The sequence below is a fragment of the Acinonyx jubatus genome, chromosome B4 (assembly GCF_027475565.1).
Source record: "Acinonyx jubatus isolate Ajub_Pintada_27869175 chromosome B4, VMU_Ajub_asm_v1.0, whole genome shotgun sequence".
Classification (NCBI taxonomy): Eukaryota; Metazoa; Chordata; class Mammalia; order Carnivora; family Felidae; genus Acinonyx; species Acinonyx jubatus.
In genome coordinates this window covers 85,408,744-85,480,832 of record NC_069387.1, presented here as the reverse complement: position 1 = coordinate 85,480,832, position 72,089 = coordinate 85,408,744, and the positions used below count along the sequence as shown (strand labels likewise).

The following is a 72,089-nucleotide window of genomic DNA, read 5'->3' as shown; positions in this document are numbered from 1 at the left end:
AGGAGTAATATTTTTTAAAGTTCACATGGGATTTATTAAAAATGCATGTGAGGGGTGTCTGGGTGGCTAAGTGGGTTAAGCATCCAACCTTGGCTCAGGTCATTATCTCACAGTTTTTGGGTTTGAGCCTTATTTTGGGCTCTGTGCTGACAGCTCGGAGCCTGGATCCTGCTTCGGATTCTGTGTCTCCTCTCTCTACAACTTAGTTATGTAGTAGAGGTAGCTTTGGTAGATGAGAAAAAATATATTATTATCTTTACTTCTTAATAATGCATTGATACTCATGTAATAACAGAAGTACTAAGTATATGCTAAGTTTTTTTTTCAAAATATCTAAGACATGTTAACGATGAATAGGTCATTGCCACTGATGTTTTCAGAAGGCTACTGACATTCTGATTTTTTTTTAATTTATTAGAAACTGATGTTGAAACAGAAGTTGCTAGATATAGATCATTTCATAATAAACTTGTATCAAAACTAGTCATCAAAGATCTTATAACACAATAATAAGTTATTCAAAAATAGAACTCCTTTATCTGTTGAAATTACCGTGTGATTTGTCTCCTTATTGGACCCTGACTGATATAGGGGTTAAAGAGAATTTAGTGGTAATATAGCAGCTCACAGAACACTAAGAATGTGATGCAATCATTTTGACTGAGGACTTCTTTAATTTCTTAGTGTAAAGGCACTATTTGGAAATATGACTACATTTTTAAGTGCTTTCAAACACTAGAGGAACTAGATGTATTTAAACTAGTACAATTGGTTATTTTGCTATGGTTGAAATCTTATTTTGAAATCTTATTTTCACATTGTCTATTACCATATTCCTGTTTTCCCCATCCAATATTTGACGTAAATCTTGCTTATATTTTATGATTACTTTGCATATTTAGGTATCACTTGCCTTTAACTATAAGAAATACTTTCCAATAAATGCACTTTTTTTCCTTGCTAGGAACACATATTCCCATTTCCAAAGGTATATTCTTGGTACTATGAAAAACTATCCCTAATATATATGCTTTGAAAATTTAAGGGTTTTTTTTCCTAGCAACTATATTAAAAAGTTATTTCTAACTTTTTAATAGACAGTCAATTGCCTATTTAATATTAAAATTATTTTAACATTAAAAATTGTGAATAGTTTTGCGTTTTTGGGTTTTTTAGTTCATCTTCATAATTTTTTTTTTAACAATACCCCATGACTTAGACTGATTCAACCAAAGAGTAAAGTCAGGCCAAACAGTCTGCTTCATAAAAAATTAATTCCAAACATATGTGCATCATGTAGACAAAGTCATTAAATGATATACATTCTTTGCTTTGTTTAACCTTGCTCCTTTCACTGCTCTCTTTTATTTTTAATACTGGCTTTCAGGATGGGTAGAATATGGTGGTAATAATAGGAGGTCATGTCCACACCTCAGGGAAGCTGCAGATGAGACACTGTCCACATCATAGCATGTAGGGTATCTCTGGCTTCAGTTTCACATCTTCTTTTTCCAACCCATGTGCTTGATCTTCCTGACTGTCCCCCTGCTACCTTATCCCACCACTTAACGCCTGTTTTTGACTCCTCACCCTGGCCTCAGACGGAAATTTGTTTTCAGCTTTTTACTTCTGGATCAGGAGACTATCTCAGAAACATTCTTGCACTCTCTGCAACCTGCAGTCTAGACCTGATGCCACCCCAGTAGCTGGCACGGGATCTTAGAGTATCAGCTGAAAGAGAAGAGGCTGTTGTTCTAGAGGCTATTTCTTAACAATACTTTAAAAATGATGCAACCGTGTCAACCAAACAAATGTCATGGCACTTGGATAAATTATTCAACTATCCAACTGTGCTGTGGGTCTCTCTGAGTAAATCCAAAGGCATGTTTCAAATATTTATGGTGGTAAACACACAGACTCTCTCTCAGAGACACATGCTCAGTGACACACACTCATTCATTCACAGATGCACACATTGACACAAACTCACAGACATCTGATGCTAATATAAATGCCTCATAAGTCTTCCTTGCTCTTTGCCTGGGGGATTTGGTTTTAAAGCCAGGAAAGTGGCCACAGTTTTTGGCCTGTGAAGATATTGAAGAGATGCCTCAGCAGAAGTCAGAACAGGGGTGGGCTGTTCTTCCATATCAGTGGTTCTCCTCCCTGCCTACATATTAACAGCACATGGAGAGCTTTTAAAAATTAATGTCTAGGCCCACCTCTAGACCAAATAAATTAGATTCTCTGGTGACAGGACTGGATATTAGCAGTGTTTTAGTTAAAAGCTCTCCAGGAGCTATAATTTGCTCTGAAGGTTCAAGACCACTGCTCTATAATCCTGTAACTTGAATTCCATTATGTCCAATTTCATCATCAGGACTGCAGCAGCAGCGATGACTTTCTTTGCTGACTACTGTATACTACCTTTGCCTTTCCATTCTTTGTTATTGGTCAGCAAATATTATTGAGCACATACATGTGAGCACCAGCATGTTTTTGGCTCTGAGGATAGAGAAGTGAATGAAACAAAGACCTGTCTAGTTGAGCAGTGAGAGAAGGTGGACAACAAATAAATACATACATACATATACATACATGGCATGTTCACTAAGAATCTAGTTGTCAACATACCATTTAAACATTTTTCAGTGAGTACCACTTAAAAATAATATGCTCCCTCAATGCCTTTTAATTTTCTGTTTCTCTTTGCCTGCAATGCTCTTTCCACATTCTACACATTCAATGCAATCCTAACCAAAATTGCACAGGCATTCTTCTCAAAGCTAGGACAAACAATCTTAAAATTTGCATGGAACCACAAAACACCCCGAATAACTAAAGTAATGTTGAAAAAGAAAACCAAAGTGGGAAGCCTCACAATCCCAGACTTCAGCCTCTACTACAAAGCTGTAATCATCAATATAGTATGGTATTGGCACAAAAACAGACACATAGACAGGAGGAATAGAATAGAGAATCCAGAATTGGACCCACAAATGTATGGCCATCTAATCTTTGACAAAGCAGGAAGTAGTATCCAATGGAAAAAAGACAGTCTTTTTGGCAAATGGTGCTGGGAGAACTGGATAGCAACATGTAGAAGAATGAAACTGGACCACTTTCTTACATCATATGCAAAACTAAACTCAAAATGGATGAAAGATCTCAATGTGAGACAGGAAACCATCAAAACCCTAGAGTAGAAAACACACAACAACCTCTTTGACTTCAACTGCAACAGTTTCTTTCTTGACACATCTCCAAAGGGAAGGAAATTAAAAGCAAAATGAACTATTGGGACCTCATCAAAATAAAAAGCTTCTGCACTGCAAAGGAAACAATCAACAAGACTAAATGGCAACTGACAGAATGGGAGAAGATATTTGCAAATGACATAATGGATAAAGGGTTAGTATCCAAAATCTATTAAGAACTTACCAAACTCAACACCCCCCCCCAAAAAAAAAATAATCCAGTGAAGAAATGGCCAAAAAACATGAATAGACACTTCTCCAAAGAAGACATCCAGATGGCCAACAGGCACATGGAAAGATGCTCAACATCACTCATCATCAAGGAAATACAAATCAAAGCCACACTGAGATACTACCTCACACCAGTCAGAGTGGCTAAAATGAACAACTCAGGACACAACAGATGCTGGTGAGCATGTGGAGAAACAGGAACCCTCTTGCACTGTTGATGCGAATGCAAACTGGTGCAGCCACTCTGGAAAACAGTGTGGAGGTTCCTCAAAAAATTAAAAATAGAACGACCCTATGACCCAGTAATAGCATTACTAGGAATTTATCCTAAGGATACAGGAGTGCTGATTCATAGGGGCACATGTACCCCAATGTTTACAGCAGCACTTTCAACAATAGCCCAATTATGGAAAGAACCCAAAAGTCCATCAACTGATAAATGGATAAAGAAGATGTAGTTTATATATACAATGGAATACTACTTGACAATGAGAAATAATGAAATCCTGCCACTTGCAACAACATGGATGGAACTGGAGGGTATTATGCTAAGTGAAATAAGTCAGAGAAAGACAGATATCATGTTTCACTCATATGTGGAGCCTGAGAAACTTAACAGAAGACAATAGGGGAAGGGAAGGGGAAAAATAGTTTCAAACAGAGAGGGAGGCAAACCATAAGAGACTCTTAAATACAGAGAACAAACTAAGGGTTGATGGGGGGTGCAGAGGGGAGGGGGAAATGGGTGATGGGCTTCGAGGAGGGCACTTTCGGGATGGACACTGTGTGTTGTTTGTAAACAATGAATCACAGGAATCTATCTCCAAAACCAAGAGCATACTGTATACATTGTATGTTAGCCAACTTGTCAATAAATTATATTTAAAAAAAAGAAAAAAATTACAGACAGTAAAAGTGGACTACACAAAGTACTTTGTGTTGACTTAAAAGTATTGTGATCACAATGCAGTGATCCTCTAAAAATGTGTTCAAAATATTTAAATTTTTTTTTCAATATGAAACTTATTGTCAAATTGGTTTGACATACAACACCCAGGGCTCATTCCAACAGGTGCCCTCCTCAATGCCCATCACCCACTTTCCCCTCCCTCCCACCCCCCATCAACCCTCAGTTTATTCCCAGTTTTCAAGAGTCTCTTAGGGTTTGGCTCCCTCCCTCTTTAACTTAAAATTTGAATGTCAGTACATGAAAACTTCTTGTGGGGGACAAATCTCAACAACTACTGATGTAATGATTCATGTGGGCTTTGTTCTTTATCTTCAAATAAAAATTTTATGGTTAAAAAAATGTAGGTTGTCTTTGTAGATAATGTTGCCAATGGCATTTTTCTTCTTTTTTTTTTTAATTTTTTAATGTTTATTTTTGAGAGAGAGAAAGAAAGAGAGCGAGCGAGCAGGGGAGGGGCAGAGAGAGAGAGAGGGAGACACAAAATCTGAAGCAGGCTTCAGGCTCTGAGGTGTCAGCACAGAGCCTGATGTGGGGCTTGAACTCACAGACTGTGAGATCATGACCTGAGCCAAAGTCAGAGGCTTAACCAACTGAGCCACCCAGGTGCCCCAGCAGTTTTCTTTGTTAAATGAACTTTATTGATGTCTAGTTTACATTAATAAAATGAACCCATATTAAATGCATATTTTGATAAGTTTTCACAAGTATATATACCCATGTAATCATTACCAAAAAAACCCATAAAATGTTCTCTTATGTCCCCTTTTGCTCAAATTCCCATCCTTATCCTAGGCTACCAATGGTCTTAATTCTACCACTTATAGATTCATTTTGTCTGTTTTAAAGCTTCATTGAAACGGAATCATACCATATGTACACTTTTGTGTCTTTGGTTGCTTTCAGTAAGCGTATTTATTCCGAAATTCATCCATGTTAATGCATGTATAAATAGCTATTTCTTTTTATTGCTGAGGTTCCCATTGCATAAGTGTACCACAATCTGTTTGTCCATTCACATGCTGATGGACAGTTGAGATTTTTTTTTTTGGCTATTGTAAATAAAGCTGCTATGACATTTATGTATAAGTTGTTTTGTGTGCATAAGTTTTATTTTGGGTAAATATGTGGAAGTGAAATTGCTGTGCTGTATGATAAGGGTATATTTAATCTGATGAATAAATATTAAAGTTCTGTTCAGAATGGTTGTATTGAATCATATTCCCACCAGCAGTGTAGGAGTATTCTAGTTGCTCCTTCTCTTGGTCAAGAACGGGAATTGTTAGTGCTTTTAATTTTAACCATTATAATGGATATGAATCTTTTTATCTTTGTGAAGTTTTCTAAACTTGTAGAAACCTTAGTGGGCCTCAAGCCTATATTGTCAGTAGAAACAGGTCCTTCACCAATACCATCGTACTACAATTGTCTCATTGATACTGACTGCTTTAAGAGTGATATTATTTCTGAATGCAATCATTACAAGAGTATAGTCAGAAGGAGGATAGGAATAGTCACAGCATTTCTGAGAGTTCAAGAAGAGATGAAGTCACTCTGTTACTTCTGGTTTTTAAGCCCCAGGAAGGTCACTTAACATTTTTGAGATTTTCCTAACCTGTGAAACTGATTTAATACATAGAAAATTGAAGGTGTTTTTATTCAATGTTACTAATATATATGGCTTACACTTACTGGACAGTTTATATGTACCAGGTATTGTACAAAGCATTTAAAATACAATGTCTTGTGCCATTCTCAAAACAACTCTTTGAAATGTGGTGTAGGATTATCCTTTTTTCAGACGCTAAAACTGATGCACTAAGAAGAGGTGGCCAACTTGTCACTAAATTATATTTTTAAAAAAGTCATTTAGGGTACAAGTGGTAGAACAGAGCAGAGTTGAAACCTAACAGTCTAGTTTCATAACTTGGGTACCTAACCACTATATTTACTATCTCAACATCTGACACAATCATTTTATACTTAGGGAAGCAACCGCTTTTGTTTAGATGGGTAAAGTCTAGAGAGCCTGAGTAAAGACTGAAAAACAAAATCTACAAAGAAAAGGTCTGAATCATCATATAGTAAAAAAATTAGAAGAGCAGTATTTTTGTTTTTATTGTTACAAGGAGGTAAATGTCAAGAGAAAAGTCAAGAAGGGAGGAGAGCTGACTGCAAGCAAGCATCAAGTGATTGAATGAGAACCTTTCTGGGACTATGAGGGTGTAGAGCCAATGAAACGCCACTGGTTAGAAGACCAAAAAGCATGTGAAAGCAATGATGCCGATTTTCTCATGTGAAGTTAACTGGGTTGCTATTAAATGTATAAACATGCATATATCCTCACTTTGTGCAACGTGTAATACTAAGGGCTAGATAAGATTCAGAGTCTTTATTAACAATAGCTTTAAATAAAGCATCTCTATTAACAATAGTTTACGTGACTTTTGCTGCTTGCCAAGAGGATGACCAGGTACCAGATTTACCATTCCACATGAAACACCTAAAAAATTTGAGAACCTATGAAACATCTTTTTTCTGGTATGGGCACTCTTCCTGGGTTGAAGAGATGGAGTTGAGAGTCCTGGAAAGGTAGGGTAGTTATAATTCACATGGCAGACTACAATATTTCATGGAGAATGAGAGAAAAAGACAGTGTGTTTCAGAGATTTTTCAAAGCGTCTCCCTAGAGTCTTCAGCTGGGCACTAATTAGTACTCGCATGTGAGGACACTACCCAAGGCCACGGAAAGACCCACCTTAAAGGAGCAGAGGGAACAAACCCTATATGCTCTCACAGGGCTAGGAATAGTTTGTGTTTCCACTTGCCAGAGCATAACAATCTTGAAATTCAAGGTGCATTATATAGAGTACTCAGAATGGTAGCACCTCAGTAATGAAATAAAATTATCCTTGGACCAAAGACTGCTCTGTTTCTACTGAACAAAACTTAAAAACAAGACTAGAAAGGACAAAACTCTTTCCTCTGAAATTGTATCCCAGAAAACAACTTAAGAATATTTATAGAAATGGGAATGCAAGCTGGTGCAGCCACTCTGGAGAACAGTACAGGAGGTTCCTCAAAAAACTAAAAATAGAACTACCCTACAATCCAGCAATTGCACTACTAGGTATTTATCCATGGGATACAGGTGTGCTGATTCGAAGGGACACATGCACCCCCATGTTTATAGCAGCACTATCAACAATAGCCAAAGTATCAAAAGAGCCCAAATGTCCATTGATGGATGAATGGATAAAGAAGATGTGGTGTATATATATACAATGGAGTATTACTCAGCAACCAAAAAGAATGAAATCTTGCCATTTGCAACTACATGGATGAAGCTGGAGGGTATTATGCTAAGTGAAATTCGACAGAGAAAGACAAATGTCATATGACTTCACTCATATGAGGACTTTAAGAGACAAAATAGATGAACATAAGGGAAGGGAAACAAAAATAATACAAAAACAGGGAGGGGGACAAAGCATAAGAGACTCATAAATATGGAGAACACACAGAGCATTACTGGAGGGGGTATGGGAGGGGGGGATGGGCTAAATGGCTAAGGGGCATTAAGGAATCTACTCCTGAAATCATTGTTGCACTATATGCTAATTTGGATATAAATAAAAAAAAATAAGATGATTTTTTTAAAAAAAAGAATATTTATAGAAACACAAAATTTCTTGATCCAATAATTAAAAATTCAATCAGGGGCACCTGGGTGGCTCAGTCAGTTAAGTGTCTGACTTTGGCTCAGGTCATGATCTCAGAGGTCATGAGTTCGAGACCCGCGTCAGCTCTGTGCTGACAGCTCAGAGCCTGGAGCCTGTTTCAGATTCTGTGTCTCCCTCTCTCTGCCCCTCTCCTGCTCACATTCTGGTCTCTCTCTCAAAAATAAATAAAACATTAAAACATTTTTAAAAATTCAAACAAATACTACCAGGTGTGAAAGGAAGCAGAAAAACACAACTCATAATGAGGAGAAAAACCAATCACTGGAAATGACATAGATTATAACATTAGTACATATGGGTGTTAACACAGTTTTATACTACATTCCATATGTTGAAAAAGGTAGAGGAATGATGATTTATATTAAGTAGAAACACGGGATATACAAAAAAGAAGACCAATACCAAACTTCTGTAGATGAAAACTATGGTTTTCAGAAGAAGAAAAGATGGTTCCATTTGGATAATTAGCAATGGAAACTATCCAAAATGAAATAGAAATTGAGAAAAAAAAAAGAAGAGGAAAAATTCTGTTTCAGACATTACTTTAAGCATTTTGCACACATTACCTCATTTAAACTTAACAAAATACTAGGAAGGCACTATTATTTTCCTCATCTTACACAAGAACACAATATAGAAAAAAATAAGTTGTCATGCAAATTCACACAGCAAACGAAATGCCTAAGTCAGTGCCAGAACACATACTCGATGGCAGAGGTCTGTAGCCATACACTTTCCTGAAGGTAGAATCATTCAGGGCGAGTTAGTATTAAAATAGTAATTCGAGTTCTGGAAGCTTCATTTACATTTTAGAGCTACTAAACAATATATAAACTCAGTGCCGGATGGTACTGGGGGCTTAGTGTGTGTTTTACCAAGAGCAGCTTTCTAAAATGTGTTCTGGGTGATTTCTTCAGTACTATATTCCCATTTGCTAATTCTCTTGACAGCCCAAGAATAGAGTTTTCCTAATTACTTTCTACATCAATAGCTTTATTTTTATTTCTGTGACTTTTTATGGATCCTTTATCATTTCTACTTAAAATTAGTTTATATTGTTCCGGATTCTGTATCATTATAGGTCATCATTTCTATTTACTATTAGTTTATATTGTTCTAATTTTAGTTTTATGAGTATCTTATTTTTATGATTATCAGTGCTCCTTTTCCCCTTTAACTTTTTAAAATTCCCACAAAAGATTATTGCATAAGAAATAACAACAACAATAATGATAATACCTAAACATTCACCTCTACCATTCCGTCTGGAATGATATCCTTCACTTTTGGAAGGCCAGGATATATGTTGGGCACATGGATTATTGCTACCCTGGCTGTATACATGCTTGTAGGTCCTGGTGTGCGCATGCATGAGTTTCTTTAGGGTATATGCCTAGAAACGGATTTGCTGAGCATATGTTATATACATCTTCAGCTTGACTAGACAATGCCAAGTGTCTTCCAAAGTTGTTATGCACTGGTATGTAACAATGTCGGTTAATCCATATCTGCCACAAAACTTAGCATTTTTACACTTTTCAATATTTTCCATTTTGTGAGTGTGAAACAGTGTCTATGTTTTCCGTTTGCAAGTTGTCTTTTATTACCTTTGTATCCTCATATGCTAGAGCAGTTCCACTGAGATTCAGTTGGCAATTATTGGGTATTTATTTGTTGAATGGATGAATGAAGTTCAAGTTGCAGTAGTGGTTCATTAAGAGAATGGAGATGCTGTGAAGAGAAACTGGACACCTGGGTGGTTCAGTTAAGCATCTGACCAGATCAGGTCATGATCTCATAGTTCATGAGTTTGAGCCCCACATTGGGCTCTGGGATGACAGCTCAGACCCTGGAGCCTGCTTTGGATTCTGTGTTTCCATCTTTCTCACTCCTCTCCCGCTCACATTGTGGGTCTCTCAAAAACAAATAAATGTTAAAAATTTTTAAAAAAATAAAGAAAAACAGGGAGAAGTATGAAAAGGCTGTTTCTGTGAAGATCAGGTACAATTTAAAAAACAAAATAAACCAAAAACCAGACTGTCAATGAGAGAGAGATACAGTAAACATGTCATTTAAAAAATACCATATATTACTGCAGTCTCTTCTTTATACTATTGGCTCCCCAAACTCAGTTCTGTGAGGATAAAATTATTTGCTACAACTTCTTTTCTTAATATTAACTATTTTTTCTTCATAATGGACCAAGAAAATCATTGTCCTCATTTGGTATTTTACATTTGACCAGAAAGCATATGTAAGTTGCGTGCATGTGTCTTTTTAGTCATCACTGATATTAAGTCATGGAATTTTTTTATGATTAGACTGCATGCAGAGATAAATGAGTCATTTGTATAAAAAAAAGGAAAAAAAAAAACCTGTCCTGATGATGAATCACCCATTATTTCAAAAAGAAGATGTAAGCATTGCTAACGCATACTTCAGCGTAAGAACTGTTTCACTATTGAAAAAGGAAGTGCCCTTAGAAGTGGAGACAAATAAAAATAAAAAACTGGAAGCCATAATAAGCTGACCTACTCATTGTGGCTTATAAAGCAAAGCAGAGTTTGATGACTACCAGTGGATTAATAAGTGCCTGTGTAACTGGATGTTTTAATTCACTGAATATATTTAAACTGGCTATATGATATGCTCTATGTTCAAGGAAAAATTGCTCAGACTTTCATTTAATTTGGTTATGCCTGCCTGAGCCCTTAAACATTTCACCATGTCATTCAGATTGCCATTTTCATACAGATATTTCTGTTACCTTATTATGGAAATAATGGTTTAAAAATAATGGATATTGTACTTTGCAATGTTGAGAAGGATTCTTCAAACATATTGTGTTTATCTTGAACCAAAATTGCAATCCCTTTTAATATTTTGTGAGAACTCTAGATTTAGAGTGAAGTTTGTGCTTGGCACAAAAAAAATGATAGAAATTTATTCCACTGAAAGGTATAAATTTGAGAAATTAAAAAAATAGCTTTGTAAGGTTCTTAAATACTTATATCTGTCCATTCGCGTACTTAAAGAGTTGGCATATTAAATTCATTACTGTTGGCAAAGTAAATGTGACTTTTGGAGTATAAGCCATTGGATTAGCAGAGAAATGGGAAAAGAAAGCAGTAGCTTTTATACTGTTAGTTATTCTCATATTTTCTTATTCCCTTCTTAGTATTTCTTTTATGAATATACTAAGTTTCTATCATATTCACAGTTCTGTGCTGTGTTAGGTAGCATTAGTGTTGAATTATGTCCACCCATAAGTCATATGTTGAAGTATGAACCCTTCAGTAACTCACCATTAGCCTTATTTGAAAACAAGTCACTGCAAATGTCATCAATTAAAGATGAAGTCATGCTGGAATGGGCCTCTAATCCAATATGACTGGTGTCTTTACAAAACGGGGGGACATTTGGACAAAGACATGTACACAGAAAAAAAAAATACCCTGTAAAGGATGGAGTTAACGTTGCCACAGCCAAGAAACTCCCAGAAGCTAGGAGAGAGACCTGGAACTCATCTTTCCCTAGCACCTGCAGAGGGAGCATGACTATGCTGACAATTTGGTTTCAGACTTCCAGCCTCCCGAACTATGAAACATTGTTGCTGTTGTTCTAAGCCACCCAGCTGATTGTGCTTTGCTCTGGCAGCCCTTGCAAACTAACACGGAGTGGGGCTGGGGGGGGGGGGGGAGGCTGCAATACACAGAATTACAGGTGACCCTTGAACTGCACGTGTCTACTTATCCCTGGGTTTTTTCCTTCAACACAGTATTGTATGTACATTTTCTCTGCCTTGTGGTTTTCTTCATAGCATTTCATTTTACTTTGTTGTAAGAATACAGTATATAATACACACAACATACAAAATATATGTTAATCTATTTATATTTAGTAAGGGTTCTAGTCAACAATAGGCTATTAGTGGTTAAGTTTGGGGGGATTATTTAAGTTTCATCTCTTTTAAGGAGAAAAAAAAATGTATGATTAATTGAAGAATATAAAGCATGGATAAATTGCTTAATAGATGGTACAGAGGAAATTCTACAGGATTTTAGAGGAAGGAGAGTATGCATGGAAATGACTTTGCCTCCAGAGAACCCAAGCTAGGTAGATGGGATGATATTGACAATGGCTGTTTTTTTTTTTAATTTTTTTTTAACGTTTATTTATTTTTGAGACAGAGACAGAGCATGAACAGGGGAGGGTCACAGAGAGAGGGAGACACAGAATCTGAAACAGGCTCCAGGCTCTGAGCGGTCAGCACAGAACCCGACGCGGGGCTCAAACCCACGGACTGTGAGATCATGAACCTGAGCCGAAGTCGGACGCTTAACCGACCGAGCTACCCAGGCGCCCCTGACAATGGCTGTTTTTGTAGTTAGGAATAACTTTGCTCTTCTGAGAAATTAACTCAATTTTCTGGATTTCCTTCATTTTTACTTTCTCAGAGCCAAATATGTAGTCTACATGAAGCATGTTTATTTGCCTTCACAGCACACATTTTTGGATTTCCTAATTCTTTTAATGTTCATGCCATATTTTTCTTCCTTCTCTCCAGCTTCATGTTCGTTTTACCTTGATGAATTTTTTGTGCCCTCAAGAGCCACTCTTAAGTCCACCCCCAAATAGTAGGTGAGATTTGGAAACATAAATGAAAGCTACGAATGACATGAAAAGAGGGCAGGAAAATGACAGAAGACATTGCAGAATAGGATGGGGACAGCCTGTGTGATGCTCTAACAGGGGAGCATGACACGAGACTACCAGCGCAAGTATGAAGTGTTTAGGTTAACAACAGCTAAAGTATACACTGGGATTACAATTCTCTCGTCCATGTCCATAACTGATAACCAACACACTTTCTCCCTCTGAGGGCACTGGTGGCTTTAGAATTCTCTTTGACAGAGAAGTAAGATCAATCAGTTTATACACATGATGAAATTTTATCATCATCTGTGCTGAAAGAGAGAAGGGCTGATTATGGAAATTCTATGGGGTTAGGTTAAGGAGAAAACAGTATATTTAATGAATTCTAGGAGAGTTAATTAATGGAAAAAATAATCAAATTTTGAAATTAACAAAGGCATAAGTTCTCTGAACATTTTGTTTTAACCTGAAACATATAAATGTACATTTATCAATTTTTTGATGCCTATCCAAAACTTCTTTTTCATAATTAAAATGCTACATTATTCTTTTGGTGTAAACCACACCCATAATAAGGCATCTAAGATTTTCAGTTTGAACATAGTTAAAATAGAATTATACACACACTAAATGAATAAAACTGTGTATTTATGACACTTTTTCCCCTCATTCTTTTAAAGTTGACAGCCAATAGCAACGTTTTTGAACAGAAATCCCATTTATCAAGTCTTTCCCTATTCCTCAAAACAGTTTCTTAGAAACATTTTTTTTTCCTTTTCACACTCATATATTGATTTACATAATAATAAGTTACTTTATGTACTGACACTGACGAGACCAACTGGTAGAACAGACTGGGAACCAACGCTATTGATTTACTGGTAGAAAAAGTAAATAAGAATGCCAGCACACAGTGTAACAGCTGTGGGTGTTCAGTGTTCTCTGAACATCCCACTTTATAGAGGGAACAAATGGCACTGGTTAATCTGGAAAGTTAAATTAGTAGAGATTTATTAAAAGAGTTTCCACTATTATTTTAAAGGGGCAGAGGTATAAGAGAAGAGGAAATTGGTAAGCAGAAGTTCTGAACAAAATCTATAGTTCAACTGACAGATATGAATTAAGGGCATGCTGTACTGTGTTCTATGCAGTGGAGTTAAATGAGGGAAGGAAATAGTCCTTATTCTGAAGGAATTTATATTTTCAATAAATGTATAACTGTGTAACTGATCAGGTTGTGATGGTGGCTGAGAAGGAAGATAAACCAGAGTAGAGATGGGGGAGAGGAGTCTTTTGGATAAGTTTGCTAGTAGGGGACTGATGAGATTTAAGTAGACACATTCATAAAGTGATGGAGTTATCCATGAGCCTATCTGGAGGATGATCCTTCCACGGGCAGAGATAGGGATTACTTGGCATTTATCACCCACAAGTAAGGAGACACACTGGGACAGAGGAAAGTGAGCAGGTGGGGAGTGAGAAGAAATGGGAGCAGTCATTGCAAAGGCTGGAAACGAGGGTGGATGATGCAGATCACGAGAGAATACTTGTAGGAAGATGGGAATTCACTGCAGGGATTTTAGCAGACAATACAACGCTCCACTTATAGTTCAAAGGGATCATTCTGGTGCTGTGTAGAATAAACTGGAGATGAGGGCTAGCGATAGTGGAATTCACATTCATAAACTAGACTTTGTTAGGCCGAGATCATCCCAGTTTGATCCCCACTCAGCTCATAGGCATCTTTAGCTTCTCTGCCTGTCTCCTAGAACCTTCCAAACCTGTTTTAATCCTGGTGGATCCTATGTCACTACATGGCCTTCTCAGTCACCGCAACTGTTGATAATATTAACTGAAAATTCATTGCCGACATGTCTCTATCTCTTACTGACTATATCCAATCAAACACCAAGTCCTGTTCTTTTCTGTCCTTCCATGGTTATGAACTAGTCTAAACTAACCACACCTCAGGCTCCTAACCCATGTCCCAGCATCCACTCTTACCTCACTCTAGAACATTTCCAACTCAGCTACCAAAGTGAAACTTCAATAGTGTAAATCAGAGAGTTTCCTAAAATGCATTTCATTCCTCTGTTTAAAAAACATTTCTCTGAAGGCACCTGGGTGGCTCAGTTGGTTAAGCATTCAACTTTGGCTTAGGTCATGATCCCGCAGTTCATGGGTTCCAGCCCCAGGTTGGGTTCTCTACTGTCAGCTCAGACCCTGCTTCAAATCCTCTGTCTTCCTCTCTCTGCCCCGCCCCTGCTCACTCACTCTCTTCCTCTTTCTCCCTCTCAAAAATAAATGCACATCTTTTAATTAAAAAAGACAAAACAAAACAAAACACCTTTGTCCAGCTTCCCATTTCTTGTATAAAGACCAAGAGTTTTAAGTGATCAGCAGGGCCCTTTGTGACCCTTCCCCTGACTACTCACCTACCTCTGAATCCCCATAGCTGACCAACCTTCTCTTCTTGCTCAGTATGTAGCTACTATTTGGTCTTATTTCCTTTTGTTAACATTGTAAGATCTTCCCTGAATCAGACCATTCTGCTTTAGCATAAAATCATCCGCCTCCCCTAGGATCCTCCTCTTTTTAACTCTTAGTTTCTTATTCTCAGTTTTGTTACTACGAGACTCCACAGACTTCTTGTGTGGACCTGGGTTGTATCTGTGTGCTTCCCTAACAGGGTGCAGACTGACCTTTGTGGACTATAAATGCTATAAAGATGGGGCTGTATTTCTCTTGTGTCACCAGAATGTCAATGCCTAGAATGTGGTAAGGTGGTAGTACTTAAATGAATGAATATATGAATGCATTTCCCTCTTGTCCTAAATCATCAATGTTTATTAATAATAGTTTATCTCCTTTATGATTACATCGATGATACTGTTTGGTAGCAAACACTTCTTTCTTCCATGAAGACAACAGAATTTATCTGACCTTATTCTTTCTAAAGGTTTTCAGTACAAAATCAAGTCCTGAATTAAAGAATAGACTGAGAGAAACAATACAAGTATGATAATAATTATCCTACCATGAGTTTTCTTATTCCTTATCAGATTACTGGAGGAGGAAAGGAAGGAGAAAGTCTATTTCTTTAATTGTTTGCTAAAATAGCACCTTCTACTGTGTCTTTTTTTTTTTTTTTACTATGTTATTTAAAATTGCCACCTCCCACCTATCATCATATTTTAGCCAGTACTAGATCTTTTCCTAATAGTCCTTTCTTTCTTTGGGGTAAAATTCCTAGGGTACTTTGGGCTCCAGCTGACACCGTCCCATAGCTTCTGTGTGCATCTAAGCCCTGTTTTTCTACTTCCTTTAATCTCTTTCTCTTCAGACCTCAGAACCAAGCCTCGAACTTTATATATGTCAGACCCTTACTCACACATGAGTTTTAACTACTGATGGTAGGTCAGGGAGAGCATATTTACTTTGCCCCACATCCTTGTGTTTTTTTTGTGGCTTCTAGCTAACTTACTTCTTTTTGTCCTAACACTCATTAGTCACTCGCTGCATGGTCAGCACATTGATGCTGGGTGGTTTATGCACCAGATGCCCCATCAGAGCTTAGTCCTGACAGATATTGGTATACTCACTGCATGGTGCCTTTTCTGGCCATTCTTGATGCACCTACATGCTTACACTAACATATAGTGGTATATATTACTTGCTGGATTTCTTGTGTGATCCAGGATGTAGGCTTGGGAAGGTTAGTTGGAGCTGATTATGGAATGTTCACTGATCTATTACAAAGAAATTATGAAGTTGCCTGTCAGTGGACAGTAAGCATCTGGTAGTTCAACAGAAGCAAATGAGGCCCTTGAAACAGGAACAGAGGCAAGAGGCAATCCTACTTGGAGGAATCAAGACTATAGCCTTGAGTAGCTTCTGATGGACCACACCTGCATTGTTACACAATTTCTTATTTAGTCATTCCAGCTTAGAGTGATCTCTTCCTCTTCTAAACATCTATTGTTGGTTGTGTTGTTTCAATATTTAATTGTTACTCAAGTTTCCAAAGTTTCCATGGAATTCAGTTTTGCCTCTTCGATTATAATTTTGTTGCAGGTAGAGACACCTGGAGCAAATGAGTACATTTCACCTTACAGCGATCAATAAATACATCCTAAATTGATTCAGTATTCTTCTGCGACAGTAGTGATTAGAGTGCACACTAGGGAGGGTGGTTGGTGGTAGCATCTAAAAAAGACGTCCAGGATTCAAACTGAACACTAGAGTACAGTTCACATGATTTTTTTTCCTATGTGTTTATTTGTATGTGACTGGTAAGAAGGCTGTTGAGGAAATGCCACAAGGTCACTTAGAAAGCAATTCAGGGGCTGGTTGGGGAAGAAGTGATTTAATCATTTTAAAGTGAACTTGATGAGTTCAGTGATTTCCTTAAGCATAATTTATTTTATGATTTTTTTAACCACGCAAGTAGAAAGTGATAAAAGCAGGAGTTTCATTTTATTACTGTGCCTCTCATCATTTCAGGAAAAAAATCTAGGCCACATCTAAATTTAGGATAATATGTAAGCGATTCTAACTTGTCCCTCCATAAATCTCTGACCTCTATGTCAACCAAGCTAAGGAATATAGAACACAGGCTGTTCCATTTCAAATTAAAGAAGTCCTGTCTCATTGAAAGGTTGCAAAGAGGCATTCTGTTTAGTGTACAGGTTTTTAAATGAGAGTTTACCACTCATCCTTCTGGCTTTTTTCCCATTGATTTTTTTAATACCAGAAACGCTTTCAAACTTCTGCCAGAAAATGAGTTTCCCTAAAGGACAACAAAGCTCCTTTGAGTAGCAAATACAAGATATTCGACCAAGATGGTATCAGTGTCCATAGAAGCATGCTTTTAATTGGATATATGTGCATTGCTTTTTTACCATTCTTGCCTATTATAATGTTTCTGTGCTCCCAAGTACCTTTCTTACAATTTAAAATAGTACCCGAAGAGATTTCATTGCAAAGTGAGCTCCTGCCTTACAGGACACTTCAATTTGTAACCTGAAAAATGGGTACTTATTGATACAAACCTGATAATTCCCATTTCAGCAAACACCTTGACTTCTCTTAAACATGTTTATATTTCCCCCAGCTCCTTAGGTAGTAGCTTTAACCACTGGCCTTGCTGCTTTTTTCTCTATTTATATTCTTTTCCTTAGAGACCTCTTTTACTTCCAAAGCTTTGATCACTCTTCTATCCATATGGCTCCAAAACCTTCATCGACATCAACTTTCTTCAGTACCCCATACACATAGCTATATTTAGCCAGGAGACATTTCTCAGTATAATCCTATTCATCTCAGTTTCAAACGTCAACAAAGTCAATATTGTATCTACCAATCTGTACTCCCCTTTTTTATTTCCTAATTACTATTGATAATAATAATAATAATAATAATAATAATAATGTGTGCTGTGGATAATGGGGATAATGAGAGAGAGGTAAACTAGAGCCAGCCCAATGTAATCAATTGGACATGCAACAAACAATGGAAGTTCTCAAAGATGTCCAACTTGGCTATTGACCTGTATCAGGAACATAGCCATTCTCTTCATTTGACCAAGAAAGTGGTAATACTCTTCCCCAGTGACATCACTTCTTTTCCTCTCCCCTTTTATCCGAACCCACATGTCACTTATGATTTCAACCATCACTTCTTATATCTTCTAGAAGATGACATTTGCAGTAAGGAAAATCAAGAATTTATCAGATAGTGTTTTTAGCTGAATAAAACTTCTGATAAGCATTCTCTTGAAGAATTAAAGTTCTCCATTACTCTTATATAACACCTCAGAATTGGAGCGCACCATTCCCTGGGTTTGTATTTCATTTAGGGAGAAATATATCTAGCATTTTCCCATGGAGCTAGGTTTTTAAATAGGGAATATTCCTCAAAAGACATTTGCCAATTCAATCCTTTTAAGACTGAGGACAGAAAGGAAAATTCGTCATATTTTATGATGATTTCAAATTCTAATTATAATAACTGTCTGTGAATTTGTTTGTACCTGCTAGGCACGAGCAAGATGTGGTGGAAAAGCATGGTGGTTATACTCAGTAGATTTGGCTTTAAAACCTAACTCCACATGAAATCCTAGATCTATCACTTACTTGCAGCATCACCTCAGACAAGTCATTTAACTGTTAATATAAGGTTTCTTTATTTTTTAAGAGGATAATAATGCCTATTGTATATGTTCATTTTAAAGGTTAGAGGCACTTTATGTAAAGTAGCCTGAATGCAAAAGATATTCAAGTAAGAGTAGCTATGATTTTCGGAAGTCGTTAGTTTTATTTCCAACCATCAACCCAATTTATTTTTAATGAATAATTCTTAGTGTTCCATTATGAATTTTCAACCTATGGCATGCATGGTATTATTCATTTTTTAAATTCACTTATTCATTCAACCAAAATTTACTGGGCACAAATTTACTGTGTCAGGAACTATGCCAGGAAATGGATGAAAAATATGTAAGTTATTTTCTTAAAGGAGATTCAAGTCTAAGTGGGGAAGCTGGTGAGTAAAATGAATGTTTAGGACAAAAATATGATAAATAATTGAAGTAGCCACAGAGTTACTATATCATTTACAGTAATAGATTTCCCAGAGCTCTTTGGATGTTCTCCTCCTTTTGATTAGCCATGTCTCCTATCAAAGTCCTTATTCCCAAGATTCAAGAGATGCTTTCCATCCTAAATCGTGATCCTTCTGGGCTCCTTAGAAATAGTTGAGAAATTTCAACACAAAAAGTTTTGTTTTTTATTAGTGAGTACCATGATTACACAGAGGCAAGATCTAGGTATACAGGATATTTATCATCCAGCAAACTGTTGGAAGCTATGTTCTAACTGAAAGATTCATGTGATATATATTCCTAAGTCATCTTTACTAAAATATAATTGGCACAAGTAAATGCACATAGTTAAGGTGTGCAATTTGATCATTTTTAAATGTGCACATATCCATGAAGCCCTTATTAATCTTGATAATGAACATATTCATCATCCTTTAAGTTTCCTTCTGCCCCTTTATGACCACTCCCTGCCCCCTCTTCATCCCTAGGCAATCACTGCTCTGCTTTATCGTTTATACATTAACTTGAAATTCTCTAGAATATTATACAAATGGAATTAATAGTATTACTCCTTTCATCTTGATTTTTCACTCAGCTTGGTTTTGAGATTCATCTGTATATTTATATGTATCAATAGCTCGTTTCTTTTAATAATACCCCATTGTGTAGATATACCACAATTTGGTTACCCATTCTGGGTGGTTTCATTTTTGGTGATTACAAACATATCTGCTATGTTGAGGAAACTGGGTGGCTCAGTTAAGTGTCTGACTCTTGGTTTCAGCTCAGGTCATGATCTTATGATTTGTGGGTTTAAGCTCTGCGTCCGGCTCTGTGCTGACAGTGTAGAGCCTGCTTGGGATATTCTGTCTCTCTCTCGCTCTGTCTCTCTCTCGCTCTGTCTCTCTCTCTCTCTCCCCCCTCCCGCCCCTCCTGTACACTCTCACTCTCATAATAAACTTAAAAATTTGTTATAAATAAATCTTTTATATTCGTATTGTATGTCTCTATCTACCTATCTATAGATAAATAAATATAGCTTTGTATGGAAATCTACTTTTCTCTCTTTTGAATAAATACCTATAAAGGACTGCAATATGTAAGATGCTGCTAAATGATTGTATCATTTTACATTTCCATCAGCAGTGTATGAGTGTTCCAGTTCTTCCACATCCTCAACAGCACTTGATATGGTCAGGCTTTTTAATATTAGCTATTCTAACAGATATGTAGTGCTATCTCATGTAGTTTTAATTTTCATTTCCCTAATGGATAATGACGTTGAATATCTTTTCAAGTGATTTACCACGTGTTTCTTTGGTGAAGGGTCTTTTAAAATCTTTTGCTCATTTTTTACATGTCTATGTCCTTTGTTACATGATTTGAAACAACTTTCTCCCAAGCTGTGGCAGCTATGTGTCTTTTTTGGAAGGGCAAATTTTCTTAACTTTGAAGTCCCACTTACTGTGTGTGTATGTGTATGTGCTGTTTTGTTTTTGCCTTTGCTTTTGCTTTTGGTATTTTGTATAAGAAACTATGGCCTGATCCAAGGTCATGAAGATTTTTTTCCTCTATTTTCTTTGAGAAGTTTTATAGTTTTAAATTTTTCTTTTAGATCTATGATCTGTTTTGATTTAATCCTTGTATGTGATGTATGACATAATAGCCAGAATTTTGAAGACTGTTTCCTAGCCACTATATTTCATGTCATAATATGGTGAACAAATTTGGGGAGTATGGGAAAATGGGAAGGTAGGTAAATATTTAATAAAATCATGATAGAAAAAAATGTAATATGAGTTTGACTGATGACTTGTGTGTTAGATCTGATGAATTAAGTGCTTAAATTGAGGTTGGGTAAACCATAGCTTGATAGCAGAAACAAGTATGATCAAAATAAATTAGTAATTTTAGTAGTCTGTCTTTCTTCCTTTTTAGTAGTCTGTCTCTTTCTTTCTCCCTGCCCCCCCCCTTTTTTAAGAGAGTAAGTGTGAGCAGGGAGGAGCAGAGGGAAAGACAGAGAATCTCAGGCAGGCTAGCTGCACACTCATCACAGAACCTGATATGAGGCTCGATCCCAAAACCTGGGATATGACCTGAGTCAAAATCAAGAGTCAGATGTTCAACTGACTGAGCCAAACAGGTGCCCCATTTTAGTAGTCTTAACAGCAATAATGATAAACCATTTCCCATTTCATGTAACAGATATGTTATTTTGCTATAGTGTTTGCATACTAGACAGTCATTCACAATCTGTTCTCATCTTCTTTTCCAACTTTGCTTTCTAGCATTATTCTTCGTGAACTCTCAATTTCCTTACTCTGAAATGGAGTCACAATTTTTCTTTAGCATGCTTTACTTTTTCTTCAAACCCCATGCGTTGAAAGATATGACTGATGTTACTCTAACTCAGAAATTCCTAATCACCCTAGTTCATATTTTACCCTATTTTGAAGACGTGTGTCTTTAGAGATGTCACTCTTACCTAGGCAGAGCAAGTTCATACTTCTGTATATCTAGCACCTTAAGCATATCTCTGTTACAGCACAGTGGGTATCTAAGTTCTTAGCTTCCCTATACCATGATAGAATGTGGACACTCTTCAAGTAGAGAGGCTATATATTGAGCTCCACTCTTTAAAAGATAATGTGATAGACAAGAGCTCATCAAGAAAGAACAAGGATGGCGACAAGATTAAAAAACTCAGGTTACAAACAAACCAGCTGAGGAACTCTATTTGCAGAAAATTTAGGGGAGCTAGGTTATCTGAAGAGCCCTGTGGAAATGGGATCAGAAAACACAGACTCAGAAACTAGTATTAGGGCACTAGATAGATATGAGATACTTCAGGTCACTATTATGAGAAATTTGCTTTTATGCAATTAAAGTTGCTTCAAGTAATGATGTATCTTAAGTGCTTATTCCTGTCAACAGTTTTGTTCAATGTATGTTCTATAATGTTGGCAGGAATGTTCTAGATGAAATTAAAGCACTTGGTGAGTCTAGATCAAAGTCCATCCATTAAACTCTGATTATTTAAATTTGGAACTGTGAACTCTATTCAGACCTCGTCCAAGACTTGCCAATATTTCACAAATGTCCCTTTCCTCTTTTTTTTCCCTCATGTTTTCCAGTATATTCCATCTCACTGCCATTAATGGGCCCTAAAGGGAAGAATTCCAGCAATTAATGCTGTTTAGCTTCTTAACAGGTATTGCTATATCCAATTCATGTATTTTCTAATTCATTATTTACAACAGAGAGAGGTCTTGAAGACTTCTCTGCAACATTACCCCCTGATCAAAAACCTTCAATGATTATCCTTTACCTATAGTGAATCATGGTCCATGACAGAGTAATTAAGCATGTACTAATTGCTTCCATCATCCATCATCTTGTTCCCAACAATCTTATAATGTATTAGTAATAAATACCCTTATTTTATACCCAGGGAAATTGTCCCCAGGTCATGAAACTAGTAATTGATAAAGATGGGAATCCTGGTCTGATCCCAACATTAAATTGTTAAACATTCTTTTCGTTCTTATCAAATACCTTATTTTGCCTCTCAGACTGTGTTTGTTCAAACTATTTACCTACCCCATCTCCCACTGCTATTGCCCTCTATTAACTTATCTCAGATAAGTCAGCTTAATATCCCGCAAATATTTCTCACATATTGTTCATTTAAAAGGATAACTTTCTCAGCTTTTCTGAGCTTTAGTTTATTCTTTTATAAAAATAAATATAATACTACCACTTACTTCATAAGATTTTTGTGAGGGATAGATGGAAAAAGCCTTGTATAAAGTCTTTTCATGGGCCAGACCTATGTAAGTTTTCAGCAAACATTAGCTGTTATTATCCCTAACAATGATCGTTACACCTCACACTGACAATTCACAACTGGGAAATGTAAATACATTTTGGAAATATATAACATAAAAGCACCATGCAAATGTGCACTTGAACCTAGAAGGCATTCATAAGTATATTATAACCCACTGTGAAGGGGATCCCTCAATGTAGAGCCACTGAGTTATTGCTACTCTAGCTTGCATAGGTGCCTTCTACAAAAAATCCTTTGGCACTTATTTAAATTAGCCTACATTAAAATACCATTTTTGTATGTTTATTGCTTTATATAGTTTTAACTTATAGATTCACAATATTGTGTATTGAATTTTAAGTACAAAGTCAATTTTGAGATCATTTGTCATTTCTTCCATTTATTTTCAAGGCATATTAAAAGAAAACTGATAAATCTTAATATTATGAAAATAAGTGACAAAAGTGTCTAGAAAAATTAGACAAATTTTTAGTAAATATATTCTGAATTAAAGAATGTAAAGGAGTTATCCTCTTTATTTTAACCATTGTTTTAGAGAAACTTCACACTGGGATAAAATGAATGAGAAAAACAGTAACTTATAGTAGAAGCTTTACATTCTTGGATCTTTTATATTTTCTCTATTATGAGTCTTAAACCATGAGGCATTAATTTACAAATAACAGGAAACATAAAGATATATCAACTAGTTACAAAATGCAATGGAGCAAGATGTTGAGATAAAATTGGCCGGAGATTTAAGTGGGAAGGATCAGAAGTAGAAAGATTCAGGCCTTAGAAAGTGCAATCAGAAGACTGTCAAATTTCACTGATATCTTGGTGCAGCTTGGAGATTGATGGATGCTACTAACAATATATCAATGGAAATGTCTGTGGCAATGTTGGATATGTTTTTATCAGTGTGAGAGAGGATGTCTGTAAAGATTGATATAAATATTTTGAAGTCTTCTCTCATTGTTCAAGAGTGCTTTTGATCATCAATTACAGGGCCTATGCTTTATTCTCTTTATGATTTTTATTCAGAAATGGTATATGAACATGATTTGCCTGCTCTTTTTCTATTTTCTATGTGTTCCTGTTTTAGGTTATATTACAGGTGTGAGCATGTGTACACATGTATGTGTGTATTTATGTGCAGATAGGTGATACATCTATGTGCATGCATGTACAATATTTTCCTGTTCATATTGGAGTCATTGCCTAAAATTTTTGGTTTCCTTCCAGGTGACTACAGCCTTTGGTTAGATATATGCAAAATATGTTATTAGCAACAAAATATAGATTATTATCATTCATGTGCTACGTGTTGGGAAAAGATCAATATGTCATACAATACCAAGAATATAATATGCCCACCTGAATACTTAACTAGGAAACAAAATGATAAAACACTTTCAAGTCTTTTTTTTTAATAAAGCTATATTCATTAAAAAGAAATAAACAAAAAAAAACTTTCTACAATGGAGGAAATCCTAAAGCAATGCTTAAAACTGTCAAAATATTGAAGCAATCTGAGTCTATATGCATGGGATTTCATAAATTTATAAATCTACTTTTGGTGGACAGACTCAATTCTAAGAAACATTTATCATTTAAGCTATTTCCATTTGGGCTGACAGTAAATTCTTCCTGTGAGAACTGTTTGGATGGATGAAATGAGCTCTTTTTTTACTCTATATTTAAGTGATGTGCACATGACACAACATATTTTGGATAAAAAATGCCCAAGTTTGGTGGATAAAAATGTGGAAGTAGATTTTCATTCAACCTGATTTTCTAATGAAACACAAGATACCTTCCTTCTTAGGACAAGCTGTGTAGCTCTGTTACAGATTTAATTTTCCTATACATATTTATTATTAGGTGGAAAATATTTCCTTTAAAATACTAGTTAAAAAATTATAAATATTTTAGCATATTCAATAAATTGACTTAAACAGTATAGCAAAGTTTAAAATAATGAAGGATAAACAACATTAAAATACTTGAAATTTGCTCAATTAATCACCAGAGTTTTAATTAACTCTCTTGTGGGTCCAGTAAGATGCAATATATAGTTTTAAGATACTCTTCAAGTGAAATTAAAATTTGTAGAAATCATACATTTACTCCAAACTGGAATCATAATTCCAGTTTTGCTACACTAAAGACATCAAATGTGAAAAAAAAGCATGTAGCCAGAATATAGTAAAACTCTTCCAAATAAATAATGCCTAGAAATAATATATGGAAGACAGAAATGAGATGGTATTTCAAAGTCAAGTTCTTCAATAATATATTTTTAAGTGAGCCTGAAACAAATTAATTTACCAAATTAAAGCAATATTAACTGATTTTGATCATAGCCATCTGGTCTAGGCTGATTACTCTATGGTTACAAAGCTGAGACCTGTCCATTAGCTGAGAGGCACATTTGGAAATCCATTTAGAGTTTCAATGAAAAACATTATCATCAGACTTACAAAGGCAGTAATAACAAATCCAAGCTTCACCTACTCAAAGTAAGCAGAAGAAATAACATAACCAGCAAACCATTAGAATGTGTGCGTATAGATCTTTCTCTTTCCAACTAAAACTTAAAAAAATTTTTTTTGGTGGTTTAGTTTTGCTGGTGATAGACTTACTCAGCTTTCGCTGTTCTGAAACAAAAAGTTATTCTGATTTGTGAAGAATATTTTTCCTGGATAAAAATTCTAGGTTTGAAGTTTTCTTTCTTTTAAGCACATTAGTATTATTCTAACCTTTTTTGTCTTGCCAGTTTCTCAAGAGAAGTTTATGATCATTATTACTTTTGTCCCATTGTACACACTGAGACTTTGTCTCTGGTTTAACATAATTTTATTAGTAATTTGATTATGACATGCTTTAGTATAATTGTATTTTTGGGTCTATGCATTTAAAAGCATAGATCCAAAAAACTTTTCATTAACTTAGGAAAGTTTTCAGCCAAGATTTCTCTACATATTTTTTTTTTTCTGAGTTCCTCACTACCTCCCAAGTATGTTAAAATGCTTGATATTGCCATTTAGATCATTGAAGCTTTTTAATTTTTTTCAGTCTTTTTCCTCTCTGATTTATTTTGGATAGTTTCTATTGCTATATCTTCAAGTTCACGGGTCTGCTTCTTCTGCAGTATCTATCTCTTGTGCTAGTAATACCTTGCAGTGAAATGCTTTCAGACATGAAATTTCTCCTCTTGGGAGGTTTCCTTTAGGTGAATTTTTAATTTTTTTCAATTTCTCTTTTCATTGGGTCCCTACTTTTCCTTGCATAACTCCACATGTTTATAATAACTGTTTTAAAGTCCCTGTCTGGACAGCGGCAAAATGGCAGGGTAGGTATTTCTGCCACACGTGTCAGCCCCCTTCCCTAACTGTAGGCTCAGAAAACGCCTTCGCAAGAGCCCAGGACTCTGGGTGAGGGATTACAGAAACCGAGCGACCCACAGTAATAAGAAAGGGTTGAGGAGGGTAGCAAACATGGATTCACACCACCACCCGCAGCAGAGAGACACCTTACCTCCGGCCCCCGCCCCCTCGAACGACAGTAACGTGGACCCCAGACCCCAAGGCCCCCAGAGGGGACGCCCCGCACCATCCTGACTCCCACCGAGTCCTAGAGGGCTCCCAGAGGGCTCCCAAGAACGCAACCCCCACCACCCCATCAGGCGCCTAAGGCTCCAGCGCAGCTTCCACAGCAGGGGCTCCTGAAAAGGCAAGCCCGGGGCCCTCTCTGGCACCTATTGGCTCCAAGGAACCCCGAAGAGGCTCCCATGACACTAGGCCCCGCGGTTCTCACGAAACAAACGGCGAGCTCACCTGGCATCCTCCGCTCCGGATTCCCCCACCGCACCCCACCTCCACCCCACTCCTCCCCGCATACCTGTCCACTCCAGCAGCCCCTGTGGTGACCTGGGCGCAGGCTCCAGGCAGGCCCCAGCGAATCTGGCTCCGGCAACCTTAGGTAGCCCCATGGCACAATCCCGGTGGGCTCCTGCCGACTGCCAACTCGCCCCGAAGGGCTACAGCGGCCCTGCACTTCACCCGCCCCCCCCCCAGGCGGCTTCCCCGACACCACGCCCGTGGGCAGGCTCTTGGGCACTAGAAGCCCTTCTTATCTCGGCACCTGAAGGCTCTGACTGCCCCAAGCAGCTTCAGCTGCCCCAGGCCTTGCCGCCCACCTGCGCTAATGCTGCCTAGCATCAGCCTCCACGTGCAGAAAATATAAAAGATCTAAGAACAGAACCCTTCTGCTAAGTTACCGTTTCTCTCTCTCTCTTTACCCCAAAGGTTGGATTTCTTTAAAACAACAATTAAAATAAAGAAGATGACTCCTTTATATTCTTAATTCAGAATTTGTGTTTACTAAACATTGTTTTTCTGTTTATTTTTAGATATTTTTTGTCGTTTATTTTCATAATAATTAAGACTCGTTAGTTTTGTTTTAATAAGCCTTATGTCAGAGTATTTCAAAATTGAGTTTTTTAGTTAAAATTCAATTACACAATACCGTGAATCTACTACAAGATAAGCTAATGCTGTATTAAGCAATAAACATAATAGGACATTCTTTTAATGTGGGCTAATTGAAATAAATGCCACTCAAAGGATTTTTTTGTAGGAGGCACCTATGTAAACTAGACTAGCAATAACTCAGTGGATCTACACTGAGGGTTCCCCTTCACAGTGGGACTACAATGTATTTATGGATGCCTACCAGATTCAAAAGGGCATTTGCACGGTGCTTTCTTAGTTATATGTTTCTAAAGTACATTTACATACATTCCCCATTTGTGAACTGTTACTGGGATGTGTAACAATAAATGATTGTAAGGATGTTTTTATTGATGATGAATATAAATCTAAGTCTCATTGGAGTATGTAGGAAAATGCAAATAATACTATTTTCTGGTTATGTTAAATTTACCATTCAAAATTTTATAACATAAATATAGAACAGCACTATTTCTTCTCTTGAACTCTTTATGCTGCAATGAATGCATTCACAAAATGCAATCTTTTCCAAAGTTGAGAGCACTCTTGACTTCCATACATTGCCATTAAGGGGAAGGATGGGTGTAACAGCAGTGCCATTTGGTCAAGGAATAGCTAACTGTTCCTCACCTAGAACAGCATATAGTCAACCCAGAAAAGCACAACATCACCATATAGATTAGAGTCAAGAGAAGGCATAATCATACAAACTCATTGGTATTGCACAGCAATAGTCTGAAAATTCTTGGAGGTTAGGGGCATGGCTACCCTCTGCTTGACATAAGATCTCATGGATGTGATGAAATACTGTCTCGGGTGCCAAAGGTGATAATAGAACGAATAGGATAAGGGATACCTGGTTCCATCTCACTACCCTCAGGTGCTGAAGATCAGAGGTAGTGGCGCAAGGTTGGAAGAGCTGATCAACTAGCCCACACAAGCTTCTCAAGTCCAAGGGTTAGTGGTATTTTGCCATATTAGAGACTATTGAATTCATCTGTGTCCAACATGAGTAAGCATCAAAACAAATCAACATGTATGCACCATTTTGGTGACCCAGTCTCACACAATCTTGTCAGAGAAACACTACGTGAGTCATCAGAAGCTATAAGCATGCCAGGGCTCCTTTGTAGAATCACGCAACCTTTAGACAATTCCATACACATGAGTTCTGGAACGCCTTGTGGCATTTAATAGATACTATGCATGGGAAGATTTTGAGGGCCCTGAAAAGCGAGATGGGGATTGGGGCCAACACGAATTCTGGTCAGAGCTCAAGGGAACCCCACCCATATGTCACTATTAGCTTCAGCTGTCCCAGGCAATGAAGGGGACATTTTTTTTTGAAAAAAATAATGCAAGGGGGACCCCCTGAATCATGGGACCAGGAGAAGAGCCCTGCCTATAACTACAGACAACTTCTTTTACTCTAGTACAGAGTTTTTAACTTCAGAACTATTTACTTTTCTAACTGGATAAGATTTTGCTGTGGGTGGCTATCCCAGGCACTGTAGGATGTTTATTCAGCACCCTTGACCTCTACTCAGTAGATGGCAGTAGTACCCCTCCCTCCCTAACTGTGACAACCAAACGTGTTTCCAGATATTACCAAAAGTCTTTGAAGAAGTTAAATCATCCCTGATTGAGAACCACCATTTTAGGGTTTGTTTAGTTCTACCCATAAAGTATAACCTTTCTAGTATTTCTACTGAATCTTCTGGGTATTGAAATAACTCTCTCCTTTTTATTGGCCAGGACTGTACTGTCTTCTAACACTGTATTTTTCTGGAAACTGCTTTTCTTAAAATTCCCTGGAATTTTTGTTTGTTTTGTTTTGTTTTGTTTTTTTGCAGCAAACCTCATGGAGTTTCCCCATATGCATTTGTGATTTAATATCAGAAGCAGATTGAAGGAAGGCCCTGTGTAGATTTCTTGGGCTCTTTCCTTGTGTAGTTTCCTTCTCTCTGTTAATTTACCCTGCACATTTCATCCCTATTCCTTGCTGAATGCTTATCTCTATTCCATCCTGAATTCGGATTCCATGAATATTTCAAGATATCCCTCTTGTCAAGGAATCTCTAGGCATAAAAGCTGGACAAACATAGGAGACACCTCATTCTCTCCTGGGTCACAACACTGCCTTACCAGCTGACCAATATCTGAAAATAGTCATTCTACTTGCTGGGCCTGGTATTCTAGTTGTTTATATTAGGAGGGTAAATTCAGTCCCAGTTACTTCATAATAGCTGGGGAGAAGAATCTCTCCCTCAACCTTCTTCTAAAGATAAACTTCTCAACCAGGTTTTTAATGTTTTCATTGTTTATTTCATCACTTCTCACTCTCACCTCAACCTACGCTAATCCGTTTTCCACTTTCATCACTCTGCTGACTGGTTTTGTCTAAGAATATTCCATGGCCTCTACATCCCAAGCCACCTGGCATTTTTTTTTCACTTCTCAATTTATCTGACCTCTCAGCAGGGTAAGGCATTTTTGATTACCATCTCTCTCCTTGGGAAAAAAATTAAATTAAATTAAATTAAACAAAAGCAAACTTCCCTTCTTTTTGTTTTCAGAGACTGGACCTCCAGCCACTTTGCTGACCACAGTTTTTGCATTCTATTCTTTCCCACCCACCTATTAGAAACCTCACAGCTTCAACCTAGACCCCCCCCCCCCCACTAAGCTCTAGACCAATATATACATTTGATAACTTGACACTGCCCCCAAGAAATCTCAAAGGAATTCCAAAGGTGATATCTCAAATACAAAGCATTTCAGTTCACTTGCTCCAAAACATGATGTTCCTCCTGAGTTCCCTATGTCAATAAATGATACCATCATTCATCCAGCTATGACAAAAAGGATAACCTTGACAACTGCCTCACTTTCGCTCCATGTCATCCATCACCAAGTCCTGTCAGTCAACTGAGCCTCCTAAATATTCTATAAACTCATCAACTTCTCTCCCTTCCAACCTTTGATCAAATCAGCTTTATATCTTCTAGTCTATTGCAATACTTTACTAAGTGATCTTTCTTTATTTGCATTGGCTTCTATACAACCTCTTTTCCACACCACAGCCAGAATGATCTCAAAATGGAAGTTACTTTTGACAACAACCACTTCAGTGGGTTGCTTGGTATCCGATTGCCTGGTGTCCAATCTGCCTTTGTTCCTGTGACTCTATAGTCACCTAGCATCACCCTTCATTCTTCTCTACAAGATTTTATTCTTCTTTCCACTCCCTAGGAATATCTTCTCTGTTCTCTGCTACGGACAACCAGTAAGTCCTGTTGATTTGATTTCCATAATGGTGTTTACATATGCCTCGTACATGCTCATGCACATTGGTTAGACTCACATTATCTCCCGTGTAGACTCATATTTGTATATAAATAACTTTGTAATTGATTCTCTTACTTTCACTCTTTACTTACTTTAACTCAACCTAGATTACAAATAAAATAAATCTGAACTGTAGCTTCAATATGCCATTTCCATTGTTCAAAAAGAAAAAAATATATTAACAATTTCCTCTTGTCACTGAAGAAAATACAGACTCTTTATCCTGGTGTTTAAGTTTGAAGCAAATGCTCCTTCCTTAGTTACCCTCATCCCATTATACATGTCCTTTGCCTCCAATTACACCTCTCCCAGGTCTGTGGACACACTCAGCCTCCTATGCCATCCTTACCAATCTCGGACTTTAAAGTCCACCCGAAGAAGTGTCAGTAAATCCATTTTATTACAAAACTACAAAACCTACACGGCAAAGTAAGTCCCCCTTTACCATTCTAGGCCCTTTCTTTGTGGCAGTTCTTGTAACACTGTATTGAGTTATTAAATAATTAATGACCTTCCTAACTAAACTGTAAAGTTTTGAAGGCTAAAACTAATATTTACTCACCTTTGCATTTCAATGCAGCTAAATAACTGCCACAAAGAATGCATTTAATAAATATTTGAAGAATGAGTTCAGTTAGTTAAAGCCATTAGGTGTATATTATTTTAGCTTACTTCTACTCTCTCATCCTTATAATTGGACAGTTAAGAATTAGAACTGACACCTTTTGCTGGTATATACCTATGAAGATATGATAAAATATTTGATGAGGATTCCACCTCAATTCCATGAGGATTCCGTGAAATTATTTTCAAAAGGATAATTATTACAGTATGGTTTTAAAAGCCCTCATATTTTTAGTGTTTTAAATATATTCACTCATTTAATCTTAACAATAACCTGATGAAAGAAGCATTATTATCTCTATCGTAAATGAGAAAACTGAGATACAGAGACATTAAATAATTTATACATGGCTACAGAATTAATAAGTAATGAATCCAGGATTTGAACCCATTTTAATATTAATGCACTTACTTTAAACCTATATGACTTCTCTCTGTATTAACGTACTTAGAATGAGTAACATTAACTTACTGAGAATGAATAACACTTGTAAAAAAAATCCACTCACAGAACTATTTTCTTACCATTGAAATGTTCTCATTTGTATCCTAGTTTGCTTAATTAAATCATAAAGTTGAAGCTACATGAATTAACACATAGTTTAGACCACCAATTAGATAACAAACACATGTATGCTCTTAAATTTTGATGATTTGATACCGGTCATTCCATGTATATACTATTATGTGCACTTTTCCTATTGATATTTATATTATTCATACAAAGATTAGTTTACAAACTCATTTTGTTTGCTTTAAATACTGTTGCTTATTTGTATTGAGCACACACTAAGTTATCATATAGTCTGTTGTTGATAACCAACTTTCCATTAGTTTCATAATTTTTCCTGTGATAATTTGCAAAATAGTGAGAAATAAAATAAGTATTGATTTAAAACCAGTAATGACAGAAATTTCACTTCAGCAATATATTTAATCTTAAAAGGAGAAATGGGCAATCTACAAACCATATGAATTCAACCCTTTAAAGATATATATATATATATATATATATATATATCCACAATAATGTTATATTGCATATTTCAGATCTTATGTGACTTCATTAAGATGGATCAATGCAAGGACATGGTTCCTACACATGTGAGCTTAGTGGGCTGAAAGGTGGCCCTTCAAAAAGTATGCTCATGTCCTAATCCCTGGAACTCGTCATTGTTTACCTTATTTGGAAAAACAGACTTTGCCATTATAAATGAAAGATCTAGAGATGAGGAGATCATCCTAGATTATCCGAGTAGGCCCTAAATCCAATAACAAGTATCTTTATAAAATAAAGGAAGAAGTAAATTTGAGACAGGTAGAATAGGAGACAGAAAGAAATTGAGGGGGACAAGGTTATCAGGGAGGCAAGGGTTGGTGCCCATAAGTCAAGGAATGCCAACAGCCACCAGAAGCTATATGAAAGCAAAGAATAGATTCTCCCCTAGAGCCAGAGGGAGTGAGGCCCTGCTGACAGCTTGGTTTTGAACTTTTGGCCTCCAGAACTATAAGAAAATAAGTGTCTACTAATTAAGTCACCAAGTTCATAGTCATTCTTTTTATTTTTATTTTATTTATTTATTTTAGAGAAAGAGAGCAGAGAGAGACAGAGAATCCTAAGAAGCCTCCGTGCTCAGCACAGAGCCCAAAGTACAGCTCAATCCCACGAACCTGGGATCATAACCTGAGCTGAATTCAAGAGTCAGACACTCAACCAGCTGAGCCACCCAGGCACCCCTGTAGTCATTCTTTATGGCAGACACAGGAAACTAATCAAAGACTGTCATTTACAAAGTGCTATGCAAAATTAAAGAATGCCTGTATTTGCTATTATGTAATTTTGTCTTTTACTCTCTTATTCTAGACCTCTACATCATGCTCATATACTCTTTCATATAATATTGGATACAAGTCTAAATCATTTCAGTCTATGTGAATGAAGTTTCATCATTCACTAAATGGGTATTTTGGTATTGGTAAGATTCTTTAAAATTTATTTTGAGGCAAGCATTTTACATTTTGCTTGCTTGTTGTTTATTTAGAGAGGAGACAGAAGTGGTCACAACATCTAAACACTAAGTCATCCCTCACTGCCAGCATATTGCCTCTAGGCTAAATGCTCCCAATTACTCTGAGCCTTTCTAATTGGCAATATTTTCCAAATATTTACTCATTATTCTGCTCTTCTTTTACCAATTGATTGGTTCTTTTGAGAGAGCACACTCCAATCCATATTCATAGGCAGACAAGCATTTCAGAACCCATTCTAATTGCTATCTTTGATATGCCCTAAGTTAGACTTAGTTTTTGTATACTATGTAAAGTATGTTGTTTGCTGGTTATGTGGATTGACCATGTTTCTTAGTTTTCCCAGTGCTCACTTAAACATAACTATGGAAAAGAGGAAAATCCTCAAAGATAAAAATGGGAGAGAGATCAGTAGATAAGAAACTTTATAAACTTTTGTACAATTAAATGCAGCCAGAGAGAGGAGGAAGGTTTAGAATGGAATGTTCTAACACTGAAGCACATGAGAGGAAAGTTTATTAGACTCACTGAATTACAGAGATGTTCTCACGTCAGTGATGCTGCTTAAAACAGAAGGCAGGGAAACTTAAATGACAACATGAAGATGGAAGATTAGATGGAAGTCAATATTTGGGAGAATTAATGTATTCTCTTCCTTCACCTTACTCCCCAAGTGGTAAGACCCAAACGCCTAGAAGCCCCGATCATAAAAATAAAGGAGGCTCTTGACTCAGAGATGCCAAGTAGAGACTTAAGGCAGAATCGGACATATAACATTGAAAATAGAGAATAAAGTAAAACTCTTGATGCTAAATGGTTGACTTCTAAGATCCACATCCTCAATCCTCAAAAGACCAGCATTCTGATATCTATGCTTTCCAGAGTTTCTGGGAGGGAAAATGGCATTTTAAAAGTTCCCCAGGGAAAAAGCAAACTCTTTTCCCAAACACACTTGATATAGACATTTCTTCCTCTCCCAGAACTTCTAGTTGTTATTGTGTTTACTGTCTTATTATTAAATAAAATGGATGAGTCAATGATTATCAAAAATTTAAGTCAATGATGCGATGGTGATAAAATAAGCAAACAGAAAAATGTGAACTTGGAAGAAACATTATTTGACAGCACAAAAGAAAACTTCTGTTTTCTCTATCCCACAAAAATTAAAGAAAACCCAATTCTCATCTACCTCAGAGGTACACGAAATACTTGCACACACAGAAGATAATACAGTTCTACTTTAATAAATATTTTAATAAATACTTTAATAAAAATAATAAGAACTACCTCTTGGAAGTTTAAACTATAATGGCTAAAATGAAAAAAAATAAATTCAAACATAAATATTAGATGAAAAATCAAAAAGTTTCTTAGAAAATAGAATGGAAATATAGCAATTATGAGAGTGAAAAAAAAAGATGAGACTCTATGAGATTCAGTATCAGAGGATAGAAAAGAGAAAATGGAACAAAGGTAATTAGCAAATATGGTGGCAAATTTCCCAGAACTGAAAGATGTCAGTCATCTGAATGAATGGACTGATTGAAAGCTCAGCAAAATGAATGAAATACACTCACTATTGAGCACATCAGGGCAGATGAAAATTCTAGGAAGAAAAGCCACATAAAAAAGGGAAAACAAACATCATTATTGTGTTCCTGATAGTTCAAAGGCTGATTGATAATTTTAGCAAAATGAATGATATGACAATATTAAAAGGATAGGGAGAGCTATGGAGTTTAAAGTGAGCCAGATCATCACCTATAATAATAGGATAGCAGTAAATAATTTCTAGACTTAATAAATCAAGAAATATTACAAGTGTATTTGTAGAAATATGGGGGAAAGTACCAGGAAAATAAGCAAAACAGAGTAGAAAGGGACTTCCCCCGAGTACCTGGTCAGAGAACTGCTAATGTCTTTGTATTATAAGTATTTCTGCGCTATTTGAGTTGCTATCTAATATGCATATTATTTTATTTTAAAATTTAACTTAAAAATCAGAGGAGGGAAGAATAAGTAACAATAGGAAGATAATGGATTATATGAATAAAATATAAGCATTCAAGATCAGAACTACTTTCTGAGTGATCACAGATTTTTAGGTTTCTTATTCCAATATTGCTTCCTCCAATTTCTCATTTGCTCATCAGGAACAAAACTTGGATGATGAGTCAGATGGTAAGGAATTCAGCAGCAAACACCAGAAAACCAGTCAAGTGTCTTAAATGAAATAGTGACTTTTTTTTCATATGACAGAAAAATCTAATGTTTAAAGGCATTATACAATTTTTGTAAGGGCATTATACTATTGAGGTCACCCAACTGTTATGATGGCTTCCCACTGGAACTTGAAGACAGACCTGTTGAAGAAAGAGAAAGAAGATGTACACTAAGGTTTACATAAGTAGCCTATCAGACACTCTGGCAACAATTTACATATATTACCTCATTTAGTCTTTACATGATACAGTCAGTGAAGGAACACCAGACTCTCTTCCCCTAATATGTGACCTTTTACAATTATAATAGCAAGTAGCTCAGATTCTAAGAAGTATAGGGAGGATGTTCCTTCATGGATGCATAAACTTCCATTTTTTTTTCCTTCTAAAAAGCAAATATGTAGTGCTTGCTGATTCAGCAGTGAGGAGTGTAGTATAATAGCATATTCAGAATTGTCTGTTCTTCCAGGAGGTCATAACCAAAGAGTAGTGGTAAGTGTCACAGAGAACATCAAAACCGCCAACTCCTAAACATTCTGCTGACACATGATGGGTGAATAGTGATAAACAATGAAAGTGTGGATATTTTAAGTAAATTTGAAAGTCTGAGTGTAAACTGAGTATAAACTGAAGAATCTGAAGTTCAGGGTAATGCTTTCATCTTTTCCCAGCTGAAGTTCATAATTTTCAGTAGAGGATGGTTTACAAGACAAAACACTGGTTACAAACATAAATAACGAAAAGACTTAATGTTTAGTGCACATTTGCTTTTATTCTTCTCAATTAAATTCTTTTGTGGTAATACTGTTATCTTCATTTTATATGACAAACTGCAAGTTCTTATAGGATAAAATGGTAAAATTTGACCTTAGGTCTCTAATGTCAAAGCCAATGCCTTTACGATGTTATTTTTAAGTAATCTCTACACCCAACATGGGGCTAGAACTTACAGCCTCAAGATCAAGAGTCACATGCTCTGCCAACTGAACCAGCCAGGCACCCCCAAAAGCCAGTGCCTTTAACCACTTTGCTATTTTATGTTAAAAACTTTCACTTTACTAGACCGCAGTGGAAGCTAAGTTTGGTAATATACTGCCAGGATATGAAGGAATGTCTAATAATAATATGGTTGAGAATAAGAACAGAGAGCAAAAATAGTAGCCTCTGTATGATTTTTTTCTTTGAACTTACGCAGTTTCTTGTGATCTTAGAAGAACAGAGTCTAAAACCCCTAGAAAACTGGTCCATTAAAGGTAAGCATCTCTGTCCCATTTATGGGACTGAAACACAGTATGATAAATAGGGCTAAAGCCAAGGAATACTCCTCTGGCTGATGGCACACGGTCAGTAGGAATGTCCATATAGGGTCAGGGAGCAGAGTAAGTCTCATGGATAGAAAGCAAGGGCTGGATTGAGGTTTCATTGTTTGTGAAAGATGATTTAAAAGAAATACTTGCAACTCTCACTGGGCTACAGCTTACTTAAATCTCCATCTTGGGGGATGGGAGGAAGCAGAAACAGCCCTATAGCCAGAATCTGGACCAAGCTTCTATGACTGGAGGATTGAGGTAGAGAAATTTTCAAAATTATTAGACCACAAAGGATGAACACTGGAGAGAAAAACAAACCAATAAACACCCATATCAAATCATCCTACAAAGTCATTATTTTGATATCTATGACAAAAATCAACACTAGAACAATAATTACCAACATCGAAAGTCGGGAGAAAGATTTAACCACGTAAGAAAAAAAAACACAGAGCAATCTGAAAGGGACTTAAAAATAAATCTTCCAGGGGTGGTTCAATAGAAAATATCATTAGGTGAAACAAAAAAATTGTCAGAAATAGAATAAGAAAAGAATATGAAGAAGAATCAATTACAATTACTAGAAATGAAATAAAAGTGCTGTAAATGAACAGACAAAATTTGAGCACAAAGAAGATGTAATTTAACTCTGTCATCACTCTACTGAATGAAAGAAAATACAAAATGGCTCCATTTTTGTGTTTTGGTTCTTTAGCACTATAAGTAGCACAGGGAGGAAGGGGCGCCTGGGTGGCGCAGTCGGTTAAGCGTGTGACTTCAGCCGGGTCACGATCTCGCAGTCCGTGAGTTCGAGCCCCGTGAGTTCGAGCCCCGTGAGTTCGAGCCCCGTGAGTTCGAGCCCCGCGTCAGGCTCTGGGCTGATGCCTGGAGCCTGTTTCCGATTCTGTGTCTCCCTCTCTCTCTCTGCCCCTCCCCCGTTCATGCTCTGTCTCTCTCTGTCCCATAAATGAACGTTGAAAAAAGTAGCACAGGGAAAGGCATTTTGTTAATAAACCGAAATAAGCAGGAACATCAAGGCCTTGTCATGCAGAATAAAGATAACCAAAAGTTGAGCCCCCAAACTTCTGCCTCTTTTCAATTCCTTATTAAATGAGAGGATGAATAACATAAACTAGTGGTACCTGTAACTTTCTATGATTAACTGACAGAGCTAGGATTTCCCTGTAAATCTTTTCTCCATATATTTGAAAACACTACTTTTTATGAGATATTATAAAGACCAAAAATGTTTTACTGAATTAAGGAAAATAAGCTATCCCCCATGCCTGGGTGTTCTTTGTCCTCTTTATTCCAAAATATTTGCTTGCTTTTATGAAGATAGGATCTTCATCATTACAACAGTGGTAATGGAAGAGAGAGAAGTCTTTGGATAATAATTAGATTGCACTTTTTTTCCACTTTTTTTCCTTGCTTTTTGAGTGCCTAAACAGTAAACCCTAGTGAATATATCAATGCATTTCTTGCCACATTTGAAATTATTGTTACTATCTATCCCTGAATTAAATATTTTTTGTTTGCAATATAAAAATTTTTAATTACAATACAAATTATATGGTTTAGCCAAGTAGCAGTAAACGAAGAACTAATTTGTGTTCTTTCTGTACTTATCATTTGTTGACTAATTAGTTTCTCTACAAGACACCAAGTGACTGTTATAAATACAAACCTCCTGAGGATATAAAGGTTAATTTTGAAGTGATTACTAATATTCCAGTAACATTATAATTAATAGTTACATTTCCAATGCAGGAATCTTCTAAAGGACCAATTGGTAACCTCTGTAAATTAGTACAGATTGTTGGCATCATTTAGGATGGCTTTGCACTATTCCTTTCAGTCAATTGAGTTTCAGTGTGAGGCAGGATCAAATATTAAAACCATCATTATTCTAAAACCATGACCCTATGAGTGTGCATCTGTGTGTGTGTGTGTGTGTGTGTGTGTGTGTGTGTATGCATTTACAAGAGAGACACACACATACTGTGTCTGTGCATACTATTTATTCATTCTCTCAGTCTGAGCCCGAGCTATGATTGGACACATTTTTTTGAAAGTTTTGTGGTTTTATTAATACAAACACAATGTGAACACAACTGTCTGTTCATTTTCTTCACTGTGGAGCCTGGCATTGGGATTGGTGACTCTGATGGCCAGCTGGGCTTCTCTTTCCACAATGGCTTTGTGGTTCTTGGAGGAGACATTATGAGCAATCTCTGGACAGTAAGATTTGTTGCACAACAGGAGGACTTCAAGTTCCTTGACTTTGTGGACTTGGAACTTCCAGAAGCCACTGGGCAGCACATGCTTTGTTTTCCTGATGCTCTTGTAACCAGTGTTGGGCATCAAGATCTGGCCCTTGTATCTTCTGTGCACCCTATTGTCAATGCCTCTGTGTTTCCACCAATTGCGTTTAATTTTGACATATAGGTCTGACTGGTGTCAGATGAACTTCCTAGTCCTCTTTTTAATTATCTTGGGCTTTGTGAGGGGTCTGAGGGTGGCCATGATGCTGAGGAGGAGATGGCTGCCACCTCCCCAGTCAGTGCTAAGGAAGAGGGCTGGACATCTTTTAAAATGATGTACTAAGTCATGGTGAAGAAGTGCATTTATGTAATGAACATGTATGGCTCTTGGGAGAGAATTTAAACTGTGGAATGAGAGGGTCACACAGCTTCTTTCACAAAACATTAATAGAAGAATGATTTTGAGAATAAATATGTATCTACTATACAGCTAGGATTCTGACCCCGGCTTCCATGCATTTACAAACAGGTCTGAGGAAGTAAAGGGTGTAAGATATTAAAACTAAGTGTTCTTTTTTCCACTAAAATTTCTGAAAGTCTTTAATTTTAAAATATCACTGATTGGATTTCACTTGATCTTTTCAGTTCTTAACTTGTGGCTATTGTTAAAAGTGTCACACTTAATATTTTTCTAATAATAGGTAAAGTACTGAAATTTTGTACTGATTTAAGTTTTAGCTATTTGAAACTATTTTCACAGTCACCTAATTTTACATATTAATGCACTCTCTTGAGGGGCACCTGGGTGGCTTGGTCAGTTGATTATCTGACTCTTGATTTTGGTTCAGGTTGTGATCCCAGGGTTGTGGGACTGAGCCTCACATCCACGCTGAGTGTGGAGCCTGCTTAATATTCTCCCTCTCCCTCCCTCCTCCCCCACTCACACCTGTTCTTTCTCTCTCTCTCTTCCTCTGACCCTTCCTGCCCCCTCCCCACCACACACACTTTCTCTCTCTCTCTCTCTCTCTCTCTCTCTCTCAAGTTAAAAAAATTCACTCTCTTGAGTGGGAAAGAAAGGAGTAAGTCAACAATTGTTATTAGAAATTTTGCATAATCTATAGCCTACCTTATCACTATCCACTGTTCATATTGATGTATCTTCAATAGAGGCAATGATTATACAATATTGCTGGTCTTTTCAGAAGGATGACTTCTCTTTTCTTCTAAGTTTTATCAATGGGTAAACTACAAATAAGAGAGAGAAAAGATTGATTATAAACACATGATTTAATTAAACCCCTCCTGGAATGTCTAACTGGCATCTCAAACCTAGTTAGCCCAAACTGAGTTTTCTGATAAACCACACTGAACCTGCTCTCCCGAAATCCTCCCCATCTTAGTTGTTGGCAACTCTAACCTTCTAAGTGTTCAAGTTCAAAACCTGTGACAGATTGGGTTCAGTCCCATTTCTAATATATCAGGTAATGCTCTTGGCTCTAACTTAAAAATATATCCAAGAATCCAACCACTACTGAAACCCTTGATCAAGCTTCTATCACTCTTACCTAGAGTGTGGCAATAACCTCTTAACAGGGCTCACAATTTATATCTTTGCCCTCCTCTTCTTTACACTCAATCGAGCAGCCGGAGTGACCTTTAAAAATGTAAGTTTGATTATGTTTCTTCTTTGCTCAAAATCTTCTGCGTCTTTCAAATTCATTTAAGAGTAACAACCAAAGCCTTTTTCTTTGACCTACAAGGCCCTACATGATCTTGGCCCTCATTACTTTTTTGAACTCCTCTTCTACTTCTCTCTCTCTCTCTCTTTTGCTCATCTGCTCCAAACACATGAGATACCTTGCTGTTTTAAACACCACCCAGGCACAGTCCTGTCTGAAGTTACTTTTCTCAAGTGACCACCCTATTTAAAATTGCATCCTGTCTTTCTTTCAACCCAATAATTCATATTCATCTTCTCAGCTTTTATTATTCTCTCCTTGGCATTTAAGCCCAACAGGCTACCTATTTTATTTATCTCATTTGCTTCTGTCTCCTCCCATAAAAAAATAAGATTTAAGAGGGAAAGGACTTTTTTGTGTGTTTTTCCCTGTAAATAGTGCCTAGCACAGAGTAAATGTTCAATATTAAAAAAAATGTTGCTTTTTTCTCTCATTAGTTATATCCTTGTAGGTTTATGCCTTTTTTAAAAAGTTTATTTATTTATTTATTTTAAGAGGACAGACATAGCACCAGCAGGGGAGGGGCAGAGAGAGGGAGAATCCCAAGCAGGCTCAGCGCTGCCAGCGCAGAGCCCAGTGCAGGGTTTGGACCCACAAAACCGCAAGATCATGACCTGAGCTGAAACCAAGAGTCACACACTAACCACTGAGCCACCCAGGTACCCCTCAATATATTTTTTTAAAAATAAGAAACAGCATCAGGATGCCTGAGTGGCTCAGTCACTTCAGTGTCCGACTTTGACTCAGGTCCTGATCTCGCGGCTCATGAGTTTGAGCCCCACGTTGGGTTCATGAGTTAGAGCCCAGTTGAGAACCTCTGTCCCCTTTTCTCTCTGCCCCTCCCCTACTCGTGCTCTCTCCCTCAAAAATAAATATTTAAAAAAATTTAAAAATAAATGAGAAATAGCATCTACCTTACACATTGGTAAGAATGATGTTAAAATGATTCCCTTAAATGAATAAATAATAGTGACATTGGCTAAATCAGAGCCACTAAATGCATGATACAAGTGAAAGCAGCAATAATACTATCTGTTTCGGCCTCAAAACCAATGAAATATATATTGTGATTTTAGATAGTAGTGTATATTTTAATGTTTATCCCTCAATTTCCCATACCTGGTCACTTTATTGACACTATATGTTGAGTCTTAAAAATATTAAAATAGGGGCACCCTGGGTGGCTCAGGAGGTTATATGTCTGACTCTTGGTTTTGGCTCAGGTTGTGATCTCATGGGTTTGTGGTATCGAGCCCTGCATTGGGCTCTGCTGACAGTGCAAAGCCTACTTGGGATTCTCTCTCTGTCCCTCTCCCGCTTGTACTCTCTCTCTCTCTCTCTCAAAATAAATAAACATTTAAAAATATATTAAAGTATATTAAAAAAATTTAATACAATATCAGTGAGATTAGCCAATTTTATTTCTATTGATAGAATACCAATCTTTGATCACTATAATTCTTTATTTCCATGTTTGTAAAATTAATTTTAAAAGTAAGAGCAAAATAGGCAGTCCTTTTTGCTTATTTTCGACAGTAGTGTCTCCTTGTTTGATCAAATTGTGGTTATGCCCCTGAGCTGATGTCACATATTTGAATATGATGTGCCATTTTTACCTCATGGAAAAGTACTATACAGATAATTCTCCCTCCACCACCACAATCTGAAAACAGAAAATTATGCCACTGTCCTTTCAAGCATTTTGGACGAATGGCCAGTATTCTGTGCAAAGTCCAGCCACCTTGACCTCCCTGAACTCTAACCTTTGTCTGCTCATCTCAGCAAGATCATTGGATTCTGTGTGGATTGCCCCCTCTAAGTTTCCAGAATTGTAATTTTTACTTGATTGTTTCCTTTCTCTTGAGGAACACTGTGTGGCACTGCCATTGTTCAATGTCAAACCTATTGTTCCTTATGGTGTTTCTTATTATTTATGGGCAGAGAGCTAAAATTCCTGTTATTCCTTCTTGGTTGGGGGTAGAAGTTAATCATTAAGTTATTAAAATACAGGTGACTGTCATCTGCATATAGACACAATAGACATGTGAGTCAACAAGGGTTGGATTTATGAGAAGCCCAAGGGCCAATGGATGTGTTTAGTGCTGGAAAACCCAGGAATCTTTTCAAAGTGACATATTGAAGAATTATGTGTAGGTTTCCAAACATCAATGTGCATGCCTTTCCTACAGTCTTATGCATCTCTTGCCTTCCCTTTCATTACACATCTTTTTTCTTTTGTTTAACAGGGAGCAAATATTAGGCTATGTCATATATAGAAATATAATTGTCACTCTGACCATATATATGTGTAAAATGTGAAAATAATTTGCTGTCTCATGTATGTAAAATGGAACCCTACTTTCTTTTTCTTATTCTCTTTTAGTATTAGACTGGATACAGAATAGTGAGGCTTAAGTAATATATTTACAGCACTTTGAAAGCTGTAAAACCGTACATAAATGCAATGGATCCCTTCTGGATTAACTGGCGCTTTGGTGTTTCTTCCAAGCAAGGCAACAGTGTGCCATGCAATTCTTGGCATTAGGAGTAAGCTTCTTCTGTATTTTAGACAATCCAAACACTTATTTCAAAGTATAGCCTCTTCTCCTCCGTCCCCCAGCAAAAGCCATTCCAGTTTGTCAGAATCCCCTGTGACTCGGATGGTCTGTATAAAAGAAAGGATTCTCTAGTGACTGTTCAGCTTTAGAATCCCATCACAAGGACAGCAGGCATGTCCGCAGTTTACAACTCTTTTATTAATAGCGGGCATGTATGCTTTTTTGTTGACAACTCCAGTATTTAATTCTACTTGTAAAAAATGCCCTGTTTATTGTTTGTTGTCATAACCCTTCTAACAAGCCAACTCCCATTTTGGATACTTTAAGTGAATGTGTTTTCTGGAGTGTATTCCCAGTTGCAAGGGGGAAAATGGTGAAAGCAAGAATAGAAAGAAAGATTGTATTTTGTGCGAGTAGAGGAGTTATTTTGTGCGAATAGAGGAGTTATACTTTCTCTTGTGCTTACAGGTCAGTTGGAAGCAGCAATTATCTTCATTACGTTACAAAACAACTCAGAAGTAAAATTAACCCTAAATACAAGAGGGCCAGACACAGTTTAACAGCAAATCCTGGTGAGGCTAGAAGGGAAAATATACTTTTTCTCAAAGTGGCTACCAGGGGGACATTCACTAATAGGACACCGTAAATGGCCATGCAGTACAATGATTCTTTTTTAACAGAGGGCTGCTTTTCTTGTAGTTCTCAGGCTTTCAGAACTTTTTTCCTTTATTTTAAGGTATGGAGATTCTTAAAAATTTCCATGGACTGAGTATCTCAGAGAAGGTAGTTTTAGCAGAGCATATTCACCGCAGAGGAGAGCAAACCTCCAGCGTTTCATTATTACCCAATGTTGATTATTTGCTTCTGTGTGTTTGTTTTGGTGACTAATCAGAGCAGGTATCATTAAAGTCATAGAAATCATATTAACATAAACTATAATTAAGTCATTAAAAGCAACCAGTTTATATGTAACAAAGAAGTCAAATCTATATTAAAAAGCTACGTTTTGATAGCTCACAACCACTACAGTTATAACTTTCAAAACCCAGAAGACTTTTTCCTCAACCCCTAACAAAATCTTTCTGGAAAACTCTTAGATTCCCTGTATAAATTTCACAATTACTTGAAATAGAGTTCACTTGGGTTCTTTACCCTGGCCTTCATTCATCCCTGGAGAACTTCATGATGGCACTGTGGCCATGTGCTATGCCAGTGATGTGGCCCTGCCTTGGAGTATTTTTCTTCTTGGGCCATCCTGGGCCCTCAGTATGCTAGAGCTTCTCAGAGATCTCTGTTAGATTTGGTAGAAGATGCTGTCTCCACAGCTCTGTGTTTCTCTTTGTCTCTTAGACTCCAAACTAATAGTAGATGTGAAAAAAGCTCCCTTGGCTTCTTTTCTAACTAGACTTATGGTTGACAAAATTCTAAAATGATTCCAGAGATTCCTGCCCTCTGGTGTGCCTGCCCTATATAATCCCCACCCTGTGAGTATGGGTGGGACCTGGGAATAGGATGATGAGGAGATTTTTGCAGAGGTAATTAAAGTCCAAAATCAGTTAATATTGAGTTTGTTAAAGGGAGATCACCCTGAATGGGCCTGAATTAATCAGGTAAGCCGATTAGGAGATTCTAGAAGTCTAAGATTTTCCAAGACTGGTCTGCAAGAAGATCTGGTCTACAATCCTCCATGAGTTCTACAGCTACAAGAAACTGAATTTTGGCAATAGCAATGTGAGCTTAGAAAAAGATCCCGAGCTTCATTGAGACCCCAGACCCAGCCAACACCTTGATTTCAACCTTATGAGACTCTGAGTAGAAAACTCATTTAAACTGTGCTTGGATCTCTGACCTACAGAAACTGTGAGATAATTAATGGATGTTGTTCAAGCTTCTAAATTTGGTATAATTTGTTATGCAGCAATGGAAAACTAATATACCTCTCTTCATTCATAGGACCTTAAAATCAATCAAAGGGGGGATACTCTCTTAATTTTCCACTTTCTAGACTCCCACTTTCTACCTTCACACACACACACACACACACACACACACACACACACACACATGCAAACACAATTTTCCTTTTTTGTAGCCCAAATTAAAACATTAATGCTCAACAAGCATTATCAAATATCAATTTGGGTCAGGAGACCTAAAGAACCTCACTCCTCCCATGTAAATCTCAGCCAAATCCATACAGGAATGCATGTAAACACAAGCACACACTTCAAGGTAGACTCAACCTGGCTCATCTGTCACATATAGATAAGGAAACTGAAAGTGCTAGTTATTCTGAACAAGAGTTAGTTAGGGGTACTAAGTGCATGCCACTTGTCATGACACTTGTTCATATGCCAGAAAATTAAACTACCATTTTTTTCCCAGTAAGCCTCAACAGAGGCTCAGAATCTTTCTCAGAATCTCAGTCCTATTATCTTCTACTAATTTATTAGAAAAGAAGAAATAATATTTATATTAAAGTTAAGGATTTCACATGTATACTCATAAAGAAAGAGTAGTCAGTAATTCCCAGAAAGTATTTGTTACCTCTTTCCCACATTTATTGAACACTGAGTGTGTGATAACGCCATATTAGGCACCAAGAATATCATGATGGATAAGCTATCCAGAATATTTCTGTCCTAGAGGATGCATGCTATTTTATTGAGCTCACATATGAATTATTTAGCACTCAAATATATTTTATTTCACAAAGTGTGAAAAACTCCTAATATTTATTCTACTTAGAATGTGAACTGGGATGATGGGTGGCTCAGTCGATTAAGTGACTGACTTTTGATTTCAGTTCAAGTCATGATCTCACAGTTTCTTGAGTTCAATTCCTGCGTGGGCTCTGTGCTGACAGCATGGGAGCCTGCTTGAGATTCTCCTTCTTTCTCTGCCCCTCTCTTTCTTGTACTCTCTCTGTCTCTCTCAAAATAAAAACTAAAAAAAAAAAAAAAAAAGAATGTGAACTAATAGGAGTCCTTGAGGAATTATGCCCAAATTCCACAGAGTGACTATACATTATCTCTGGTAAGCTATTTGAAAGGGAAACAAGCAGTTTGAAACCAGATGGGTTCTCAAATTCAGTTCTCTGAGTGGTTATATCAGGATTAAACTTTGAGGACCTATATCTCTAGGATAGGTCTCTGGTCCTCAAAATAAATGAAAGCTATAGATATATCATTAAAGTAACATTTGATTTCAAATTGGCAAAATTTAATTAAAAAAGAGGTGAGGTAACCATGTTGATTTCAAACAGCCTGGTTTGCGGAGAGCTGGGATATCTCCACATTCTGGGCTCTATCAAAGAGAAAAAATTAAATAAGGCATCTCGTCTGGTAAACTAAAATTAAACAACTTCTTAAAAAGCCCTCAGTAACACTAACCAAAGCTCACGAGTGGGGCACCTGGGTGGCTCAGTTGATTCAGCATCTCACTTTGGCTCAGGTTTATGATCTCCCAGTTTGTGAATTCCAGCTCCACATCTGGCTCTCTGCTGTCAGCTGGGAGCCTGTTTGGGATCCTCTGTCCCTCTTTCTCTCTGCCCCTTCCCCACATGCACGGGCTCATTCTCTCTCTCTCTCTCTCTCTCTCTCTCTCTCTCTCTCTGTCAAAAATAGACATTTAAAGAAAACACTAAAGGAAAAAAAAGCTCATGAGCACACTGGCAGGCTTGAGGTGCAAACAAGTGAGAGAGGAAGGGACACACCTGAAGGAAAGCCTTTAACACCAGAAAGAAAGAAGTAATGCAAGTTGATGGAAAGAAAGGCAGGGACACAGAGAAGTAGAGTCTAGATTTTCTCATCCTTTGCACTGCAGACACTCTGGGCTCATAATTCTTGGTTGTGGGGAGCTGCCTGTATATTCAGGATGTTTAGCAACACCCCTGTCATGTACCACCAGAGGTAGCAATATCATCCCTCCTATTCTAAGTTGTGACACCTATAAATATCACCAGACATTGCAGATGTTCCCTAAGGTGGGGCCAGATCACCACTGCTGAGAATGCTGCTACAGGTGTATAATGTAGCTAACTAACATGGAAATCCTTGTTGTGGGAAGCAACACTTATGAATGATAGTTCATGATAGTTTTTGGGAAATATTCATTATTTTCTTCATTGAACAAATATTTGTTGAAAGCCTATTATGTGCTAGGAGGTGTTTTAAGTGATTGGGAATCATCAATCAACAAAAGAGATAAAACTTCCTGGTCTCAATAGACATAATGATTAAGTAAATGAGAAAGTGTATATTAGAAGGGAAGAAGTGCTAAGGAAAAATAAAGCAGGGTAAGGAGGATTAGGAGCATTGGAGTGGGGCAGGGAGTTTGCAGTGTTAAATATGGAGATGACTGGACTCTAAAACTGTTAGATTAGGAAAAACTTGAAGAAAAGAACCATATTATTTTCTTAATATCCTTTATAGAGCTAATAGAGTGGTACCTAGTAGGGGCACAATGTATTTACTTAATTCATTAAGTGATTATTTATTGAGGCGCAGCTGATTTTTCAGGTGCTAAGCTAAATGCTGAGGATACGATGATGAGCACAAGAGACATGTTTCTTCACTCAGTGCATCTGCATTTATGAGAAAGCTGTCTCAATAAACTGTAGCTTGAAGAATTCTATAAAGAAATGGCATATAAAGTTATGAGACTTATATCAGATGGACCTGACCTAATGAATGAGGGAAGGTATTTGTAAGTAAAGGCCTCCATGAAAAGAAATATTTTAGTTAAGTCTGCAACAGGGAAAGAGGTGCAGACAAAAATTGCAAATGGAAAGAAGAGCATATGTGAAGAATCAATGGTGACTGGAACTTGGAGAATAAGGGAGGTATCATGAGATAATATGAGGAATACAAGGTAAACTTCAGCTACATGGTGGAGACCATGCTATAAATTTACCTCTTTAGGAAAAACATAAAGCCAATGGCATGTTGTAAGTGGGGGTGGGGATATGACTCATCAGGGTTACATATTGAAAAAAGGAAATCTAGCTGTAGGGTAAATACCTAGTTTGAGGAGCACAAGATGGGATGGAGTGTAAATAAAGACGCATTTTGGCAGAACGAAGAATGACAATTCTTTGGTTTAATGAGTTGGCGGTTGTCCTGTGGAGAAAGAGATGGATTCAGAAAATTTTAGAAGGCAAAACATGGTAGGAACTGGTGATCAACTGGATGTGAAGCTTAGGAAAACGATGTTTTAGTATGAACTACATGTAAGTATTTTGGGGATTTCATTGGAAAAGTATCTGACTTGGAGAAGTTCATTGAGTTTCAAACCTATTGAGGGCTGTTTCTGAGATATCTAAAGGAAATGTTTAGACAGCATTGTATACGTGGACTGGGAACTCAAAGGATTGCTATGACTTGAGGATATATATTTTTGACCCTCAATTCAAAAACTGATGAAAGAGGTGATGAGAAAAATACTACTATCAGTTTCAACAGTGCCATTTAGAAGGTGGTAAAATAGTCCTTTTAGAAGGATGCCCAAAGGGTTTGTCCCACTTCACCTGGAGAAATGTTTGTCTCAGGCACAAACTAGGCCACATGGCCTATGGAAGTATATGACTAACAGCATCATGCTTTCTTCGAATGCGGTCTGCAATGGCTTTTGCCAAAGCCAAGGGTAGAGGAGAACCCAGAAGTCTGAACCCACAGTCAGCCTTTGTTGTTGGCACTCCTCAGACTGTGAAGGTAGAACCAGTCTTTTTTATCAAGCCACAAATAGATGAATAACAGTCCTTTATCATATATTAATACCAGTTGAAAACCATATACATAAATGTATTTAGTTTTGAACTACAACTTTGTTTTGTGTGTGTGTGTATGTATATACATACATACACACACACACACACATATATTACATAAGGGTCAAGATTATTTATTGCATTGTAAATAGCATACACACACTACACTGTTTCAGTGCTTTCGTTTTTTTTTTTTTTTTTTGTTCCGTCATTAAATATCTAATTTAGTTCTACTCTTTTCCAGAATGTGAAAATTGTTGGAATTTGACAAGCTTCCCAAAACTAATGGAAATTGTGCCAGGGTTGATAGAGAAATGTTTCACATGTGAAGAAGCTAAGGAAAAAAAACTCACAATTTTTAAATAGTTCCCAGGAGGTGGTAAGAGAAGAGAGTTTATGAAGATACATGTGATCACCACATTAAAAAAAATTATCAATAACAGCTGAGTCCTTATATTTAAAACAATACTTATAAGGACATGACAACCTTATCATAATCTGAATGGCCAAAACCCAAATTGGAAATAAAATGCCAGAGCCTAATATTCACTGAGTACTTAAATAGCTTTACTTCCCTTATGGTGAAATAAGTGAATGAAGGAGAGCTCTGAGTCAAGGAAACAAGCTGAATTGTTATATAACTGACACTTTGACCTCCTCCACACTTGTCTATATATGCAGTAGCTGTATTTTTTTGTGTGTCTTTTCAAAAATGCAGGGCGCCTGGGTGGCTCAGTCAGTTAAGCGTCTGACTTCAGCTCAGGTCATGCTCTCGCAGCTTGTGAGATTGAGCCCCACATCGGGCTCTGTGCTGACAGCTCAGAGCCTGGAGCCTGCTTTGGATTCTGTGTCTCCCTCTCTCTCTGCCCTTCCCATGCTCAGACTCTGTCTCTCTCTCTCTCTCAAAAATAAATAGACATTAAAAAAAATTTAAAAAATGCAGTCATTCTTTTGAAATTCACTTTACATGTTTTAACTAAATATAGTCTTGTGATCTAACTTAGCCTCTTTGTAATCACAAAATATATTTAACAGTATGCCCAAAAGAATATTGTTCCATGACCGTTAGGCATACTTTAACATTTTATACTTAAATTTTTTCCCCTCACCTTCAAATGTTTTCTAATAATAACTTATATACTGCTTTACATTTTTAAAGTACTTATGTGTATATTACCTGTTTTTCTTGAAGACTTTATTTTTCATTATATAATACATTTTCTCTAATAATTTTATGAATTCAAACCAATCCAATACCAATTACCAATGGATGTTAAGTGGCTCTTGCACATTTGATTAGAAAGTTCCTCTAGAACAAGGATGTTGAAAAGAAAAAAAAAAAGAAGCTGTAAGAAGAGCTTTGCTCTGCCACAAAGTCAACTGTTATTTAGTTTCTCTGTTAAAACTCTACCTTTCCACACATAATTTAAAAACTTTTGACAAGTGGAATGAGAATAGAAAAAAAAAGTAGGTCAGTGGTATGGGAGAGAGGGTCAAGAATGACTTACGTATACGTGGGGAGTTAGGGTATGAAAATGTTGGCATTTAAAGATCCTTAGGGAAATAATGGACTGCTCTACAGATAAACGATGTTGGGATAATTGGCTATCTATTTGACAAAAAATGCAATTCTGCCTTAAACAAAACAGAATACATTAGAAGTTGATTAGAAATCTAAATTTAATACCATAAAAGGAGAAAACTATCTCTGGTAGTACATCACACAGAAGTGATAAATGTGTTTTCCTCTAGGGAAGGAGACTGCATGGCTGTGGGTCAGGATGTCAGGGAATTTAATTGTCACTTTATAGCTTTTTGCATGGTTTAAATTATTTACCACTATTTGTATTGTTAAAACAATAAAATAAATACTCTCGGTAATGCCGCTTTGGGAAATTAATCCCATAGAAATAAGACAAACATAAATAACATGAACCTATACAGGTACTAGAAGACATTTTATAACTGTAGAAATGGATAGGACTTTCTAAGTATACTGTTAATCTCAGAAGTGATACAATATAGGCTGATTCAACTTAATAAAAATGCAGATTTTTTTTCAGTTGGAAAACATCATTAGTAAAGTTAAAAGTAGAACAACTCATTGGAAGAAGACCTTTGCAACTTAAATAGAGCTTGTCTTATTACTTGGTAAGGTACACTGAAGAATCTAGAGAATTGATGGAAACCCATGCTTTGGAAACCAGATAATGAGGCTATCTCTTCACATCCAGCATTAGGAGTTTGTGGCATTCTTTTTAGGGTATTGATAACAATGGACTTGTTCCTAATTGCTACAGGGTTCCATATTTCTCCATTCAAATTTCAAACCCCCCAATACTCCCATTATGATAGGTTCAGCCTAACGTTGTGTCTCTCTGTATCAGTGCTACCCATGAGAATTGCCCATGTGATAATCCAATATGGTAATTATTAACCACTAATGACCTTTGAGCATATGAAATATGGCAAGTATAACTGGGCAGAAGAATTTTAAATTTTATGTAACTTTATTAAATTACATCTACATAGCCATATGTGACTAGTGGTTAATAAAATGAACAGTGCAACTCTAGACTAACTATCAATAGGCAGGATAGCAGTTGATGTACAGTTTTGTAGGACAGATAAATTCAATCAGGAAATTCTCAACAAGGGATATTGCTATGAATTTGGTTTGCTATAGATAGACTTATTTGTACTGAAGGGGGAGATAAAAATTATAATAATTGATACCCTCTGCCAAGTACTCAAATAATTATGTTTTATGTGGATTAATTTAATTAATCCTTAAAACACCTATTAGGTAGGAAGTGTTGAGAATAATCTTTGTAAAACTGAGAAACTTAGTGACTTACTCAAGTTTACACAGTTACTAAGAGACGAAGTCATTATTTTAATCCAGGCTGTCTGAGGGATATAGGTCTCTATCTTCGTGCTCTAAACCGCAGCTGTTTTTTAGTAGGCCTGCTTGCAAAGACTTCATTTTGAGACACCTCTTTTCTACTCTTCTGTGTATTTCCTAGATGATCTTAGCTGTGTATTAATACTTAAAAAGTGAGACACAATGAAGATGATTGAAACATCAGTTCCTTCTCTTTTTGGATATGTCTTCATCTTTTTTTCTTTCTTTATACTTTAATTTTAAGAATCTTATCTTGAACATCCTTAGAAAGGTTGAAAATATCACATTAATGAAAAATGAATACCTCTGAGTGTGGGTATGGAGTACACATTTTATATCACCTCCTGGTAGCGTAACTTTAAAGAAAAACTGGCATTACAATGCTATGGAAACTTCCCCAGGTTAGGAAAAGTGCAGAAAACAATGAATTAATTAAAAAATAAATCCCTTAAAGTGCCAAGATACTGCATCTGGTTAAGCACAGAAATGAAGAGGGTATTTTATATTCCTCGTTAGCATCTTACTTTGTAAAACCTGAAATCTTGAAGAAGATTTAAGTAATAATATGTACTTTTAAAAGAAAGAAAAAAATAAAAATTAAGCTAAATATGTAACTTAAGGATTTTGAAGGGAAACAAAACAGCAGAGTAGCCCAAAGAAAGCAAAAGAGTAGAAATAAAAATGTGACACAAATTAGTAACAGAAAATAGATTAGATGGCATCAGTAATTTTAAAAAAAGCTGTCATTTTTAGAGGCTAATGATACAGACAAAGCTCTGGAGACAGTGGTCAGTAGAAAAAAGGCAGACATAATTTGGCAACAACAATATTGAAAAATAAAGCAACATTTCAGATAGAATAAAAATTTTAAAATACGTAAGAAGTACTATGAATAATTTGAATTTTTAGACAAAATAGTCATGATGGCTCAGTCCTTGGCGATGGCAATCTCTAAATAAGTCACCTTTTCCTGTTCTCACTTGGTTTGTCTTCATTAATATCTATAGTATTGAACTCCAACTATTACCAGTTTCTATTTGATTGTTTATTACTTTTTTGAAACCCAGAGATTATTTTATATCTTACTCGGTTTTTATACACACACAAAATGAGTACGTAATTTAATTTTGTAATACCAAAATCTTGCTTTTTTTAATTTTTATTTTTGAGGCTTTCCTTTTTGTGGGTTAGACTGTGATCTCTTTTTGTAAATGTTTTATGTGTGCTTGAAAACAATGTACGTTTTCTGATTGTTGAGTATAGATTTTTATAAATTATCTCAGAGCTTGAACTTAATAGCTGTATTGTTTATATCAGAGGATGGCAACTTTTTTTCTGTAAAGAACCACATAGTAAATGTTTTCGGCTCTTTATGGCTTAATGGTTTTCATACCTTCTCAACTCTAATTATAACGCTAAAGCATCCACAGACAGTATATGAATGTATGAGGGTGGCTGTATCCAGTAAAGTTTTATTTACAAAAATAGGTGGCAGCAGCTTTTGGTTCACAGTACCTAGTTTGCCAAACTCTGATCTAGATTTAATAAAATCTCTCTACCTTGTCAGCTGTATTACAATAAAGTTGAAAAAAAAATTTTTTTTAATCTCTCCACCCTACATTTTTGCTTGATATAATTGAGGCTGATTTTTTTTAGGTGCTTGGCTATATAGCAGGTATACCTTTCTCTCCTACTTTTCCTTTTATAAGCATATAATAACTGGCTTGTCTCTCGTGACTTTTTTTGCCCTTTTCTTCTTTCAGATTTTAAGATTCCTATTCTGGTGTCATTTGGTTCATTTCAGCCCATTTTTTTTCCTCCTTCTTTTTATTTTCAGTTTTATTATTGTTTCTTATATGTGTCTTAAAAGCAGCATCTGGTTCAATATTATTTTTTATTCTGTCTAGGAGTCTCTAGATCTCAATGGGTGAATTAATCAATGATAGACAGCCAGTAATCGCTAATATAAATTAACACTTATTTCTGTCTTTCCACATATTTTCTACTTACTGTACTGTTTTGTTATTGTTTCTATTTCTGTTTTCCATTGAATAGATGGATTTTTTTTCTGCTGGCTTAAAGTTATATACTCTTGATTTTTATAGTACTTGTCCTTAATTTTAAAAAGCACTGCTTTTTATTTACTGTTATTTACCTTATCTTTCCCCACATCTTCTGGATTTGTTTCCCTTGCCTGTGAACTTCATCCAAAAGTATCTTCATTGTGATTAGTTTATGAGGCTAATCCTCTGACACGAGTGTTTGGAAATAATTGTATTATGTCCTGCCTTTCAAATTTTTGTTTGACTGGACATAAGCTGTAGGTTCAAAGTTCTGTTCCTTTTATTCTTTAAAATTTGCATCCAAAATGATTATTTTTTAATTAACTAATTAATTAATTAATTTTTGAGAGACAGAGAGAGACAGAGCATGCGTGGGGAGGGGCAGAGAGACCGGGAGACACAGATTCAAAATTACTATTGAGAAATGTCAAAAATTATGATTAATTGTCCCTTCCACTGTATCTTTTACATTTTATTGGAATTTTAAAAAGTAAAATAAAAACTAAATTTTATTAGAGTTAATAATTGCCTCATTTTTTCATATGTTTTGTTCTCTATCTAGTAATAATTTGCTCACATCTCTGTCAGAGGTGTAAAACTCCTCTCCATATGGACAAAATATATCAGACAATCCAACATGTCCCTTTTCCTTCTTAGAGACATCTTTCCTAGACTCCTGCATCTTCTTTTCCTATCTGGACTGGTTCATCAGTAAGCATAAACAACTCTCATTCTTGTGTTTCCCCTTAACCCTTTTCCTGCTGATTTTCTTAGACTTACACCTGTGTTGAATTTCTGTAATCTAGATATTGTATCTTTTTTGTTTTACTGATTTTGAGAAACACAGTCTCCCCATTAGTTTTTATTTTTTCTTAAAATGGAAGGTAGAGCATAAAATTAGTATGTAGGTAGGGATGTCTGCAGATATCTATATCTATATATACCTATGTGTCTATATATATCCATATATGTGTGTGTGTGTGTGTGTGTGTGTTTGTATCTGCGTGTGTGTGAGTGTGTATAAAACTATGACATCGTACTGATGTTTCCAATGTATATCTAACATCACCACAGGACAACTGATGTTTCCAATGTGTATCTAACATCACCACAGCACATGTTTTAGCCTTCCCTGTTTCCTTATTTATAACTCTTTTCTACAGTAATGAGAAACATGACTCTCATTATGCACTACATTTTTCTTATTTGCTCAAACCTAGAGTATGCATAAAATAGCTTCAAAATTGCTAATCCATATCTCTGCAATAAACAAACCTACCAACTAGAGTACAATATTTGCGTATAGTTCTTTTTTATGATTAGCCTTAGAGAATACAGTCAAAATATTGTTTTCAAGGTTATTTACATTGATTCTCCTCCTGCCCCTTCAATGAGTCATATTATTCATTTACAGTACAGCCAGGTTCATTTGTTTCAGTTTTTATTCCATTTCAGGCTCTGAACCCCATTCCTATTGATTTTATTTATCTGGATGTGTAAAACATTAACATATTGTAAGAGTCAGAAATATATAAAGAGATTTACTCAGAGTTGTGTCACTATCCCTCCTATGGTCCAATCTAATCTGTTTTATTCTCCATTTTTTCCACCCAGTTTCTATGTACACCCCTGCAGACCTTACGAGCCCTTGCCATATGTACTTTATTTCCTCAGTTTCTACTTTATCCCCCTTGTGTTTCTATTTGCACACATGAGCAGATGCATGTATATTTTATTATTTCCCCTTATTTACTGCATTAAACTTGTTTGCCCTTTGCTTTCTTCATGCAATAATAGAACCTGAAATCACTCCCTATCCGTTCATACAGCTGCATGCCAGTGTATATTTCCCATATTTTTATTCAACCACTCTCCTATGTGTGGGCATGGTTATGGCTGTGTCCAGTATGTTAGAGTTACATACAGTGCTATAATGAATGTGCTTGTGCATATGTATTTTGAGATAAACTATTAAACATGGATTACAAAGTATGTGGATATGTAATTTTGATTGATTCTGCTAAGTTGTACTCTGAAAAGTTTGCACCAGTTTACATCCCCACCAGCAACATACAGGAATGTGTGTTTCCCCCCTAAAAGCCTAGACACCAGATTCTGTTGTCAGATTTTTATTGTTTTTGCCAATTTTTGAGATGAGAATCAGACTGAGTTCAGTTTTAGTTCAAATTATGAGTATGAGTAAATACTTAAAGAGCCATTTTATCTGTAATTTGTGGATTATCTGTAAATATCTTTTTCTTTGACTTTTTGGCCATTTTCCCCCTCAATTTTTATTAGTTCTTTATACATTAGTAATATTAGCCCTTCATCTATATGCTGTAAGTATTTTCTCTCCATTTGTCATTTGTCTTGCGACTTTGCTCATGTTGCTTTCATCTTTTTCACATGCCTGTCCCCCCCCCCCCACCAAGTGGGCCCATCACCATTTATTATGGCATCCTTCCATGTTTGCTCAGGTATTTGAGTTACCTTTAACATAATACATTTCCTTTACTTGGGTCTATTTTGGGGCTTTCTCTTCTATTCATGTATTTACATGCCAGTGCCAAAATGTTTTAATTACAGAAACTTCTAATATGTCTTAATGTCTGATAAAACTAATCTACATTTTTTGAGTATTTCCCTGGATATTTTTTAAATTGTTTATAATATTCAGTCACTCTATCCAAGAAGCAGGGTATGTCTTCCTTTTGGTCTATCTGTACTATCGTGCCTTTCATGAGAGTTGTAAAGTTTTCTTCACACAGTGTTTCTAAAAAATATTTCTTGTTAAGCTAAATATTAACCTAAATACTTAATATTTTTTATATTGAATATAGGGTTTTCTTTACCATTATGCCTTCTAACTGGTTATTGAGACTTAGAGGTTAACTCTAACTAGTTAGGGAAAAAAAGTTCTTTTTACTGAGGATCTCAAAATATCAGTATGTGAACATTTTTTCTTAGGTTTTTGGTGTTCCCCAAAAACTATTCTCCCGTTTCCTGCCAGGAACATGTAACATTGGTTCACAGATAGTGGTATTCTGATATTGTAAGAGTGAAAGGAGCTGAGGATTTCATTATCAAAAGGCAGAGTTATACTTAATCCTTCTCTTTTTAAAAACTGTCTCATTCACACTGTCAATTATACCAAATTGCCTAAACAAAGAGCACTCTTGAGGATTTCTGTATCTTTCTTTCTCCACTTCTTCACTCTCCTCCTTCTCTCCCTTCTCGTTCTTATTGTTTTGTTTTAATTTCCAGGACATGTCTTTTTTCCCTATGATTATTTTTTTCTTGGAGTATCATGTCTGTCCATTCTATGTAGTCAATTTCACAGATTAGAAATTCATTTTTCTATTATATCTTAGTTATTGCTTCTTCCATGTTGGTTTTATTTTTTGGCACACTAGGGTTAAAATTTAGCCACAAAGAAAGGAAGAAAGGAAAGAAGGAAAGAAGGAAGAAAAGGAGGAAGGGAGTGAGAGAGGAGGAAGGAGAAAGGGGAAGTATTTTATCTGGCAAACCTAGGTACAACTCTAATTTATAGATTGGTTCTTTCTTTTTATCCTTTATCTTAATAATCCTTTTTTCTTTCTCTTTACATATTCTGACTTTTTTCCAAGTTTTTTTTTTAACACTTATGTTTCAGTGTTTGGCAGCATCATATCTTCTGTGATATGGCAGCGTTCGTATCTTCACACTAATGCCTATAATTATCTTCATTTGTTTCATGAAATTTTTGTATCCTTTTAAAGAGCAGTATGTTTTGTCTTCATTTTAGCTATTTTTTTTTAGTTCCTTCGATCTTGTTTTTTGTAACTATCTTTTGCATTTTATTTGTTACCTCTTGATCACTTTTGAGCCGAACACAATTTGTAAGGTGTTGTTTTGTTTCCTGCCTTTAAATAGTGTAAGGTATTCCTTTATCCCTCTGAGTTTTCAGAGTAATGCTTTCCTTCCCTTGTGCTCCAGGGTATTTTGTAAATTATTTTTGTTACAATTTTATAGTTATATATTTATAAATAAAGGACATGATCTATATGTGGTAAATTTATAAGTGAATACAATACACGTAATACTTTTGCTTCTCCTAACTGCCCATTCGAGTGAATGCACATTCATTTTTTTCAGATCAAAATTTGAAAGACAGTAGCTTGCCTCATTGCTGGTGTTTTCTGGCCATTTATCATGTGCAGATTACAATGAAATATTCTTCTAAAACTTTTAAGATTTCTGATTATGACAGAATTAAATACAGCCTGTGGTTCCTTGAAATACTGGGACACTAAAAATCCATGCCACCCCCATCCAAGTCTGAGTGACTTTCCTGAATCTTTAATGAGTAAAAGTACACTAATCACCTCGTAAATTACAGGATAGCTTGTGTCACCAGTCTTCTCTTTCTAAAACCATATTGCAATCTTGAAGAGTGATTTTATCTATTTAGTTTTTATTTAAATTCTAGTTAGTTAACGTACAGCGTAATATTGGTTTCAGATGTACAATATAATGATTCAACACTTCCATGCAACACCCTGTGCTTATCACTGCAGGTGGACTACTTAATACCCATCACCTATTTCACCCATCCCTCCACCCACCTCCTTTCTGGTAAACATCGGTTTGTTCTCTATAGAGTCTGTTTCTTGGTTTGCCTCTCTCTTGCTCTTCTTTTTTTTCCCTTTGTTCATTTGTTTTGTTTCTTAAATTCCACATGATGAATGAAATCATATGAGATTTATCTTTCTCTGACTGACTTATTTCATTTATCATAATATTCTCCAGCTCCATGCATGTCATTGCAAATGGCAAGATTTCATTATTTCTTATGGCTGAGCAACATTCCATTATGTATGTACACCACTTCTTTATCCATTCCTCAGTCAATGGACACTTGCTCTGCTTCCATCCTTTGGCTAATAGGAGATAATACTGCTATTAAACACCAGGGTGCATGTATCCCTTTGAATTGGTATTTTTCTATTCTTTCGGTAAATACCTAGTACTGCAATTTATGGATCCTAGGGTAGTTCTATTTTAAACGTCTGAGGAACTTCCTTCCACACTGTTTTCCAGAGTGGCTGCACCAGTTTGCATTCCCACCAACAGTGCAAGAGGGCTCCTCTTTATCTACATCGTCACTGGTTTCTTGCATTGTTGATTTTAGCCATTCTGACAGGTGTGAGGTGATGGATCTCATTGTACTTTTGATTTGTATTTCCCTAACAGTCAGTGATGTTGAGCATCTTCTCATGTGTCTATTGGCCATCTGTATGTCTTCTCTAGAAAAGTGTCTATTTATGTCTTCTTCCCATTTTTTGATTGGATTATTTGGTTTTTGGTCTTAAATTTTTATAAGTTCTTTATATGTTTTGGATACTAATCTTTTATCAGATATATCATTAACAAATATCTTATCCCATTCTGTACATTGCCTTTTAGTTTTGTGGACTGTTTCCTTTGCTGTGCAGAGGTTTTTATTTTGATGAGGTCCCAGTAGCTTATATTTTCTTTTGTTTCCTTTGTGTCAGGAGACATCTAGAAAGAAGTTGCTATGGCTAATGTCAAAGAGATTACTGCCTGTGTTCTCCTCAAGAATTTTTATGGTTTCAAGTCTCCCATTTAGGTCTCTAATCCATTTTGAATTTATTTTTGTGTATAGTGTAAGAAAGTGGTCCAATTTTATTCTTTTGCATGTTGCTGTCCAGTTTTCCCAACATCATTTGTTGAAGAGACTGTCTTTTTCCCATTGGATATTCTTTCCTGCTTTGTCAAAGATTAATTGACATACAGTTGTGGGTCCATTTCTGGGTTTTCTATTCTGTTGCATTGATCTATGTGTCTGTTTTTGTACCAGTACCAAACTGTTTTGATCACTACAGCTTTGTAGTATAATTTAAGTCCAAAATTGTGATGCCTCCAGCTTTGCTTTTCTTTTTCAAGATTGCTTTGGCTATTTGGGGTCTTTCGTGGTTCCATACAAACTTGAGGATCATTTGTTCTAGGTCTGTGAAAAATGCTGGTTCTATTTTGATAGAGATTGCTTTAAATGTGCAGATTTCTTTGGGTAGTATAGACATTTTAATAATATTTGTTCTTCCAATCCAGGAGCGTGGAATGTCTTTCCATTTCTTTGTGTCATCTTCACTTTCTTTCTTCAGTGTTTTATAGCTTTCAGAGTGCAGGTCTTTCACCTCTTTGGTTAGGTTTATTCTTAGGTATCTTATTGGTTTTGGTGCAATTGTAGATGGGATGGATTCCTTGATTTCTCTTTCGGCTGCTTCATTATTGGTGTACAAAAATGCAACCAAGTTCTTTATGTTGGTTTTGTATCCTGTAATTTTACTGAATTTGTTTATAGTTTATAGCAGTTTTTTGGTGGATCATTTTGGGGTTTTTATAGAGAATACCATGTCTTCTGAAAATAGTGAAAATTTGACTTCTTCCTTGCTGATTTGGAAGCCTTTCATTTCTTTCTGTTGTCTGATTGCTGTGGCTAGAACTTCCAGCGCTATGTTGAATACAAGTGGTGAGAGTGGACATCCCTGTCTTGTTCCTGACTTTAGGCAGAAAACTGTCAATTTTTCCCCATTAAGGATGATATTAGCCATGGGTTTTTCCTATATTGCCTTTATTATGTCTGAGGTATGTTCCCACTAAACCTAGTTTATTGAGGCTTTTTATCATGAACAGATGTTGTACTTTGCCAAATGCCAGTTCTTTGTAGTAGTAATGTGGTGTATCACATTGATTAATTTGAGAATATTGAACATACTTGCAACACAGGAGTAAGTCCCACTTGATTGTGATGAGTGATTTTATTAATGTTTTGTTGAATTTGGTTTGCTAGTATGTTATTGAGATTTTTGGGTCCATGTTCATCATGGATATTGGCCTATAATTCTCTTTTTTAGTGCAGTCTTTATCTGTTTTTGGTATCAGGGTAATGCTGGCCTCATAGAATGAATTTGGAAGTGTTCTTTCCTCTTCAATTTGGAATAGTTTGAGAAAAATAGGTACACAATCTTCCTTAAGTGTTTGGTAGAATTCACCTGTGAAGCTATCTGGCTCTGGACTTTTGTTTGTTGGGAGATTTTTTATTACTATTTCAGTATCTTTGCTGGTTATTGGCCTGCTCAAGTTTTCTATTTCTTCCTGTTTCACTTTTTGTAGTTTATATATTTATAGACATTTATCCATTTCTTCCAGGTTGTCTAATTTGTTGGCATATAATTTTCCATAATATTCTCTTATAATTGTTTGTATTTCTGTGGTATTTCTCTCATTGTGATTTTATTTGAGTTCTTTCTCTTTTGTTTTTTGATAAGTCTGGCTAAATGCTTATCAATTGCATTGATTTTTTTTTTCAGAGAACCAGTTTCTGGTTTCATTGATCTCTTCTATTGTGTTTTTTGTTTTGTTTTGTTTTAGTTTCTATATCATTTATTTCCGCTCTAATATTTATTATTTCCTTCCTTCTGTTTGTTTTGGGTTTTGTTTGTTGTTCTTTTTCTAGCTCCTTTGGGTGTATGGTTAGGTTGCTTATTTGAGATTTTTCTTGATTGTTGAGGTAGTCCTGTATTGTTATATACTCCCTTTTAGGACCACTTTTCCTGCATCCCATAGGTTTTGGACCATTTTGTTTTCTTTTTCATTTCTTTCCATGAATTTTTTGTATGTCTTCTTTGATTTCCTAGTTAACCCATTCATTGTTTAGTATCACGTTGTTTAACCTCCATATATTTATGGTCTTTCCAATTTTCTTCTTGTAATTGACTTCTAGTTTCATAGCATTGTGGCTAAAAAAGATGCATGGTATGATTTCAATATTTTTGTATTTGTTGAGGCCCATTTTGTGACCTAATATGTGATCTATTCTGCAGAACAGATGTTCCATGTGCACTTTGAAAGAATGTGTATTCTGTTTCAGGATGGAATGTTCTGAATATATCTGTTAAGCATATCTGGTCCCATGTGCTATTCAAACCCATTGTTTTCTTGTTAATTTTCTGTGTAGATGATATGTCCATTGATGTAAATGGAGTGTTACAATCCCTTATTATTGTGTTGTTATCAATTAGTTCCTTTACCTTTGTTTCAAATTGTTTTATATAGTTGTGTGCTTTCATGTTGGGCGTATAAATATTTACATCTGTAATGTCTTCTTGTTAGATTGTCCCCTTTACAATTATATAATGACCTTATTTGTCTTTTTACAGTCTTCACTTTTTTATTTTTTTAAGTGTATTTATTTATTGAGAGAGAGAAAAAGAAAACACGAGTGGGGGAGGGACAGAGAGAGAGGCAGAGACAGAATTCTAAGCAGGCTCTGTGCTGTCACTGCAGAGCCCAACATGAGGTTCAGTCTCATGAACCATGAGATCATATCCTAAACCAAAACCAAGGGTCAGACACTTAACCCACTGAGTTACCAAAGTGCCCCAACAGTCTTTGTTTTAAAGTCTAGTTTGTCTGACACAAACATTGCCAATTCAGATCTTTTTTTGACACCCATTTGCATGATAAATATTTTTCTACTTTCAATCTGCAGGTGCCTTTAGGTCTAAAGTGAGTCTCTTGTAGGCAGTATATAGATCTGTCAGAAATAACAGAAGAAGGAGGTTGTAGGACACAATGATCAGTCTGAAAATTATTTACAATGAGTAAACCAGGGTCTCATGGTTTTATTTTTCAATATTTTAATATTTGAAAAACCCTCCTACATGTTTTCTTATTTTCACATGGTTATAGAGAATAGTTCAAAGAACACAAAAATCATTGTTTATAAAATATTCTCCTGTAGCTAAATATTAAATTTGTAATGTGGTACTGTATATATTCTTGAAAAGCTTATATGAATTTTTCCATCTATGTGGTAAAAAAGGTAAGCTTTTCAGAACTCATGGCACAGTTGCCAATTTGAAAAAAACAGATCCCAACATCAATTTATGGTATATAATATTTTGAATTCTTCACTTGTTTTCTTTAACACACTTTAAAGGTATTAATTTTTAATTAGTTATTTTTAATAGAATAATTGTTTTCATTATAACATTAATACAAGATTTCATTTAAATTAAATTAATTAATTTAATTTAATAACAGAGGGATAGTTATCTGACTACCCTCCATGGGTTGAAAACAGCTGGAGCCAGGACAGGAAGAAAAAGAGCTGATTTTGTGAAGATGTATTTGGATGAACTAAAGAGATGTACATAGTAATTAGTGAGTTAGCAAGCCAAAATCACCAAGAGCAATGACTACGCCTGAAGTGGCCATATAAGCAAATGTCTGTTTGGTCCCTGGGAGATATGATCAAGGAATAGTAGGAAGCAAGAAAGATATACCCTAGGGAGGAAAGAGAGTAGAGGCATTTTGGGTTTTGAGTGCTGTGTTCCATATGGGTGGGCTGGATCCATAGTAAATTGTGGCATAGGAAAAACAATATGGATTCATTAGGGACATAGCTTTTACAAACATATATGGAACAGATTAGCTGATCATCTTATAATAAGAGGCAGCCAAATAACTTTCAATGTCAGAAGCCAGGCATGACTTCTTATCAGTAGGCTTCAAGACTTTAAAGAACTGCTGCTCAATCTGTTTAGGCCTCTTAACTTAGGGAGAGAGAATTTAACCAGTTTGTGTAGTCAAAAAGGTTCAGTTCAGGGTGAATTTTGCTCCAGAAGGCAAATTTGGCCATGGGGGAAACTCTCATATGGTCAGGGAGAGTCAAGTCCCCTGGCTTATTTGGCTTAGGCACTTCCTGTACTTTATATCTTAAATAGTCAAATCTCTGAACACCTGCTATATATTAAATGGGACCCATGTGACTATAGAATATCCTTAAAGTAGGTTTAGAAAAAAAATGAATATGTTGCAATGAAGATGAATTTTTCTTCAGATATTATAGGATTGATTTTTTTTTCTTTTTAAGTCTTCTAATTATCCTTTTGAGGATCCGTGCTTTGAATTTTTGGAAATGTCTTAATGTAATTACATAAGATTTGATTTTTATATACTATATTTTGACCATAGTTTTTTTATAGTAAATACTGAGATTGAGAATATTATAACCTGTATTAATAAGTAGATAATTTAATATGTTGCAATGACTTCTGACACAGAACACAAATTTATCTGTGTGAAAATTATACAATTACCTTTTATTTTTACTTTATATTTTATTTTTCTTTTTAAAATTTGTTCATTTATTTTTAGAGAGAGAATACGCAGGTAGGAGAGGAGCAGAGATAGAGAGAGAGAGAGAGAGAGAGAGAATCCCAAGCAGGCTCTATACTACAGTGCGGAGCCCCACATGGGGCTCGAACCCTCAAAGCATGAGGTCATGACCTGAGCTGAAACCAAGAGTCAGAGGCTCAACCGACTGAGCCACCCAGGCACCCCTGTCTTTTATTTTTAAACATTCTATAAAGATGTTGGGATTCAGATAATTTTCTTTGGTATTTATGAAATTATTTTGATAATAGTGGATAATTGCAGGGTAGAAGGTGATATGAAATATATTTTTGCAAATGAAATTTTACGAGTTAATTTTTTTCATTTTTTCATTTTTTCTTTCTTCTTTTTTTTTGGAATGTCTTTTATTGCAAACAGGAGTTAGATAATGCACAGGTCTCTTCTAGACCATTAATTACGAGGAGACTTTTTTGGTGGATGACTATTTTCAGTGGATAAAAGATAAAGGTATTTTTGTTTACATTTGAGAAATTTCCGGAAAATAAACATACTTCTCCTGACAATTAGGTTGTCAAATAAACCTTATGAACAAATTAGGTTAAAATTAGACTGTTAAAAACTAAGTAATCTAATTTTATCCAGAAGTTTAAACTTTAACTCTTACCAGAGTTATTAATTAGCTAAACTGACTAATTATGTTTTTTTTTTTTCATTTTTTATCTTATTTTCCCTGCCCATGGACTCTGGGAAAATTCACAGTAAGTAGAAAAGTGGCTATGTGGCACAATTAAAAAAAATAACTGGATACATGTGTTCAAGAATAAAAGTGTGTTTTTGTGAACACATGTAGTAGTTTGTTTACAAAATACGTCTTTGTTCATGGGGTACTTGGGTGGCTCAGTCGGTTCAGTGCAAGATTTCGGCTCAGATCATGATCTTTCAGTTCACAAGTTTGAGCCCTGTGGTGTGTTCTGTGCTGACAGCTCAGAGCAAGGAGCCTGCTTTGGATTCTTTGTCTCTCTCTCTCTCTCCTTCTCCCTCTCTCTCTCTGCCTCTCCCCCGCTTGCACTCTCTCAAAAATAAATAAACATTAAAAAATACGTTTTTGTTCAAGCCACTCTAGCTTTAAATATCTGATTTTAGAAAAAAGAAGTAAGATTCACTGAGGCACATAGTTTAATACCCGGAATTTACAAAAGCTTCTTTTTTTTTCTGTGCTTCTTCTCCATTCTGGTAGCAGCAATTCAGTGCATATAATTGAACAAAAACAGTTAAAGTATCCTTTCCTTTATATGCAGGGATCTGCTGGGGTACCAGCAGGTCTGTGGTTAGGACGCATGATTACTGTTAGCTTTGGTCTGTGCCCTCCCAAAATAAACTGCATGTAGAAGAGTTTTTGTTTTTGTTACTGTCAGTGATAGTTTTAGGAAAATGGAAAAATCAAATGAGTTGTTCAATGCTAGAGTAGACTGCTTTGAATCATGATTTTATTGTAATAGAAATAAAGGGATAATAAATGTATGATTAAAAACATTTAAGATACAGAATTATTGTATTATTAGTGCTGACAGGTAAATTAACTCTCAATTACCTATAATGGCAGAGACTGGTTTAGTTAGGCCAGGGTACCAAATCAAGAGCCTGGGTTTTATAGTGTCTTTAACAGCTGCCTTCTATTTGAAAATATGATTAGAAAAATGCAAAACTATTACAACATCTACTAAAAAATTAAAATCAAGGTTCCTCCAAGGATGAAATGTTGTCATCAGTTTAAACAGAGAGGGCTTGGTTATTTATAGCCAGAAATGCAAAAATTTTGATCTACTCAGTGTTCTTTTAGACTTTTTAAATAAAAACAGTAATAGGCATGAATTAGTTTGATTTGGATGCCAACATATTTCTCTCTCCTAAATTATCCTCTGGAGGAAATCCTAAATAAATAAGGAAAGGCCAATAAACAAGAACAAGAATGGTGAGAAAAAAGAGAACAAAGGGATCTAGATCATTTGCAAAATATACAACCTGGCAAACCCTAGGTAAGAGTATTGAGCATTTTATGTTTCAAGCAGGTTAAGGAGAAAAAAACGTTTTCGTTAACAGCAAAGCCTTTACAATGAAGGGAGTCTAGAAAACTGAAGAAATTTGAGAAGTGGGTCACTGTGGGAGGCTTTATTTAAAAGTTTTGGAGCACAGAACATATAATTATATAAAATATTAATATGCAATAGTGCATGCGGTGTAAATTTCATATTATATATATGTGTATACATAGATATATAATGCATGTTTGAATATTTTTAAATATATAAAAATTAGAAACAAATGGACTTGGCTTTAGTTTTGTGGGACCACAAATACTGGAGATAACTAAGGAAATTCTAGGTTAAATTGTTGATGCAAAAGAATCAGTGACACCAGAATGGTTGTTCTTTAAAACAAATATGATCATATAAGTCACCTTATATGTCACTAAGCTATATAACACACATATGTTATATGTGACTAAGTCACCTTAGTCACCTCCTAAGACACCTTTAATATATATCTAATGACTTAATAAGGCACAAAAAATTCATTTTGATTTGGTCTAGACTGAGTTTCACAAGTTCAAATATCTCGTCACTTATTTCAACATATTGTAGGTGCAAAGGGGAAAAATGTATTTACACATTAAAATCATCTGTGGAGATTCAACAATCACTCACAATGCCCCATTGATGAAATCAAAATCTCTGGTAGTGGGACCAATGGCTATTTTCCTCCTTTGCATTATAAGATTAAAAAACACGGATACTAAAACCTCACCAAAAATGTCTAAGATATTACACAGACTATTATGTCCTTATAACCTCCTGACAGGTCAAATAACAGAAGTCTGTCCATCTCACCCCAGAAACTCTCCCATACGCTATGTCCTAATCATACCTTTTGTATCCCACCAAAGCAGCCACAAGTTGACTTGCATACTAATCACTTCCCTGCATTTCTCTATAGTTTTATCACCCAAGACTGCATTCTACACGTGATAATTTGGTCTTGCTCATTTTAAATTTATTTTTTTAATTTATTTTTTAATGCCATCATTCTTTCTTTTCTTTACAATTTACCTGTGAAGAACCTGAGCTACCAGAGACTGCAAAATATTCTAATTCAATAATTCCTCTTTATCTCTTATCAGACTGTCTGGTAATGAAGTTCACATAGGAAATGTAAAATACATGCTTGGTTCTCTCCCTTCAGTCACCAGTTTGCAAGACAAAGAATTGTTTCCCCATTGGGTTCCATCCTCCCTAAATTAATTTCAGGTACTCATAGATGATTCAAGCATATTTGTTAGGTTTCAACAGATTACATTCCCAATAAGAAAAATTTCAAATTTTCTTATCTTTGGGAAGGAGGAGCTTCTTCAGATTGACTGAATCCTTCCGACCTGACCCGAGCTTGGCTAACTTCCTTGAAATTTGATATAACAAGATGTTCCAGGCTCCTCTTGTGCATTTCTCTATGTAGGCCTAGAAGATGTTTTTCCAAGAAGGCTGGTTTTATTTGTAATACTATTTAGAGAACACAATCCATGCACTAGGGATGCCCAATGCTACCTGGCTGGTTACTGCTTCTAGCCCTCTTTGGTGGACAGAGCTAGTAAATACAGACATACATATATCATATATATTACACGATAAAGTACTTCATAAATCATACTGATTCTTCTAACTCAAATTCCATAATAGGTCATTTTTTATTGACCTTATTTTATATATGTATCTTCTTTCTTTCAAACCAAGAATCATCGTTCTTGAGGGCCTAGGAGATATACACTTAGAGTAGCTGTTCATTTACTTTACCCTACCTTGTAATTACAATAGTCTCAGAATAGCAATAAAATAATACCCCCATAAACATAATCTATTCTCTGTGTATATTAGTAACTATACACCATGCTTTCTCCTTTTCAATCTTTTTAATTTTAGTTCTCCAAGTAACTGTATGTTCAATGCTAATCACAAGTCTTTGTGCCAATGTCTGCTTATTTGGCTGCCTAAAGCTTGCTCTCTAGTAGATTCTCAAGAAGTTCTCATGGGAACAATATTCTCTGAATTCTTACATGTTGATAACAGCTTCTCTATACCTTTTATACTTAAAAATCAGTCTCTTTGAATACAAAATTCTTGGCTCACATTTAATTTCTTTGAGTATTTTGAATATATTAAGTCCATTTTCTTCTGGCAAAAAAGCACTGTGGTTGAAAAGTATGATAATAATCTAACTTGCTGAAGTTAATAACTTTAAATGCAGAGAGGTCAGCAACAGCAAGAGCTTTATTCTTTGTACAGGGCTATTAATATAGGAACATGACCCACTATTTTGAATACCTGCAGTGAACTGTGTGCTTTATATGTGATATCTTAATAATGTATTTCCACACTTTCAAGGTGTCTGTATTAAGTCAAATTGATAAAAGAGGCCTTTGATACTCATGTAAATGTTTTGTCATAAAACTGGGGAACTGGAATTCAAACACAAGTCTGCTTAACACTAATGCCAAGGTCAGTCTACCAGACTATGCTGTCCTTTTGACAGGGTGACGTCATGTTCTGTTTTGCCTGACAGAGTCCCAGTTTACGCCTATTTTCTGGTACAAATTGTTAACAGGAGCCTCCTTCACTCAAAAATTTCCTTTTGCTAGGTAGATTATAGATGTATTCATACCATTTCTTGACCACCCAGTGATGGATTCAACTTTATGTCCTTTAATAAATACATGAGAGCACACAAACTTTTATATTTTCAATGTCTGCTCTTCATCTCTTGCTGTGTCTACAGATTGTGTTGTACTGCTGAACATCTAGGATTTGCTGGTATACATTGCTACTGAGCTTCTTATAAATTTAAATCTTCCAGAAAATAATGGCAAGGAAAAACCAACCTCTTTTGCTTATGTTAGAAGTGAAAGCCTTTCTTTTTTATGTGGTCCAAGTCCTAGCCTTCTGACTTACCCTTGTGGGAGGAAACTACCTCTTTCAGTATAGAAATCATGAGATTTCTGCTTGTCCAAAAGGTGGTGGGCAAACACCATTTTGCTGTGATACTAAACACTTTATCATTTATGTCCTCCTTGTGGATACTAAATTCTACTGATATTAATGGTGAAACTCGGTGCAGGTTGAGCGTCTTATGACATGTGGTCAATCGATTTAAGTTCCCAAGAAAGAGACAAGAGGTCCATGAGGGTCCTCCAGGGAAGCCAGAAACTGCATTCATGCACAGGACCAGGACACAAGAGAGGAAAACACCACCTGAGCTCCCACCCTCTGGAAGCTAATGGCAATTTCAGAAACTTATACGTTGCTGTGGTTTTGTGAAATTGCCATACTAAGTAATGAGAAGAAAATACCCTGAGGAGCTGTTTGTAAGACTGATAACATCAGAATGTATTTGCCTAGAGAGATCGTGTCACAAATCTAAATGGGGTCAAAATAGACACCGGATACCAGAGTCCATTTTCTGAATGTAAGCACTTTGCTGGGTGTGGGCGGCTGGCAACTGGATCTCACTTGTCCGTGGGGATACTGTTGTGTTTATTTTGGACAGTATGTACTGCTCATTTTATGTGTTGTTGTCATATTTTTAGAAGGTGAGAGGTTTATGTTATATAATTATCTAGTTATTTTAATATTAAAGTGGTATACATTCATTCAAATGAATTCAGAATAGAAAGGCACATGTTAAAAGGTGAAACTGCCCCAAATCCATCTCTCCAATTGTGAACCAACTATGTGGACGTAACCACTGTTAATATTTCAAGTGTATCCCTCCAGAGATTTTCTAAGCATATTAATATATTAACATCTGAATTAACAAATTTTAAAAATATGTTTTTCAACAATTTGCTTGTGTTATGTTTTTTCTTCCCCCAGTAGAAATTACAGCTACAACAACTCTCCATGCCTGTATAGACACACCTGCTTTGAAATATTTTTTAACAGCTAACCATTATTTCATTGTTTGGATATACTAACATGCATGCAGTGAGAACCCTTTCTTTGTGAACTTAGATAATTTCTACTTTTTCACTTTTATAAACAGTTCTGTCTTGAATGTCCTCATGTATTCTCTTTACACACTTATGAAAGTACATTGGATAGATACTGCCTATCTGCCCTTCAATTTACTCTCCTAGTTATTGTATAGACTACCTGTTTATCAACGTTTATTAGTTTGCGTTGAAATGTGGTCTCTGTTCTTGTTCAGTTTGCATTTTTCATTATGAATAAGGTAGACCATGTTTTCTTGTATTTATTGTTCTTAGAGTAATGTGCAATAGCAGATGTTCAAGCTTTGGAGCTACATTGAATCTCAATTCCACCTACCATAAAATAGCACTGTGATCTATCCTAATAACTTCCCTATGTCAGCTATGTCAATTAGAGTTGAAATAAATTCTCTTTCCTCAATTTTGGAAAATTATTCTTAGGCTTATAGTCTCCATAAGCAGGAATGACTCTCAGTGGGGTCAGAAATATATCTATTCATTTTTTTTCAACCCATTGTCAGACCTAGCTAACATAGTTCTGGGTATATCACAATGCCTAGTGAATACTGTGCTTCATCTTAGGAACCAAGATCATAGTTTTAACTCTGAAAAATACAGAATTAAAATGTCTTAGGGTCAAATATGCTTATACTTGGGTAGATAAAAATGATAGTTGGCCAAATACACAATTCATGCTTTGATTTACAAAATATGTAGCAAATACTATACAAATACAGAACTTTAAAAAGTGAATTTATACACATACATGTATAAATACACACATACAAATTTCTATATTGTTTCGCTGGAACTATCTATTCTTTTGATAATATTGTTATCTTTTAGTTACGGAATAATAAGTTTACCTGCACATTGCTAAATCTCAAAGAGACCTCCATGAAATTATTTCACTTTATAACATTTCAGAAGGTATACTGTATTTGTATGCCATCTTTACCTCTTATCTACTAAGGACAGAAAAATTATCTCCATAAATTGTCACAGAAACCATTAAGCTTATGATGATGTTCTAATTCAGCTTCTGCATTCCTGCTTTTTTTAACCTTTGTGAACTGCACTTTTGTATGCAGTGTACCAACTAGTATTCCCCCCACCGCCAATTTTTAATTACTTTCTTAGGCCCTTTCTTCCCCCATATTAGAATTCCCAATCCTGAAGATACTGCTGTTTGCTCGGAGTTTCACTGTGTTTAGTTTTTTTTTTTT

The 72,089-nt window shown here is 36.0% G+C and overlaps 1 pseudogene; it reads right to left on the bottom strand.

The window, feature by feature from the left end:
- Positions 1 to 39,360: 39,360 nt before the first annotated feature.
- Positions 39,361 to 39,856, bottom strand: LOC106983814 (60S ribosomal protein L32-like; annotated as a pseudogene).
- Positions 39,857 to 72,089: the final 32,233 nt, after the last annotated feature.